The 71,262-nt window shown below is 44.6% G+C and overlaps 5 protein-coding genes across 8 annotated transcripts in view; 2 read left to right on the top strand and 3 right to left on the bottom strand.

The window, feature by feature from the left end:
• Window positions 1-17,194: 17,194 nt before the first annotated feature.
• Window positions 17,195-18,765, bottom strand: LOC125513063 (AT-hook motif nuclear-localized protein 20-like). Of its 2 annotated transcripts, XM_048678110.1 has the most exons (3): window positions 18,670-18,762; window positions 18,572-18,633; window positions 17,195-18,352 (listed from the first exon to the last, which is right to left on the bottom strand). In XM_048678110.1, the coding sequence occupies exon 3, from the start codon at window positions 18,345-18,347 to the stop codon at window positions 17,478-17,480; it is 870 nt and encodes a 289-aa protein (XP_048534067.1). In that variant the 5' UTR covers window positions 18,348-18,352; window positions 18,572-18,633; window positions 18,670-18,762; the 3' UTR covers window positions 17,195-17,477. The 2 variants fall into 2 exon arrangements, with proteins under 2 accessions (XP_048534067.1, XP_048534066.1); XM_048678109.1 differs by having other exon boundaries at window positions 18,572-18,765.
• A 2,907-nt stretch (window positions 18,766-21,672) lies between these two features.
• On the bottom strand, window positions 21,673-25,668 carry LOC125515517 (bet1-like SNARE 1-1). The gene is made up of 6 exons (XM_048681017.1): window positions 25,526-25,668; window positions 25,371-25,417; window positions 23,175-23,319; window positions 22,291-22,347; window positions 22,144-22,203; window positions 21,673-22,065 (listed from the first exon to the last, which is right to left on the bottom strand). The coding sequence occupies exons 2-6, from the start codon at window positions 25,382-25,384 to the stop codon at window positions 21,976-21,978; spliced, it is 366 nt and encodes a 121-aa protein (XP_048536974.1). The 5' UTR covers window positions 25,385-25,417; window positions 25,526-25,668; the 3' UTR covers window positions 21,673-21,975.
• A 156-nt stretch (window positions 25,669-25,824) lies between these two features.
• On the top strand, window positions 25,825-28,892 carry LOC125515516 (deoxyhypusine hydroxylase-B). The gene is made up of 7 exons (XM_048681016.1): window positions 25,825-26,069; window positions 27,138-27,271; window positions 27,381-27,607; window positions 27,694-27,832; window positions 28,111-28,237; window positions 28,337-28,455; window positions 28,553-28,892. Exons 1-7 carry the CDS (start codon window positions 25,925-25,927, stop codon window positions 28,592-28,594), a joined length of 933 nt encoding a protein of 310 aa, XP_048536973.1. The 5' UTR covers window positions 25,825-25,924; the 3' UTR covers window positions 28,595-28,892.
• Window positions 28,893-32,526: 3,634 nt separating this feature from the next.
• Window positions 32,527-35,791, top strand: LOC125515515 (F-box/LRR-repeat protein At3g26922-like). Of its 3 annotated transcripts, none has more exons than XR_007287045.1 (5): window positions 32,527-32,815; window positions 32,927-33,771; window positions 34,305-34,461; window positions 34,551-34,752; window positions 35,364-35,791. XR_007287045.1 is itself a non-coding variant. In XM_048681013.1 (5 exons), exons 2-4 carry the CDS (start codon window positions 32,944-32,946, stop codon window positions 34,728-34,730), a joined length of 1,179 nt encoding a protein of 392 aa, XP_048536970.1. In that variant the 5' UTR covers window positions 32,531-32,815; window positions 32,927-32,943; the 3' UTR covers window positions 34,731-34,752; window positions 35,364-35,791. The 3 variants fall into 3 exon arrangements, 2 of the variants coding, with proteins under 2 accessions (XP_048536970.1, XP_048536972.1); XM_048681013.1 differs by having other exon boundaries at window positions 32,531-32,815; window positions 34,291-34,461; XM_048681015.1 differs by having other exon boundaries at window positions 32,531-32,835; window positions 34,291-34,461.
• Window positions 35,792-70,210: 34,419 nt separating this feature from the next.
• The window catches only part of LOC125515514 (glucan endo-1,3-beta-glucosidase 8-like), a 2,662-nt gene continuing 1,610 nt past the window's right edge, over window positions 70,211-71,262 (bottom strand). The window contains exon 1 of the mRNA XM_048681012.1: window positions 70,211-71,262. This exon is cut by the window's right edge and continues 1,610 nt beyond it. Within this exon, the coding sequence (XP_048536969.1) occupies window positions 70,866-71,262 (397 nt within the window). The 3' untranslated portion in view covers window positions 70,211-70,865.

Below are 71,262 nucleotides of genomic sequence, written 5' to 3'. Positions count from 1 at the left end.
GATCTTGTTATTTCCTTGAGCTTGTCTAGTGTTTGTATAGATATAGTGAAAGTGGTGATACCATCTTGTGCTTTTGTATTCAAATGCAAATTCTCTTTAATGCACAATGCTTGGGGGAGCTATCCTATTTTTCTTAGAACGCTCACCTTGTGATCCTTATCAAGTGTATGTTGGTGGAATGCAAACCATTTCTTTTTGGTACTTTGTGCCATCATGAAACTTTGTAGAGCACTTGGTTTGTTTGGAACCATTCTCTCTTTGGGGAGTTTGACATCTTTCTTTTTGCGTGTATCATTGGATATCTCATTCCTTGATGTATCTTTCATTTGATATCCTCCAAGTGTTGACTTATTCATTTGGTATCTCTTCTTCACTTGGTAATTCTTTGTCAATTGGTATCGGTTCTTGAAAGTATTGAGCATGCATATTAACTTCATGTAGTTACTTTGGCATGCTTTCCTTCTTTGACCCAATATATAGGGGAAACTCCACCAAGTCTCAAATTGGATGAGATGTGCATGAAATTAATTTTCATATCTATATGCACATATTTATGTGGAGTTTGTCCTATGTATTGTTGGTTCTCTAACTCTTTGGTCCCAGTGAGTTTGGGTACCATTTTGTTTGTGTTGTTGTTCCAGGAACAATTGGAGATGCATTGGATGCTTGGCTCACTCACAAGGAAGGTGGTGTCATCATGTGCTAATTGGAGTCAAGCTAGGATTATCAATGAACTACTATCTACCTTTAATTGGTATCTATTACATCCTTCCAATGATATCTCGGTAACAAGTATCTCTTCATGCATTCTTTTCTTGCATTCAACCTTGTGTAGGTTGCATCTTTGCATGATTTTCATTCCATCTTGTGATACTTGTTTCCTTTCTCAAAGCATCTCAACGATGATCTCATGTTGCTAGTTGTGATGTCTTTGATGGGTGTGTGGTAGGAATTCATTTATATACTATAAGACCATATCTAGCCATGTGCTATGCTTCCAAGCAAATATCTTATTGGTATATGTATGACTTCCTTTTGGATATCTTGTTCCTTCGTGTTGTAACTATTTCGGGTGTACATCCTTCTTTGTATATATATATATATCATCATGATTTCGTCTACCTAGAATCTTATACACTTGAGAGAAGTTGCATATCTAGATTATATCCTTTCTTTCACGTCCACCTTGTCTTTCTTATGTTATTTCTTTGGTGGCTCCATGAAAGCGTTTGCCTTGAGTGCGTGTCTTCTATCGTTGCATCTTGATGCACTCTTGTGTGGTGAAGATTATTTTCCTCATTCTTATCTTTATGAGGTTTTTGCCATCTTAATTGGTATCCCTCGTCTTGATGAGCCTTTCATCTTCTATCTTCACCGCGGGTTGTCACAAGCATATGTTCTCTATATGCTTATTAGTAAGCTTGTGAACCCATTTGCTAGTTGTGTGTGGGAATGATAGGCCTTGCACCGTGTGCCTCATTCTTTCAAGACTTTATTGATGCTTAATGCTCTTCTGTACATTAGTCTTCTCAAGTGCATTGCCTTGACTCACACACATCTTTTTGGTTGAGCCCACTCTTAAGTTGCCTCTCTTACTTGTTGCTCAACCATGTGGTTGTTGCAAGTACTAGGCTTAGTTTCCTATATGCTCTCTTGCACTTGTTGTAAGTTTCTATTGATTTTGGGGGAGCTATGATCCTATTTTGTGCACTTTGTATCCAGATACAAAAATTCTTGATGTGCACAAATCATGGGGAGCTTCTCTAGTTTCTTTAGAACACTGCTCTGCTCTTATCATTATATCCTTTATTCATGTGGCTCGTAGGATCATTGGCCTAGTTGGTTCAATTGGTATCTTTTGATAGCTTGCTTCAATAGATATCTTTTGATTGCTTGATTGCTTGTTTCTCTCTTTGTTATGTCTTTGTGGCATATCTTCCTTTTGCAATCATTGGGCCTCAATATAGTTTGTCTTCCTCCAAGTATTTACCGTTGGATGTGTGTATTGCATTCCACTCTCTTGTTGAGAAATACACAATTTATGGAGGAACACATTTTATATTGGCCTTCTAAGCTTGTAGCCCATTTTAGCAATCGATGCCAATGGGGGAGAAGTTTCAGAGAGTTTTGTGGAGAAGTTTAGAGAGTTGTCTCTTCTGGCTTTGGTTTGTTCCTAAGCATACGCATCTCCTTCGCATGCATTATTGGTTGTTGCATTGCATGGTGATGCATAATTCCTTATATAAACTCTCTTGAAAGTGATTGTCATCAATTACCAAAATGGGGGAGATTGAAAGGACATGCGGTGCCCCCATGTGTGGTTTTGGTAATTGATGACATTCTCAATGGACTAATGGTTGTATTGAGTTATATTTGAAGGATTTTTCCATAGGCATTTCTTGAAGTCCATGTGTTGGTTTCAAGGAGTTTATGGGTTGACCAAGGTGCTATTAAGGAATTATCCAAAGATTGGTCATGTGAGTGTTGATCTTATTGCAAGCATGTCTTGAAGAAGAAGATTGTGTGATCATTCATGTTTACCTTCAAGACATCATCCAAACGAAGAGAGTTGGAAAGATTCAAGGTTGATCAAGACAAAGTCAAGAGTGAATCAAGTTGATCAACTCACAAAGCGTAGAAGATGTACCGAGAGGGATCAAGTGGTCCCATGGTATGGTAAGTATTGTCCATTGCACTTTGTGTACTAACCCATGGTCTATGTGAGAGTCTATGTGGGGTTAGGTGCGTGTCCATGGGCTTGCGTCAAGAGGAAGATATCATACAACCCATGGAAAGGATGACATCAAGTGGTGATCGTCATCAAGATTGCCGTGTGCAAATTCAAGTGGAGCATCACAAAGAGATCAAGTGCTTGAAGCTTGCCATCCATTGTGGTGTCAATGGACTTGTGAATATGTGCCGAAGAGTGGCTCACCCATAGTGGAGTATGGGGGAGCAATCATCTAGTCTCCATCGACCCAACGCAATCAAGAAAGGTGGTCCATCTTGAGGAGGACAAGATCGTCATCATCTAGCTCAAGTGGATCATGTGCAAGGCAAAGGTTTTCCCTTGATAGGTTTTCTATTTTACCGGTCTCATGGTGGTAGTTGGGAGACTGGGTTATAGGATCGATAGTCGTACTATCAAGGGGGGCTCTCAAGTGAGTAGCTTGATCGTATCGTTCGTCGAGAGCTCAAACCATTGCATCCTTGCATCATGTTTCTTGGTTCTTGTTTGCTTCTCTTTGTGAGTCTTAGAGCTTATGGTCATCTTGATGACAAGCTTGAGTTCATCGAAAACGGAGTTTGCATGCGTCTTCTATGATGTTTTCGGTGTTGGAGGTTTTACCGGTCTTATCCGAGGAAGGGTTCTCACCATTTTCTTTTGGGCCTTTTTATCAATTGCTTATTATTGGTATTTCTATCAAGATTGTGTTAGCCCTTGTCGCTAACTTTCCAACAAACTTGGTTTCGTCAAATTCAAAGTCCGTTTGCAGAAGTTGTGGTAGTTTTGGTGTTCTGAAAAGGCTACAGCGGTACTACCGCGGGTAGGAGCGAAAGTAATTTTTTACTACCGCCCTTGGGAGCGGTACTACCGCTCTTGAGAGCGGTACTACCGCTTGGAGCAGTACTACCGCAGCTACTTCCGCTCGGGACCAAAAACTCGTCACAAGTCCAGCGGTGGTAGGCACGGATGTAATTTTTTAGTACCGCTCGCAAGCAGTAGTACCGCTACCCTTAGTAGTAGTACCGCTACCCCTAGCAGTAGTACCGTGATGTCAAGCGGTACTACCGCTCCGACGGTTTTTTGGCTTTTTTGCCTCCTCGCTGTTGCGTTTCAAAGGGCTACTACCGCCCTAGCGGTAGTACCGCTCCTTGGAGCGGTAGTACCGCTCGGTGCGGGCTGTGAGCATAACGGTTGGATTTTTCCCCACCTATAAAAGGGGGTCTTCTTCCCCATTGAACCTTATCCTTTTTAGCTTGTGTTCTTCCCCCATTGTTGACCTTCTTCGAGCTTGCTAACTCTCAATCCCTCCAATGATTCTTGCTAGTTCTTGAGGGAAAAGAGAGAGGAGATCTAGATCCACGTTTCCACCAATCACTTTCTCCTCTAAGTGAGGGGAACCCCTTGGATCTAGATCTTGGAGTTCTTCGTTTTCTTCTTTCGTTCTTCCTCTCATTTTCCTCCCTGGCATTAGTTGCTTTGGTGGGATTTGGGAGAGAAGGACTTGGGCACTCCGTGTGCCCTTGCCATTGCATTTGGTGCATCGGTTTGGTTCTCCACGGTGATACGTGGAAGTGAAGTTTGAGAAGCTTATTACTCTTGGGTGTTTGGGCACCCTAGAGCTTGTTCCTCTTGGGTGCCTTGGCGCCCTAGACGGTTGGTGTTGTTCGGAGCTCAATCATTGTGGTGTAAAGCTCCGGGCAAGCGTCGGGGTCTCCAATTAGGTTGTGGAGATCGCCCCGAGCAATTTGACGGGTACCGGTGACCGCCCCCAAGGGTTGCCAAAGTGTACGGGTTCGGTGACCGCCCCCAAGGGTTGCCATTTGTACGGGTTCGGTGACCGCCCTCAAGGGTCCCTTAGTGGAATCACGGCATCTTGCATTGTGCGAGGGCGTGAGGAGATTACGGTGGCCCTAGTGGCTTCTTGGGGAGCATTGTGCCTCCACACCGCTCCAAACGGAGATTAGCATCCGCAAGGGTGTGAACTTCGGGATACATCATCGTCTCCGCGTGCCTCGGTTATCTCTTACCCGAGCTCTTTACTTATGCACTTTACTTTGTGATAGCCATATTGTTTCTTGTCATATATCTTGCTATCACCTAGTAGTTTATCTTCCTTAGCATAAGTTGTTGGTGCACATAGGTGAGCCTAGTTGTTGTAGGTTTTGTGCTTGACAAATTAACCGCTAGGTTTATTTCGCATTTGTTCAAGCCTAAACCGTAATTATTTTAAAGCACGTATTCACCCCCTCCCCCTCTAGGCGACATCCACGATCTTTCAATTGGTTTAAAGATAGCTTTTGGGTGAGTCATGAGACATGCATCAAGAAATGGTTGATCAAGATGGGATTTGCCCCTTCAATTAGGAGATATATTCACTCAGCCCTCTCGAGTGACCAGACTCCGAAAAGGATAACCATACGACTTGGGTTAAGTGTTAACCCGGTTCAGGAATCACTATCATGATTTTGACGGGAAGAGAGGTCGAGCTACCTACAAAGGTGACACATACTCGCCTTGAGTTCGACAACATATATCGTGAGGTAAAATGAATGTTGTAGATGACACATTGTCAATATTTATCAATATGACTTTGCGCACACATGAGAGTTGGCATGTTCTCCTAGGAGCCGTTACCAGCTATTGACTCGGGTCATCTCCATCTGTACGTGAACCTATGGGGTCGCGCTTAAGCGGCGGGAGCCCATTCAGTTTTGATCTGATTCAAAAATGGGTGTGGAATTCTAATGGGCCTCAAAGAAGGAAATATGCCCTAGAGGCAATAATAAAGTTATTATTTATTTCCTTATAATCATGATAAATGTTTATTATTCATGCTAGAATTGTATTAACCGGAAACATAATACATGTGTGAATACATCGACAAACAGAGTGTCACTAGTATGCCTCTACTTGACTAGCTCGTTAATCAAAGATGGTTATGTTTCCTAACCATGAACAAAGAGTTGTTATTTGATTAACGAGGTCACATCATTAGTTGAATGATCTGATTGACATGACCCATTCCATTAGCTTAGCACCCGATCGTTTAGTATGTTGCTATTGCTTTCTTCATGACTTATACATGTTCCTATGACTATGAGATTATGCAACTCCCGTTTGCCGGAGGAACACTTTGGGTGCTACCAAACGTCACAACGTAACTGGGTGATTATAAAGGAGCATTACAAGTGTCTCCAAAGGTACATGTTGGGTTGGCGTATTTCGAGATTAGGATTTGTCACTCCGATTGTCAGAGAGGTATCTCTGGGCCCTCTCGGTAATGCACATCACATAAGCCTTGCAAGCATTGCAACTAATGAGTTAGTTGCGAGATGATGTATTACGGAACGAGTAAAGAGACTTGCCGGTAACGAGATTGAACTAGGTATTGGATACCGACGATCGAATCTCGGGCAAGTAACATACCGATGACAAAAGGAACAACGTATGTTGTTATGCGGTCTGACCGATAAAGATCTTCGTAGAATATGTAGGAGCCAATATGGGCATCCAGGTCCCGCTATTGGTTATTGACCGGAGACGTGTCTCGGTCATGTCTACATTGTTCTCGAACCGTAGGGTCCGCACGCTTAAAGTTACGATGACAGTTATTATGAGTTTATGCATTTTGATGTACCGAAGTTGGTTCGGAGTCCTGGATGTGATCACGGACATGACGAGGAGTCTCGGAATGGTCGAGACATAAAGATTGATATATTGGATGACTATATTCGGACACCGGAAGGGTTCCGGAGAAGTTTCGGATAAAACCGGAGTACCGGAGGGGTTACCGGAACCCCCCGGGGGGTTAATGGGCCTTATGGGCCCAATACAGATATGGCCTCGGAACACGGAGACCGAAAGGTCGAGCGTGAATCATATAGTAAGATATGATCAACATAACGATGTTCACCATTGAAAACTACTCCATCTCACGTGATGATCGGTTATGGTTTAGTTGATTTGGATCACGTGATCACTTAGAGGATTAGAGGGATGTCTATCTAAGTGGGAGTTCTTTAAGTAATTTGATTAATTGAACTTAAATTTATCATGGACTTAGTACCTGATAGTATCTTGCTTATGTATGTTTGATTGTAGATAGATGGCTCGTGCTGTTGTTCCGTTGAATTTTAATGCGTTCCTTGAGAAAGCAAAGTTGAAAGATGATGGTAGCAATTACACGGACTGGGTCCGTAACTTGAGGATTATCCTCATTGCTGCACAGAAGAATTACGTCCTGGAAGCACCGCTGGGTGCCAGGCCTGCTGCAGGAGCAACGCCGGATGTTATGAACGTCTGGCAGAGCAAAGCTGATGACTACTCGATAGTTCAGTGTGCCATGCTTTACGGCTTAGAATCGGGACTTCAACGACGTTTTGAACGTCATGGAGCATATGAGATGTTCCAGGAGTTGAAGTTAATATTTCAAGCAAATGCCCGGATTGAGAGATATGAAGTCTCCAATAAGTTCTATAGCTGCAAGATGGAGGAGAACAGTTCTGTCAGTGAGCATATACTCAAAATGTCTGGGTATAATAATCACTTGATTCAATTGGGAGTTAATCTTCCAGATGATTGCGTCATTGACAGAATTCTCCAATCACTGCCACCAAGCTACAAGAGCTTCGTGATGAACTATAATATGCAAGGGATGAATAAGACTATTCCCGAGCTCTTCACAATGCTGAAAGCTGCGGAGGTAGAAATCAAGAAGGAGCATCAAGTGTTGATGGTCAACAAGACCACTAGTTTCAAGAAAAAGGGCAAAGGAAAGAAGAAGGGGAACTTCAAAAAGAACGGCAAGCAAGTTGCTAATCAAGAGAAGAAACCCAAGTCTGGACCTAAGCCTGAAACTGAGTGCTTCTACTGCAAGCAGACTGGACACTGGAAGCGGAACTGCCCCAAGTATTTGGCGGATAAGAAGGATGGCAAGGTGAACAAAGGTATATGTGATATACATGTTATTGATGTGTACCTTACTAGAGCTCGCAGTAGCACCTGGGTATTTGATACTGGTTCTGTTGCTAATATTTGCAACTCGAAACAGGGACTACGGATTAAGCGAACACTAGCAAAGGACGAGGTGACGATGCGCGTGGGAAATGGTTCCAAAGTACATCTACCTTCGGGATTAGTATTAGACCTAAATAATTGTTATTTGGTGCCAGCGTTGAGCATGAACATTATATCTGGATCTTGTTTGATGCAAGACGGTTATTCATTTAAATCAGAGAATAATGGTTGTTCTATTTATATAAGTAATATCTTTTATGGTCATGCACCCTTGAAGAGTGGTCTATTCTTGTTGAATCTCGATAGTAGTAACACACATATTCATAATGTTGAAGCCAAAAGATGCAGAGTTGATAATGATAGTGCAACTTATTTGTGGCACTGCCGTTTAGGTCATATCGGTGTAAAGCGCATGAAGAAACTCCATACTGATGGACTTTTGGAACCACTTGATTATGAATCACTTGGTACTTGCGAACCGTGCCTCATTGGCAAGATGACCAAAACGCCGTTCTCCGGTACTATGGAGAGAGCAACAGATTTGTTGGAAATCATACATACAGATGTATGTGGTCCGATGAATATTGAGGCTCGTGGCGGATATCGTTATTTTCTCACCTTCACAGATGATTTAAGAAGATATGGGTATATCTACTTAATGAAACATAAGTCTGAAACATTTGAAAAGTTCAAAGAATTTCAAAGTGAAGTTGAAAATCATCGTAACAAGAAAATAAAGTTTCTACGATCTGATCGTGGAGGAGAATATTTGAGTTACGAGTTTGGTGTACATTTGAAAAATTGTGGAATAGTTTCGCAACTCACGCCACCCGGAACACCACAGCGTAATGGTGTGTCCGAACGTCGTAATCGCACTTTATTAGATATGGTGCGATCTATGATGTCTCTTACTGATTTACCGCTATCGTTTTGGGGATACGCTCTAGAGACGGCCGCATTCACGTTAAATAGGGCACCATCAAAATCCGTTGAGACGACGCCTTATGAACTGTGGTTTGGCAAGAAACCAAAGTTGTCGTTTCTAAAAGTTTGGGGCTGCGATGCTTATGTGAAAAAGCTTCAACCTGATAAGCTCGAACCCAAATCGGAGAAATGTGTCCTCATAGGATATCCAAAGGAAACTATTGGATACACCTTCTATCACAGATCTGAAGGCAAGACATTCGTTGCTAAGAATGGATCCTTTCTAGAGAAGGAGTTTCTCTCGAAAGAAGTGAGTGGGAGGAAAGTAGAACTTGACGAGGTAACTGTACCTGCTCCCTTATTGGAAAGTAGTGCATCACAGAAAACTGTTTCAGTGACACCTACACCAGTTAGTGAGGAAGCTAATGATGATGATCATGAAGCTTTAGATCAAGATACTACTGAACCTCGTAGATCAACCAGAGTGAGATCCGCACCAGAGTGGTACGGTAATCCTGTTCTGGAAGTCATGCTACTAGATCATGATGAACCTACGAACTATGAAGAAGCGATGGTGAGCCCAGATTCCGCAAAATGGCTTGAAGCCATGAAATCTGAGATGGGATCCATGTATGAGAACAAAGTATGGACTTTGGTTGACTTGCCCGATGATCGGCAAGCAATTGAGAATAAATGGATCTTCAAGAAGAAGACTGACGCTGATGGTAATATTACTGTCTACAAAGCTCGACTTGTCGCAAAAGGTTTTCGGCAAGTTCAAGGGATTGACTACGATGAGACCTTCTCACCCGTAGCGATGCTTAAGTCTGTCCGAATCATGTTAGCAATTGCTGCATTTTATGATTATGAAATTTGGAAGATGGATGTCAAAACTGCATTCCTGAATGGATTTCTGGAAGAAGAGTTGTATATGATGCAACCAGAAGGTTTTGTCGATCCAAAGGGAGCTAACAGAGTGTGCAAGCTCCAGCGATCCATTTATGGACTGGTGCAAGCCTCTCGGAGTTGGAATAAACATTTTGATAGTGTGATCAAAGCATTTGGTTTTATACAGACTTTTGGAGAAGCCTGTATTTACAAGAAAGTGAGTGGGAGCTCTGTAGCATTTCTGATATTATATGTGGATGACATATTACTAATTGGAAATGATGTAGAATTTCTGGATAGCATAAAGGGATACTTGAATAAAAGTTTTTCAATGAAAGACCTCGGTGAAGCTGCTTACATATTAGGCATTAAGATCTATAGAGATAGATCAAGACGCTTAATTGGACTTTCACAAACCACATACCTTGACAAAATTTTGAAGAAATTCAAAATGGATCAAGCAAAGAAAGGGTTCTTGCCTGTGTTACAAGGTGTGAAGTTGAGTAAGACTCAATGCCCGACCACTGCAGAAGATAGAGAGAATATGAAAGATGTTCCCTATGCATCAGCCATAGGATCTATCATGTATGCAATGCTGTGTACCAGACCTGATGTGTGCCTTGCTATAAGTCTAGCAGGGAGGTACCAAAGTAATCCAGGAGTGGATCACTGGACAGCGGTCAAGAACATCCTGAAATACCTGAAAAGGACTAAGGATATGCTTCTCGTATATGGAGGTGACAAAGAGCTCATCGTAAAAGGTTACGTTGATGCAAGCTTTGACACTGATCCGGACAATTCTAAATCGCAAACCGGATACGTGTTTACATTAAACGGTGGGGCTGTAAGTTGGTGCAGTTCTAAACAAAGCGTTGTAGCGGGATCTACATGTGAAGCGGAGTACATAGCTGCTTCGGAAGCAGGAAATGAAGGAGTCTGGATGAAGGAGTTCATATCCGATCTAGGTGTCATACCTAGTGCATTGGGTCCAATGAAAATCTTTTGTGACAATACTGATGCAATTGCCTTGGCAAAGGAATCCAGATTTCACAAGAGAACCAAGCACATCAAGAGACGCTTCAATTCCATCCGGGATCTAGTCCAGGTGGGAGACATAGAGATTTGCAAGATACATACGGATCTGAATATTGCAGACCCGTTGACTAAGCCTCTTCCACGAGCAAAACATGATCAGCACCAAGGCTCCATGGGTGTTAGAATCATTACTGTGTAATCTAGATTATTGACTCTAGTGCAAGTGGGAGACTGAAGGAAATATGCCCTAGAGGCAATAATAAAGTTATTATTTATTTCCTTATAATCATGATAAATGTTTATTATTCATGCTAGAATTGTATTAACCGGAAACATAATACATGTGTGAATACATAGACAAACAGAGCGTCACTAGTATGCCTCTACTTGACTAGCTCGTTAATCAAAGATGGTTATGTTTCCTAACCATGAACAAAGAGTTGTTATTTGATTAACGAGGTCAAATCATTTAGTTGAATGATCTGATTGACATGACCCATTCCATTAGCTTAGCACCCGATCGTTTAGTATGTTGCTATTGCTTTCTTCATGACTTATACATGTTCCTATGACTATGAGATTATGCAACTCCCGTTTGCCGGAGGAACACTTTGGGTGCTACCAAACGTCACAATGTAACTGGGTGATTATAAAGGAGCATTACAGGTGTCTCCAAAGGTACATGTTGGGTTGGCGTATTTCGAGATTAGGATTTGTCACTCCGATTGTCGGAGAGGTATCTCTGGGCCCTCTCGGTAATGCACATCACATAAGCCTTGCAAGCATTACAACTAATATGTTAGTTGTGAGATGATGTATTATGGAACGAGTAAAGAGACTTGCCGGTAACGATATTGAACTAGGTATTGGATACCGACAATCGAATCTCGGGCAAGTAACATACCGATGACAAAAGGAACAACGTATGTTGTTATGCGGTCTGACCGATAAAGATCTTCGTAGAATATGTAGGAGCCAATATGGGCATCCAGGTCCCGCTATTGGTTATTGACCGGAGACGTGTCTCGGTCATGTCTACATTGTTCTCGAACCGTAGGGTCCGCACGCTTAAAGTTACGATGACAGTTATTATGAGTTTATGCATTTTGATGTACCGAAGTTAGTTCGGAGTCCCGGATGTGATCACGGACATGACGAGGAGTCTCGGAATGGTCGAGACATAAAGATTGATATATTGGATGACTATATTCGGACACCGGAAGGGTTCCGGAGAAGTTTCGGATAAAACCGGAGTACCGGAGGGGTTACCGGAACCCCCCCGGGGGGTTAATGGGCCTTATGGGCCCAATGTGGAGAAGAGGAAGGGGCTGCCAGGGCAGGCCGCGCGCCCCCTCTTCCCCTAGTCCGAATTGGACAAGGAGGGAGGGGCGGCGCCCCCCCTTTCCTATTCTCCCTCCACCTCTCCTAGTTGGACAAGGAACGGGGAGGGGAGTCCTACTCCCGGTAGGAGTAGGACTCCTCCTGCGCCCTCCTCTAGGCCGGCGCACCACCCCCCCTTGGATCCTTTATATACGGAGGCAGGGGCACCCTAGGACACACAAGTTGATCCTCGTGATCGTTCCTTAGCCGTGTGCGGTGCCCCCTGCCACCATATTCCACCTCGGTCATATCGTTGTAGTGCTTAGGCGAAGCCCTGCGTCGGTGGAACATCATCATCGTCACCACACCATTGTGCTGACGGAACTCATCCCCGAAGCTTTGCTGGATCGGAGCCCGGGGAGCGTCATCGAGCTGTACGTGTGCTAAGAACTCGAAGGTGCCGGAGTAACGGTGCTTGGATCGGTCGGATCGGAAAGAAGACGTACGACTACTTCCTCTACGTTGTGTCAACGCTTCCGTTGCGATCTACAAGGGTACGTAGATCATACTCTCCCCTCTCGTTGCTATGCATCACCATGATCTTGCGTGTGCGTAGGAATTTTTTTTTGAAATTACTGCGTTACCCGACACTCAAGTGCTGGCCCAGTGGAGGGGTGATATCCTCGAAAGTGTTTGACCACTCTCATGACCTAGCCACCACCATTTCCACGCCCTCACATCATGTGATCGGATCTAGCAGTATGTCGTCCAACCTTCCTCCCTGCACGTGCGGATACCTTGGAGGCGTTGCACCTACGACGCTCTGACGAACTATTTGAGGGAACTATGAAGAACTGTACGAGGGATCCACGAGAAGGAGATAGGGACGCACATCGTTACTCTCCTTCGGTTGCCTTGACTGCGTATCTAGTGGTAAATTTTGATCCCGTGATCTACACCCAATAGTATGTTCTTGGTTGAGCGGTCGAATTTTTTGTTATGCACTAGAGTAGCGTACCGCGTGCCCCAACACTCACAAGTCATATTCGCTATCAAAACATGCTTAGCCATGGATCAGTGCTTTCTGTCATGACCTTGCCCTCATAGTGGTGGTTATGTGTAGAAAATAAAGGTGGCGGTTTTTCGATAACTTATCCGCGCAGTTTGTTGTGGTTTTCTTAAATTACCATGTCCAATCAGCCGATTACATCTATCGATCCATGCATGTACGCTTAGATTAATTGACCATAGTCTTATATAGTTATTCCAACAACGAGACTATTAGTATCAAGGTAAAAGCCCGAAAGTGCATTTGTGAGCTCGAGTTGTTTCTCCCAAAAAAAAAATCAGTTTTTCAATTTTTTTTTACTATTTTGGAATTTACAGTTCAGTCGAGCTCATGTGAGCTCGAGCTTAAAACTCCATGTCTGGTGAAAATCATGCTAATTTGTACTCCACCATCATCCTTCCTGATAACATTCCATATATCACAACCAATCTTCACTTGAGAGGTCTTTGGACGAAGGCAAGCACAACATTTCAGATGCATGATAGGAGCATTGTTCATTTTCTAGCAGAAGAAAAAAATATGTGCTTTTCATAGGCAAGTACAAATAGGATACACTCGACAGATCAGATGAATCTCAAAGTTTAACAAAAAGGGATTAAAACTTAAAAACATGCAACTTATATAAATGATTTGTTATTTATAAGGCAAATGAAACATAACCGCACATTTAAGTGCTTCGTTAATTATTGAATAAATAGTATCATTTTAGAGATAAATATATGCATAAAATATAAATTGTTGAGCAAAACATCTCGTCGGTTGGATAATATGATAACTCCTATATGATAAACATGAAAACTATCAAGTTTGAAGAATATCCGTAGCCCGTGGTCTTGTATGGACGAACATGATGATTCCATTGTATGTAGGTTTAGCTTCTTGAGTTAGTTAGACCCTTAGATATATGGTTTTATAGAACATAATTAGGTTCTTAAATCATCGCTGAAACATATATTTTTAATATTCTTGTTTCATTGTCAAAAGATACTAGCTTGCACCGTTGCACCCTGGCAAGAAAGAGCCATACTAGTAAATAAACAAAAAATCATTTTGGTGCACAAGCTCCAGTGAGCCCTATATTTGAATAGTGTCGAACCGGTATTTTGAATTTTAAAAAAAAATCTGAAAAATGCAACATGTTCATATGGACATATATTACACATGTGCAAATTCTGATGATGAAATAAGTAATCATGTGAGTTACACAAAAATGATAAAATCATGATTTTGGAAAGATGAACAGTGCATGTATTATTCACTACTTAGAAATCACACTCTGTCATTTAGTATATCTCACATGTTTACGTATTCCATCACCAAACTTTACATGTGTGTAATATACATGCATATGATCATGCAAAATTCTTTTCGGAATTCTTTTAAAATTTAAATATTATTTTAAAAATATTTAAAATAAGGTGCTCCAATGCACCCGTCCTCCAAATATCGTGTATGTGTAGCCAGAAGAAAAAAATAAATAAAGAAAAGCTAGTAGTAGCGTGGGGTAAGAGCGTAGCAGCAGCGCGGGGCCGACACTGCTGCTACATAAAATTAGTAGCATCGCTGGGTCCTGGCCCGCGCTACAGGTAAGTAGTAGTAGCGCGGGTCCTACCCCACGCTACTGCTACCAGAAGTAGCAGCACCGCAGGGTTCAACCCCTCGTTACTGCTAAAAGTTAGCTGCAACGCACTAGCAAGAGCATGGGCCCCTGCGTTGCTACTATTGTTTCCCTAGTAGTGCACTCTCATATATAAACAAATCCATATTAGACATCTTTCATATCACCATGCATCAATGACCACAACACACCAATTGTTACTCTAATTTTGCTTAGTTGGTTAATCATGTTTTATTTGATCCATACATGCATCAACTATGTGCAAAATACTAATCTCCCCTCCCTAATTAATATTGCAATGTATTTGGGTATATGATAGCTCCCTAATTAGTCGGTCCTTGTAGTATGGGATCCGAAAGATCTTGTTTGAAAAACATGAAATCTCTCATATTAGTGTTGAGTATATTTTGTTTGAAGACTAACTAAGTCCAACGTGATGATAAACATCATGGTAATAACATCGCTAAATTGGTATCTAGATATTGCAAAGATGGACAAATTAAAATTGATTCAAAGAACACAGTCCTGGACAAGAAAAAAAACGCCAAAAGGTTTAGCTATCAAATTCATTGGAATCACAATAGCGAATACTACAATAAAAACATATAAGCCAACTACTCCAGGACTGTGTAGAGCTAACTGGGCATGCATATTGCATGCAAGTTTACTAGTGATATTCAGAACTAACGGTTGCTTTGCTAGAGTGCACATACAGTCCAGTTTACTGATAATACTTTGTACTCTCCTAACTTAATTACACTATTAGATCTAAAAAATTGCGTAGATGCACCTGTGGTGGGGGTTTTCTTAATTCGCTCTTGATCTACGACATCCAAATTAACAAAGTTCAAGTTTGGAGAAAATGGGGGACCAATAAACAGCTCACTCGAGACAGTCTCAGATCTGGGGCCGGAGCCAAGCTACTTAATTTTTACTATGGAAGGGTCAGAGAAATGTTCTTCACTAAAATCATCTGTTTTGCTAATTAGCATGTATGTATGGACGTGACTCCCGAGCAATAACCTAGTTATATATAATCACAAACACATGTTTGTAGGAAACAGATTCAAAGAAAGGGACGAGGGAGGAGAGACTTAACACAGTTAAGTCTGAACTGCACTTGCCCCATAGTAGAGAAAAAAAAATTGAACACCTAGAAATCAGCTCAACATGAATCATGGTAGTTCAGGAGCCAAACATTTCATGCATGAACTGATCTGAGCTAGCAATATGACCGATCTCTATCTAGCCAACTAAATTAATTAAGCACACACTTACTAACACACAAACATTTTCGCTTATCATTTCACCATAACAAAGTAGCACGAGTACGCAAGAGCCTACTTAATTCACACTTGATCATGGATATATATGTAGTAACCTAGCTTATGGCACGATCAGATTATCTCCTCCAATGCAACGGAAAAGTAACCACGCACACACATGCCATAGCCACATCGCGGCTGAGCTGCAGAAGTGAGATGCACAGCTGCTAGAGATCGATTTTCTTGGCTAGTTGACCTTGACCTTCGTTGCGGTATCCAAGCAAATTAAGTTCAAATCCGGAAACATGGGGGACCAATATAGAGAGCTAGCATTCAGAGATAGTGTGGGAGAGCTGGGACCAATTGACGCCAAGCTACTTACTAACTAGACTAGATCATCAACAAACTAACTGCACTAACAGTGTTGTGTTATATAGTAACATTATGCACATATAAATGCTGGTGTTTTGGATAATTCAGCAACAACCATATGCTAGAGACCAGCACAAGTAACAAGAAGCACATCCAAATAAGAGAACAAGCAAAAGTTTGCTCTGAATTTTGCAGTTCATCACCCCTAACCATTTAGAGAAACTAAGCATATATATATGGATCGACAAACGAGGAACCGAACATGAAGTGCATGAAATTGATCCGACTGAGATAGCTATATCTACAGTTATTTTCCAATATGATCGATCTATAGTTGTCTAGCTCAGCTAACTAAGTAAATGATTAATGAACACATAAACATTCCACTAATTTTCTGTTTCACCATAACAACGGGGCACGACTATGCATGAGCCTAATTAATCATCATCTGATCATCAATCATAGGTACTAACCTAGCTAATCGCGTGCGAAAATCCGCACATCGGGCTATCTTCTCTGATCCAATGGAACAGTAACCATGCATGCGCATGTCATTGCCACTTGTGCTATGGATCTCCATTGCCACCGCCAATGAGCTACAGATGCACCTTCACATTCGTCGCGGTATCCAATCAAATTAAGTTCAAACTAAAAAAACATGGGGGACCATTGAAAAGAGCTTGCACTGGATCGAAACATCATGAGAGATCAGGGACCAACTGATAGTCTGACACCAAGCTACTTACTAACTATACTTGATCAACAAACTAGCTACAGTACTAAAAGTGTTGTGCTATATACTGGTTACTATCATGCATGTATGAATGCGTGTGTTCCTTGGGAATAACTTAGCAACAATCACATGCTAGGGACTAGAACAAGTAGCAGTAAACAAATCCAAACAAGAGAACAAACAAATCTGAATTTTGAAGTTCATCACCTCTGACCATTTGGAGAAATTAAGCAGAACCAAACACATTGCATGAATTGACCAGAGCTAGCTATATCTCTAGCTCAGTTGATAATTCAGTAGACAACAATAAACACACAGCAGCAAATTAGAAAATTATTTGACCATAACAACATATAAGAAACTAAGTAGCAGTACGAATTCGCTCTAATTAATCACCACTAGATAGCTTGGATCGTCATATGTACTAACCTAGCTAATGGCGCCAAGTGACTCCAATGGAACAGTAACCATGCAGCATTGCACCACGCCATTTCGCCATTGCCGCGCCATCAGTAGGGAGCGCGAGAGTGCGGCGCCCATGGGAACCCGTCGCCGCCGCCGCCGAGATGCCCATTGTTTGGTGGCATGTTGAACATCGGCATCGCCGACGGGTCGGGCATCCCGTGCCCGTGCCCGTGGACGTGGACGCCGCCGGCCATGAGCGGGTCGTGCGCCATCGGCGGGCCCGAGCCCTCGTCCTCGTCCTCCAGCGGCAGGCGCTCGTAGGTGGCGTTGGCGAACGTGGACGCGATCACCATGACGGGGCCCGCGGCGACGAGCGAGCCCACCACGCTGCCGCCCACCACCTGCCCCTGCCCGCCGGCCAGGTACACGGTGAGCCCCGTGGACCCCGGAGGCGCGGGCCCCGGGAGGAAGGTCCCGGTAAGCGAGAGGATCTCGAAGCGGCCGTGGAGGGCCACCACGGCGCCGCCGGGGGCCGACGGCTGGCGCAGCGCCACGTTGGCCACGGTCCCGGCACCGCTGAGCACGCACACGCCGCGCTGCCGGCGGCGCGAGAACTGTGCGATGGCGTCGCACACGTCGGCGCCGCCGGCCACCTCCATCACGTGGCTGCGCAGCGCGTTGGGGCTGTCGCGCGTCACGAAGATGGGCGGCTTCGGCTTGTTCTTGGACCCCGGCGGCCGGCCCCGGGGCCGCCGGTTCGGGGCGGGCACCACCGCGCCCAGATCGCGCGGCTCGCCGCCACCGACAGTCTCCTTGTTCTCGTCCGCGTGCTCGCCGCCACCGGACGTCGGGCTGGTCTCAGGGTCTTTGACGACGAGGGCGAGCGACTCGACCTTGGGGCCCGACGAGCCGGACGGCTGCTCCGGCGCCACGCCCGGCAGCCCCAAATGGCCGTCCCACCACCGGTTCGCCATGAAGTCTTCGGTCACCACATGCAAGCACAAGCACACAGATCATGTAAGCTTCCTTCATAGTGCAACAAATACAAGTAGATCATAAGAAAAACAACAAGATGAATTTGTCTATCCTCTCCTCTCACAATAAGAAAAGGGCAGAAAGGGAGAAGAGATTTTTGTATGGATACAAATATTTGGGGAGATCTAATGCACAAGCATGAGCAGATATTCAATTTGCATACCTTGAAGATGAATCTAGCTAGGAGACCAAGTTGCACCTGTGATCTAGCTAGCTAGAGAGAGAGAGAGAGAGAGAGAGAGAGAGAGAGAGATAATGAGATAATGGGCTAGCTAGAGAAGCATTGGGGAGCTGTGGCTTTCTCTGAAGTGTGTAGAGGAGGAGGAGGCATGCAAGTGGGTATAAGAAAGGAGGAGGAGAAAGAGGGTTGATGGAGGCTGGGGAGAGACTTTGGGTGCCACTATAAACTAATCAACAATAATTAATTAAGCAGGGAGGCTTTTATCCAAGGTGCACCCTTCTAAGCTCACCCCCACCACCCCCCATGCATGCTGCTCCTAAGGGGTTTTTTCGGATTTTGCTTTGATCTGGCTGGCCATTGGTCCCCTATTGCATTGCCCATGTGAATTCAAATCGCGAGCTATATTCAAATCCCCCGGTACACGTTAAATTTTCACTCTAGAGTAGGGCTTTTTTTATTCATACAAGCAAGCCGGTCCCTATTCGTTTCTTTACTCCACATAAACTCTTCTATATCGCACACTTGGACTGGTCCCCTATCGAGGTGGCGGTGCGCCGTTCGGTAGGCGTGAAAAATAATCCCTAAAGTTTCTCCCTCCTTTATTCGTGGCTGAGAGAACTGGGCATGTCCACTAATTGTTAATATGTGTAAGTTGTGACGAGTAAGAATCTAACAGGTCGATCCGCAGCAGGTAGCGCTCTCATCTGAAATGGCCAGTTTACCCATCGTCCCCAATAAATTTTAATCGGGTGCGACATTTTCGGCTTCCTACCACCATACTACTTTAACTTGTAGGTTTGGTTTGTCCTGAAATGGGATGGTACATGATAAGGGTGGGGTGGGCATAGTGTTTTTTTCTTCTGGTATTATGGATGGTAATTAGGACTGTGCTAGATGGAAGTATGTGTCTAGTTGGGTATTAGGGTTTTTGTGTGTGTTGGGGTGGCTGGTGGGGTGCATGTACGGTACATGTCCTTTTCACAAAGCTCCCGACATCCCAACTAAACAAAACCAGCCTCACTTGCAGCCAAACTGATTTAATTAACATATTTCTTCCCTGGGTCCATATTAAGTGATATATTTCTTCACATGAATTGATTAAATTGACAATTGTCGTTTGCAGTGTCAAGATGAAACCGTATAATCGTCAACCTAAAATTTGTTTCCGAAGAAAATAAATAAATTTGACCTCTGAAAAAAATTCCAGTGCATTGCACATATGTTCCGATAATCCACTGACAAGTTGCTTCTAATCTGTTAATTAACTAGGTACAAATCTTAGGTTATAGTTTGGATTTTATAGCGGGATATATGTGTGCACTTTGCCAATCGTGGACATATTTATTTAGGCGTCAGTTATTGACTTCTCATATTGTTAAGAGAAGCTTCACAGAGTAGATTAGTTGCAATTGTTGATACCCTTTCTTGTCGTTGTCAACTAATGACAAGAATACCATTATGCATTAATGTATGAAGCACAAAAAGGAATCATTCTACAATAATGTGTACAAGTTTTTCTACGTTTGATGTTTCCAGTTAGTTGGAGACAAAGTAATCAATCAGATGACATACTCATGAAGAACATCTTCAACTAGTACTTGGAACTCTTAATTAAACATGTCCTACATATATGCATAGAGTAGTCAAGGACTTCAACTACTGGTCACTTATTCCAACATGAGTTTAGTATATCTGTATATACATGGTTGCTCCAATGGCAACAGAAATGTCATGGAATTTATTGCCAAATATGTTGTTGAGGCCTAGAGCTAATTAAGTGCCTATTCAACGTTTCAGTACTCAGGTAGGCAGGATATACAAAGGGTACTTCAGGCTGGCAGAGTAATGAGATTTTTGAAGCTACCTACAGGTAGGCAGGCTTTAACTAATCATGGCAACGTATAAAAACCGTGTATGCTTTTTATGTTAGATCTCTCTGTATGCCAACAAACAGATGATGATGTCCGGCGATGCTGAAATATATACGTGCTTTAACTAATCGGTGAACTTCATGACAGAAGATTCCAATTAATCACAACATATTTCATGAAATTAATCATTGTGATCTTGGTTAGATAAGATGTACCCGGTGATAACAACATGCTCTAGAAATTCTCAGTGTAAGCCCAAGTCATTCCAGCAATACTTTCACAGCATAAGCAAATCTTCATGTTATGTTTATTTGAAAAAAAAACTTTTTAAGTAAATATACTAGCTGCAGAAATTACATTTGATTAATTACACGGCCTAGCATGTCCAAGCAACCCGCAGCTGATATGGGGAGAGAGGAAAATCATAGAGATGCACGCCTAACTCATGTGGTCCATGCATGAGATGCATCAAATACATATATAGATATACAAGATATGCAAAGTACAGTAAAGATCCTGCCATGCTCATATGCCTCCACCCCACTCCAATCTCAAAAGGAAAAGGACAGGGCAAAAGCCAAATGCAACCAGTTAATTAAGCATGCAAACCCCTAATCCCTTTTTTTCCTTCTTTCCACAAAGCACTGCCCAGTAATCAATTAGGATGGTGGCACATCCCCCAGGGATGGATAACCTAAGCTTTGTCAAACTTTGAATGGGGTGGTGTGCATGACATATCTAACACATCCCTAACAATTACAAATGCAAATCGGGCACTAATGAGCTGCATCCACAGCAGGCAGTAGTAGATTAAGGGTTGTTCACATGCATGTATCTGGTGCCACTGGTAAAGAAATGAGGGTCATGCATCTGATTAAGATTGGCTGCTGCGTGCAATTATCTATGGTAATGACAGGTGTCCGGCGTCTGTTCCCACACGATTAGGGCATCTTCGCCTCAATAATTGCGCTGCGCCAGTTGTTAATCGCGCGACTAAACCACCCGCTGACCTCAAGTCTTGATCTAAAAACTATGCTTACACAATGCAGCAGCTGCATTGTTATTTCGGTTTTGGACTTGTACCTATGGCCGCGGGCGGGACGCGTGTCGCGCTCGCGGCTACCCCACATAAGCGTTCAAGTAAACTCCTGTCTACTGGTAATCAGAACCCCGGGGGGAAAATAATGAACTTGTAGTAGCAAGCATTCCAAGTATACTACTAGTAGTTATCATACATATAGCATGACAGTGCAAACAGGCAAAGAGTTGACTCCATATTCTGTAATTACTTACACATCACCAGAGCAAAAAAAGAAGTAAAGGGTTGTAATCCACACACGGTGCAAACTAGCGACACTCGGATCGACATACTTTTGACAGATTAAGTACATACGACATGAGATTAAGTACATACGACATGTAGATCGACCGGCGCAACCATTTTCAGCATGTTCTTGGGCACCCCCACTCCACACATAGCCTGAGGTGGGAAGAGGATGCAACCCAAGGAACCTTCTACCTGGTCAGGTAGTACACTAGCATGAAGAGCGCGACGAATGACGCCACGAGTGTCCCCATCCTCCTGCTCGACTTGGTCTCAAACACCTACGTTCAGGAAGACATGAGTCAGTCTCAGGAGAATACGAGAAGATGCATGGCGAGTTGGTTAATCCGGCCGCTTACTGTCTTGAATTTGTCCACTGTTCCAGAGAGAAACCCCCTTGATGAATCCATGTCATTCCCCTGAATAAGGTATGTCATGGTAAGATAGCAGCAGCAGTAGATTCAGATCTTTGAATGAGGAAAAGGTTCAGAGTAGATACAACATACCATTCTGTCCAGCATCCGGTTATGAGCCTCCACCTCTTCATTTATATCACCTGATATCTACAGAATGGTAAACAGCTTCAGTAATCCTCAAGCTGGAAAGGCTGCCAGCAGGCAGATACACACATTTGAGCAGAACATCAAGAACTACGGAAGCGACTGCTACTCATTTCATTTGTCATTTGAGAACTGAACCTTCAACAACTCTACTACTTAAAGCTGCTGGCCATGCCTAATTGCCCACATTGAGTCTCACAAGCAAAATTCAGACTGAGAACACCAACAGTTAGACAAGAATCATCCCACGCTCTGGGCCCAAACGTTCCTCACGCCTTTTACTTTGCAGGCTACTCCCAGTAGCTCATCGAACAACAAAAGATTCCGTCAACAGCTCATTCATTCACTAGGTTACAAAGCAGAGCCAAATGTATCCCCACACTCAAAAGGAGTTGATCCAATACATATTATATGAGGAGGCTGGTCAAATTGCATCAGTTCAACCAAATAGTATATTACAATTCAGAAAAGCCGTTAACTTAAGATTCCTTCTCATCTAGCAATTTTAAGGGGGGGAACTCATGCCGAAAATCAATGCTTAATTCCTCACTGGCTATTCAAACTAAATGGTCCAGGAACGCACATGGTTACCATGGATACCAGTCTAGATTAGTATTGTCTATAAAGTTGCAATTCCTAAAGTTGTTTATCTCTTAGTTTTGCGAGAAAAAGATGTTCCTTTTTAGAAAGTGCTACAAATATCTTCTTACGATCTTAGCTAAGCAATACAACTAAAAGATAAACAAGCATAATCAATATGTGAATACACCAACTCTTTACATAAAACGAAGATAGAGCATTCAGATATTCAATTATTATGTGGCACTCACCCTCTTGAGAATGCTGACTCGATCTTGCAATCCATCCATAGCTCGCTCATTCTCATGTTCATCTATCTCATGTGAAGAATAAGCTGATGATCGGATTCCACCTTCTTCAATGCCATCAAAAAGAGCAGTTCTGGTGCTTCGGTAGCTATCAAAAGTGCAGAGAATAGTTATATAAGAATGCATACAGATTTGACAAGTGCACAGAAAACATAAAGTCCAAAAGAAACACAGAAATGCATACGCAAACTAAATTACTTCGCATATGAAAAGGACCAATGTTTATATTTTTTTCTTTAAATTCGAAAGTCAATAAATTCTGAACACATCATCACCTACAACAAATGTATTGAAGGGGAGGGCACTTAATCAGATAAAGAAACTTTACATAACTGTATGTTAAATCAATGTGAGGACAGAGCACCCATCACCAAACTTTTGATAATGGTCAGACTAAAAATATGTACAACACAATGTGCCCTTGTTCCTATTTATAAGGATGTCTACTCATAAAGCTGTCAAAGGATATAGATGTTACAGTACAACTTACACCCGGAGACAGAGTGAAAGACATGAGATGTGCTATAAACACTTGGAATTGATAGAAGTTGTTTGTGTTAGCAGATTTCTTGTTAGGTTATTTACTATATATAGTGCCACAACAGGCAGGCTGGTGCGTTTACTTCGCGTCGCCAATGTTTGGCACCAAGTTCAGTCTTCACAGCTAAATAGAATATCGGCCCACCTTAATTTCTCTCCCAACATCCTATGTTTCATTCAATATTTTGCTCATTTGTTCCATTTAGCTGCCTTCAAATTCATGTTGGATCAACATTGGGATGCCTATTACCCAAGTAGAAAAAAAACAGAGCAAGATCCATGCTATCAGACTGAGAGTCTATCATACTAACAGAACATGCTATCTTCATGCCCTATCATAAGAGTTCGTAATAAGTATGAAATGCAAGAATACATAATATTGCAATTTATTCCGCTATAGCCTATCATGTTCAAACAGTAGCTTCCAAGAGTCCAGGTTCTTAGTTCATTGATCTGATGGGAGGGTAAGATCAATGCCATGTCAGTATGTCACCTTGTCTACTAAGCAGATATGCATCTCCGTTCAACTAGAGTGGACAAACGAACAGCGAGATGATGGCACATGGCAGTGTAAGAAGTGGAGCATCTATTGCAAATTTGGTGGAAATGGAAAAAATTGGCACTGTCCTGTGCAAGATTAAGTAATTCTTTGACAAAACAGGTGCAGGATTGAGTAATTCTATATCACAAAAAAGGATTCAGATCTTCAACAGAGGAACCAGTCGCAACACTTTGAGCATATTCATTTTGAAATTCAAAACAAATGTGTCAAGGCAATAACCGAAGCTGATCAGCGAAAACACATAGATCTGGTTCCAATTATTGAGAATAAGTTATCGGGCAGGCTACAGACACCTCTAAGAGACAAATAAGTACAGGATTAACTAGAACACTTAGGTATCAGTACTAACTAGCCAGCTAGCAAGAGTATCGCCAGGAACCCCATCTGATTCACCACAGCATACTGCCATTCCCGGCGACCTAACCAATTTACTGAAATGCAAACTCTTAAATAGAAGGCAAGACTCGACAACAAGACTGCATTGACGGATCACCTTAATCGTAAGGTCCTTAGGAGAGCATCAGTGCATCCATTTCAGAACACGCATGTGAATTCATATCACAGCACCGCATCATGACAATACGAACGCAAGCGACCACCGGAGCCACTCAGTCAGAAAAGGCCCCTGTTTATGAATCTCGCAGCTAGTCGGCTGGAAAGAGTATCACCATGCCCTCATCGAGTTCACCAAAGCGTACCGCCATTCCCAGCAACCTAACCAACTCATTGAAACTCTACACCGTTGAACCATAACACGGGGTTCAGCAACATAATAACTAGAGTAACAGATCACCCCAATCTCCCTAGTTCACAAACGGACAGCACGCATCACACTGCCAATCCCATTAATCGCACGGGAACTCCACATGCCGCGGCATCTCACAATCATTGCGAGGGCACGGGCAGCAGCGAATGGAGTGAGGCCCGTCCCCGGCGACGAATCTCGCCCGCCCTCGTGAACCCTAACCCCCGCCCCTAATCAGCCGCCCCAAAATTCGAAAGGGCACAATGAAATGACCAAGCAGTGCAGAGCCTACCCCCTCGCGTTCATGGTCGCGGCTCGGCTCGGCTCCCTCCACGCCCCCTGCAGAAGAACCCAGCACCGCCAGCGATCAGAGACCCGGCCACAGGGGCGCCGAAAACAAAGGGGAAAATTCCGGAAAAAACACAGAGGTAGGTAGATTCGGGGTACCCGCGGATCTCCGGCGGCTGTGCCTCTCGATTTCGCGCCGGATCGGTGGCTGGCGTCGGCGTCGGGGGAGGAGGAGGTGGGGGAATGGCACGGGGGGGAGGAGGAAGAGGGAGGCGGTATAGTGGTAGCTCGTAACTGCCACGCGGGCCCGGGCGAGGTGGGGCCCGCTGGCAGCGACGGCAGGTTGCTCGGCGCACGTGGCGGCCTCCGGATGGGGGCGGTGACGTGTCCCGCCCCGATCGGACGGCCAGGATCGCGCGGGACTGCGTAGAGCTAACGCGCACATTCTTCTTTCCTCTTTCTTTCTTTCCAGTTCCTCTTCTCTTCTCTTACCGCCGCCGCCGCCGGGGGAGTGAGCAGCAGCGTGAGCGCGTTGCCGACGGTCGTGCGGAGGGGCCGATGGGGTTCGAGTCGTCGGCGGAGACGGAGCGGTTCCTGTGCGAGCGGCTGCTGGACGCGGCGCAGCCCATCGCGGAGCGCTTCCGCGCGCTCTTCTCCCTCCGCAACCTCCGCGGCGACGGCCCCCGCCACGCGCTCCTCCAAGGTGCCTCCCCTCCCCGTCGATTATAAGTACTCCAGCTTTAATTTGATGCTGCGGGTAGCGGCTTTCATAGGTCATGCTTCAGGGAAGACTAGAAAGAAACTTGCTCTAGCAGCAGCTCTTGATGCTTGCTTAGTTTCAGCTGCCAGTTCAAAGGAATATTAATTGGGATCCCTGGCCTGATTGAGCCTGACTGGTTTCCTGCTGGGATTGCTGATAACCTGAAACTTACTCAGCATACTTGCCTTCTTCTTTGCCCAGTTCAGCTATAGCTACCTAGAGAACTTCAATCTGTTATAATAGCTTCCTCGCCCCTGACTGAGCCATAGATCTCAAGAGCCTGAAGCAGTTGATTCCGTGCTGATAATAGGTTGAGCTTGGATTGCCCTCCACGGAATCTGATGCTTCAGTTGTCTAGCTGGGCGGTTTTGGCGCCTTACATCCATTTAGTTTAGTTTCGAGTGTATCCAGTTAGTTTATGAAAGTCCTCTCACACTGTTAAATGTTGCTGGTTTCGGTTGGCCCTGCTCAGTATGCCTGGAATCGGGTGTGGTTCTGTGTGTTTATTATCTGCTTGTGCCAGTGATTCGTGCGGATGGATATCTCTAAGAAAGTTGGGATGCTAGCACCTTGTATGCACTAGTGATCCTAGGATCGTTGCCTGTCCCCTTGCCTGTGTATGTTTCTCTGTTTCCAGATTATTCATCTGTCGACATGTATACATGATGAATTGCTCAAAGTTCTGGTGCCGAACACTTTCTTTTTTCTGTTTCTCTATCTCCAGATTATTCATCTGTCGACATGTATACATTATGAATTGCTCAAAGTTCTGGTGTCCAACACTTTTTTCTGGGCTTCTCTCTAGATGATATTCCATTAGGATTTCCTTGTTCACTTTGCTTAGTTTTGAAATTATATGGTATTTTACTTCAGATCTGCTGTTAGTAGCAGATCCTACTGATGAAGCTCCTAGATCTAAAATTCTACTGGTTTTTGTTTAATCTATTACTGAAAATTATGTGCCCGAAAGAAATGGTTTAGAAAATCTGATGTATTTTCTTGAATGCTCAGCTGCAAGGGATCCCTCTAACTTGCTTGCCCATGAGGCTGCATTTGCGCTTGGACAAATGCAGGATGCTGAAGCTATCCCTGCATTAGAGGGAGTTCTCAAGGATCTTTCATTGCATCCAATTGTCCGCCATGAGGTAGTTCACCATCGCAGAAGTTGATGTTATCTGCCCTTTCTGTTGATGTTATCTGCCCTTTCTAGTACCTTGCTATCCATTTGAGAAGCGCAATATGTTTATTGATCAGGCTGCTGAAGCCCTTGGAGCTATTGGCCTGGAAAAGAGCATTTCCCTGTTAAAAGAGAGTTTAGCAGCTGATCCTGCCGTGGAGGTGCAAGAAACATGCGAGTTGGCTCTTAGACGGATAGAAGGGCAGAAGAATGCTAGTGGCGCTGAAAGCACAACAATTTCGCCTTATCTATCAGTTGATCCAGCACTGCCTGCCAAGCAAGGACTTTCAGTAGAACAACTAAGGTGTGTCTTTCAAGACAGTTCTAAATGTTTTTTCTGTATCTAGTATGCATCATCTTGATATTACTAGCATGGTGGATACTTTTCAGGGAGCTTCTCCTCAACGAGCAAGAAAAGATGTATGAACGTTATGCAGCTCTTTTTGCACTTAGGAATGATGGCGGAGATTATGCTGTTTCTGCTATCATTGAATCTCTAGGTGTGAAAAGTGCTCTTCTGCGCCACGAGGTTTGCTTGAACTTTTACGATTTTCTGTTTGCTGTTTTACCACAAGCATAAATTATGAAAGATGGTATCTTCATTTAAATTAATAAAGCCAATTGTCATGCTAAAGAACAGAGATGAATAAACCAAAACCAAAAGTTCGGCCTGCATCTTCTTGCATTTCTGATAACTAGGATTACTGATAAATTATTCTCTGTAACATAACCATTTTATAATATTCTTGCTGTTTTAGTGCCTACTGTTTTCTGCAGCATAATATGTTTTCTTCTACTATTCTGCAGGTCGCTTATGTATTAGGTCAGCTGCAAAATAAGGCTGCTTCAGATGCACTTTCTGGTGTGCTGAAGAACGTCAATGAGCACCCGATGGTCAGACATGAAGCTGCTGAGGCCCTTGGTTCAATTGCAGGTAACTAACACCGCATAACTTGCCAGAACTCTGGTACTTCTCCAGTCGATCCACATATGTTTCAGGGTTTCCTGACACTGGTGATGCTGTTGCTGTTAGATCAAGAAAGCATTGCGCTTCTGGAGGAATTTTCCAAGGACCCCGAGCCCATCGTCTCCCAAAGCTGTGAAGTAGCCCTCAGCATGCTCGAGTACGAGAGATCAGGGAAGTCGTTCGAGGTAACACACACACACCTGGCCCAGATCAACGCGAATATTTATGCACACCGGTCACTTTTTGCCGTAAATATTAACATGTGTACCTTTTTTTATGCAGTTTCTGTTCCTCCAGACTCCTCAGGTGCAGCAGGAGTCCTGAGCCAGCTTCAGATATACACTTTGATGGACCTGTCAGAGTCGACGGTTCGGTGTAGTGGTGGACATGATGTCTGAATGAAGTGTCGTCGCCCTTTTCCCATTCTTTTTTGGGTGTTCTTGCTTGACACCGGGATAGCAAAACGGCGAAAGATACCACTGTGAATTGCTCTCTGATGAGAATATCATGTACGCATGCCTCGTGAAAACAGAAACTGATACTTTGACGAATTTGTTTGCCTGTGGATTGTGCATATCTTCTGTCATGGTGTGAAACACTGGGTTTGTATGCATACCTTCAACTATCACACTGTCACAGAAGACGATGGATATACTCTCTCCATTCCGAATTACTTGTCACAGGTATGGATGTATCTAGATGTATTTTAGTTCTAGATACATCCATTTCTCTGGCGAGTAATTTGGAACGGAGGAAGTAGATATGACAAGAGAAGCACGAACTATCGACACCAAATCAAGTATACCTCTTCTGTTTTCATTTATATCAGCTTTATCCTAAGTCAAACTTTACAAACTATAGGGTTCATGCTTTGGGAGTAATCCACATCTCTTCTGGCATTGCCTCGGTTTAAGGAAAAACCGTGCCTTGATCATTTTGGCACGTGCTAGTCGGTCTCGGTCCGACCAACCGATCGATCAAAGCAAGAGAGACGAACAAAGGCGCCCCCTGCAAGGTCGTTTCCGTGTCTGGCTTATTGCGATACAAACACCCGCCTTGCCTCAAGGAGGGTCTATTGTTAGTTCGTTTGATTATTTCCCCGTTCTTTACTTTTGTTTCCATTTCGAAATATTGTAAATATATATATTTCAAAAAACTACATTAGATAAATTATTTAAGCACACATTTTTTATGAGATGTAAAAATTTGTTCGCGCAATTGTTCATACCATTCAAAAAATGTTCACATCATTTATAAATGTCCACATGTTTAAACATATGTTCATGAAAATGTAAGAAATGTTCGCATAATTTGTAAACACTGTTCGTACCAAGAAAATTTGTTTATAACATTAAAACAATGTTCACACATTTAAAATATGTCCATGACATTTTTAAAAATAGTCATCAAATATAAAATTGTTGGCACATATTTTTGAATTTTTTATAACATGTCTAAAATGCTTGTGCCATTTAAAAAATGCTCATAACCCCTTAGGAAATTGTTCGCTCATTTGTAAAAAATGTACGAATTTGTGGAAAATATTAAACTTGTGTTTAAAAATGTTCACTCTGTATTAGGAAAAAAATCAATGTGCATTTGACAAAAAATGTTCAACATGTCCTCATATAAACATTCATCGTGTGTTTTAAAAAAATGTTCAACGTGTATCTTAAAAATGTTCAACCTATATACGAAAAATGTTCAACGTGTATTAAAAAAGGTCAACATGTATATGAAAATGATTTTTGTACATTTCCAGCCGCCCATGTCTACCTATATGTTTATCCAAAGTTTCATCAGTAACCTTGGCCAACTCTCGAAACGAAAACCGAATTCTGTTGCAAGTGCCCGTGCGGCAGGGCGATTACCTTGGTCCCCTCCGCCGCTCGGCTCCCTAAAGATTAATGCAGATGACGTAGTCAATATTCAGGGCGGACGAGGAGTTGTTGCTGCTGTGTGTCAGGATCAAAACAAAACATACATGAGATCTCTGATCTCATCTATTACTCTTAATGGTGTCACCGATGTGGCCGTCTTTGAAGCTTTAGCATGCAGAGAAGTTCAGCCTTTAGCAACTGACTATGGCAACACATATTCTTATTTTTCGAGACAATAGTTTGATCATCAAAGATATAGAAGCCAATGTTTGGAGGAGCTAATGCGGTGGTGATCAAAGAGGCGAACCTCACTGAGTACAATTTTGAAGAGTGTCAGTTTATTTGCGAGTCTAGATGTAGAAACTATGAGCTGATAGGTTAGCTAAGTTTTTATTTTTTATTTATTACTCCCTTCGTCCGGAAATATTTATCGTAGAAATGAATATAAATGGATGTATCTAGAACTAAAATACATCTAGATACATTCATTCTTCGGGCCAGGGGCGGAGCCAGAACTTTTTTGAAGCCTGGGCAAGTTGAGCCTAAGTGTATAATCTAGAATTCGAAAATCGGCTATTTGGATGCGTACCATAATATACCACCAAGTGAAAACATAAATATAATAGTCACACAAAATGTAATTTTGAAATGAACCAATATATAATATCAATATCAGTTTCATATAGTAAATAAAGTTGAGACTTGACAACAAAAGATACATAACCAGTTCCATAGAGACAAACTCGTCATGTTGGCAACAAAAGTAAAACTATACATACCAGATGTCACCAGACGTGATTGTGCCATTTCTTTCACCATAACAAAAGCATCTCTCACTTGTTCATTTTTTTCCAAAAGAAAGACATACAACCAGCATTGCATAGAGGCAAACTCACCATGTTGCCAAAGTCCTACAAGGCACTACAAGATTAAAAATGGATTTGTATTAAAACAAATTTAGTTGTGAGATCTGAATATATTCAAAATCAAAAGCAAGAATAGAGATGGTCAAATGGAATGGAACATACCGACATTGCACTAAGGAAAATCACGAGGAAAATGCCCTTTCCTAGAACTCATTTCAGTAAATGTTCAAATGATATCCTTATCATCAACTGACTTGAATAACTCCCGCTCGGTGTAACATATCCATATTATTGATCTTGCTGCACAGTTTATTCTTAATAATCTTTATGGCTGAAAAAGCTCTCATAGCAGATGCCGATGACACCGGCAATATCAAAGCCAGCTCAATAAGTTTGTATACCAATGGAAATACCAAATGTTTCTCATTTTGAACCATCTTCATGGCCAAACCTTGAACATCACCACAACTAGGAAAAGAAGCATGCCTTTTCACTTGACTTATATAAGTGAGAAGTTGCTCTCCTATTGTTCCATGGTCATCATTAGAAAAGTCATCATAATAAAAAAGAAAATGAGCTACAACAAGTAACAAGTTCATAGTACGGAACATTGCAGCAACTACTTGTATTGTATTATTCCCTCCTGAAAGAAATATAAGATCATTTAGATCTAAAATAGTGACAAAAAGTCCGTATACAAGGGTTTGTATATATGCACTGATTATGAAGATCAATGCATCATAAGGAAAAATACTTGTAGATCCTATCTGAATCTATATGCAGAACTGCAGATGGCACCTAAGTATGAACTATGATGCAAGTACGAGATAGTTTGGTAGAGGATCTCAAAGAAATACTACGATTTTACAGTATCCAGCACCCACAAATACAATTTTTCTCTTGTCCCCAACAAAAAATCCCCAAATTTAAACCCCAGGTCTATCAATGAATCAACCCTGGCCGGCCAGACAAGACCAATTATTCAGAGATGAGAGGAAGGAGGGGTTGAGGAACGAGGTAGAGTGCCTCGGTGTTTGGAGTCCGCTCGTCGCCAGCCCTGCTTCTAGCCGTCTCCAGGGCAGCCGCCGGCCTCTGTTGCCAGTCCGTGCGCTGGCTGCCTATAAGAAACGAAGGGACAAAGAGTTGGAGCGATCGATCTGTGGATCGTACAAGTTCGCTCGCGTCCTGCACTCATGAAACAGAAGTTGTTTGGGCCTGAGCTGCAGACTGTTGTACTATTGGGTTGTGAACATGTGAGAGACGATGGCCCAGATTTGTTTTACCCGGGTAAATCCAACTACCGAACAGATTTAGCCCTTTATTATCTCTAGGATCGCTGCCATCGAGGAGCCAGCGAGCCCGGGCAACTTGCCCGGGCTCCAGGGTCGCTGGGCGGTGCCTCCGCCACTACTTCGGGCAAGTATTTCCGGACGGAGAGAGTATTTGATGCCAGTAGGCATGTGTGCCCTTGGAGCCACATGATCTTCTTTAAAAAAAAAAGGAAAAAGCGATACCCTTTAGCATTTGCAGTTTTGCACGCCTGCGTCCTAAAAAAACAACTGTGCGCCTGCAGCGCCGAATCCTTCGCCCAACGAGCTCGCCTCATCGTCGGTCCGGCCGGGCTGCCTCACCGCCGTGACACCGGAGCTCGCCGCGGATCGCCCCCAACCCCCCCTTGGAACTCACCGCGCGCCACCCCCAAGTCCCCCTACCCCAAGAATCCCAAAGAATCGCGCTCCCACTTCTGCTCTCCCTCGCCTAGTTGACTCCGTCACGAGGGCTTCTTGCGGCGGCGCGAGGTGAGCCCATCCATCCGGCGGTATATATTCTTGCAGCACATCTTCTCCGGTGTGCCGTCTGCACCCGCTCCCTTCCCTGGACGTCAGCTGAACTCTGCAGCTTGGGCGCAGGCAACCTGTTCGACGAAATGTCCAGGAGGCTGAACGAGGTGGGGAGCACGGCGGCCGTCGGCGAGCACCGTATCGGGGACCTCCCGGACGACCTGCTGACGTACCTGATGTCTTTCCTGCCCTCGCGTGACTCCGTGCGCACGTGCGTGCTCGCCAGGCGCTGGCGCTCGCTCTGGAGGTCCGTGCCCGCCCTGCGCCTCGAGGACGGCCCGCGGGGCGACGGCGGGCCCAGGAGCAAGTTCGTCGACGAGCTGCTGCTGCGCCGCCACCCAACACCTCTGAACCTATGTGACATCTGTTCCGAATACGACACGTTTCACTGCGAGGAGGCGTTCACACGCATCAAGCCGTGGCTCCGGTACGCCTTCTCGCATGACGTTCGGACGCTGCGAGTTGTTGCTGGTTCGTTGACAACCAACCTGGTCCTCGTCTCGTCGCACCTGAAGAGGGTAGAGCTTTGTTTCATGCAGTTCAAAGGCTCTGTGAATTTCAGGGGCTGTCGGGTGCTAGATGTGTTGGAGATGAAAGGCTGTAACATCCTTGCGAGCATCTTGTGCCAGTCAGTACGACATCTTACCATCAAAGGGGGGTGTTTTGACGATAAAACCCGCCGTTGTATTTCTGCCCCAAATCTCATCAGCTTGAAACTAGCTCCATGCCAGGGTCTGACTCCGTTGCTTGATAGCATGCCATCGCTGGTAACAGCATCTGTTGAATCCTTTGATCAGCAGTATCATTACTGTTTTGATGTACCATGTGAAGGATGCGATAGGCAAGCAAGATTTCCTGTGGTTTTGGAAGGCTTGTCTGCTGCTACAAATCTGGAGTTAACAACTGATGATCAGGTATGCTCCCATTTTTGCTAATTCCTTTGTCTTTTTTTAAATGAGCTAGTCTTTTATGTTTGTATCCAGATATCTGTCAGTACAAGCATATTGAACAAGCTCATTATGTGCATTGTTGTTTTCACCGTTTCACATGTTTGAATCTTGATGTTTCTATGTACTTGTCTGGCAATATGCATACCTCTACTTGATACTTTAGCCATATGTATACTATTAGAACATGTAGGATTGAGATTAATTTGTGAGCAATATTTCTGAGTAGACCAGAAACTGGCAAAGTACAACTTCGGATATAAATCTCATTATCTGGTAACACTTAATTAACTTAATTTCTATGAAAAATAAGAACCACCAGAAAGTTTCCAAAGTATGTACTCTCTCCGTCCCATAATGTAGGACGTTTTTGACACTACACTAGAGTCAAAAAAACGTCTTACATTATGGGACGGAGGGAGTACTTCTGTATCTCAAAAAGCATCATGTACTTGTTTTGTTTTTAACCCCCTTCATTTTGTCCAGTTGTCTATTTTCAGAATGGATTTGAAATGGTGCCCCATGTTTAGCAAGCTCAAATGCTTGTTGCTGAACAAATGGTGTGTGGCTGATTATTTCACTGGATTGGTTTACTTCCTCCAGCACTCACCAATTCTAGAGACGCTGACACTTCTGCTTGATTTTCAAACTCACGAGGTATATATTCTCAAAGTTTGATAGGTTTTTTCTTTGAAGTCGCCATGTACCTCCTGCTGACTTCAGGAAAATATTTCTGTTTGCTACAGAAATGGCATGTGATGGAAACATATGGAATCTATGACCCAAAGGAACAATCACCACTATCGAAGCATCTCAAGGTAGTCAAAATCATACGCAGCTCAACAAAGGAAGATGTTATAGTTGACCGTATCCTAAAGATCCTCTGTGCCCATGGAGTGCCTTCCGAGCAAATTGACATCCAATAGAACTTTCTTCTGCTGTTCGACTGTAAGTAACCAAACCAGTCTTCATGATTATGTCTTTCATAGTCAGCATATGTATGTACATAGTGTGCTCGGATATGTATAGTTCCGACCGACCTAGTTTGAAGCAGCATTCCGTACTAGTTTTTCACCATTTCTACACCCACCATAATAGTATGCATTTCAATCCGTGGCACTGGCACCACAATGTCATAATAATAGAAAGTATGAAGTAAGGATCAAATGTTTGATTGGTCAAACTAGCAGATGCGAACTAAAGGCAGGCAGCACCGAAGGCAGGAAGACTTTGCAAGTGTCTATCCATTTCGTCTTCGTAATAGGATTGGTTTGGGGCAGTTTTAGCGAGTTGCTATTTTGTTGCCTGTAGATCGAGTAAATGGTCAATTGCTACGCTACCCTATGAACTAACAAAGTTAAACCTTGTGTTGAGTTTCATGTTAATAGCAAACTATCCTTCCAATATTCCCATGACTAGATCAAGTGGCATGCTGGTCCAATGACCTTCCAATCAGTGAATAACCTCTCATAGTCTCATACAGTTTCCTCTGCATCTATCTACTGCTTCTTCCAACCTGGGTTCTCATGTTCTCATTGTTTCCTCTGTTTTCTGTTCAGGCTTCCATTTTGAGCTGGCTCTGTGTCCCTGGATCGCACCAGGAAGGAAGTTGCTGCGTTTTTGTCTACCACACCACCCCAGGATGCGCCTCCCCGTGTCCTGTTCATATATATGACCTTACATGTAAACAGCTGTATGTATGTCTTGCTTGGATGCAGTCGGAGCACGTTGTTATAGTGTCTGTCACTGTGGTCCTCCTCGCGCGCTTTATGCTCATTTCCTCAACTCAGCGGCAGGCCTGAACTGCCAAGATGATGTTTCAGAGACCCTGTCTAGTGTTGGTTGTTCCAGGATCGCGCTGGTTGATTCCAGAACTATAAATTCTGTCTTGTGGCTAGGATCGGTTTCCATATGTATGTGTATACTAAACTAAAACCACACCCTAAAAATACAGACAGGCACCCCTGTCGAAGTTGCTTGAACCAAAGGATGAAGATGTTTCTCTTTGTCGCGCTGCTGCTGAGATTTGCACTTTATATTTGCTGTTTTTTTAGGGTGTAAATACTAAATGGAAGCAGGTATAGGTCTCTGGTTACCAGAATTACGATTGAATTCATGGATATGATGTAGGTCTCCGGTTACCAGACTTGGGGACAAATATTTTGAATCTATTTCTTTTGCAAGCGATCCTGCTAGTCAATCACAGACAGTATGGTGACCCAGAGTGTATGCTATGCTGATCACAAAATTCGATCCTCTGGATGTATTCCCTTTATTTTGCTGCACACAGTTTCAATCAAGTGCCAAGAGCTACCTAACAATTCATTGGTCCAAGGTACGCTGAAAACATGGACTTGAGAATCTATGTAGTATTTAGACTGGTGGAGAGTATTTATTCTAGAGAGGTTGTTTATGCCTACTCAGCAAACATCATATGACTGCTATTCAGTCAAATGGAGTTATCAATTCATTAGTTCACGATAATCATACTGTATTTTTACTCACTATGCCTGCAATGTTTTTGATTGTCCGCTTTTTACTCATTCCAGCATCTGTGTCTGAAACATATCAAAGGAAACAACGCCACTATCACGTAGTACAAGGACATGTGTTTCATAGGGGAAGAATTGCCGCTCTGGCAATACCGGTCTTTTTCGACGCTGCCTAGATCTCTGTAACCCTGTCTGCTTCAGGCCTGCGCTGTGTATAACAACTGGTGGCCAATGTTAACAGGTTCGGAACTTTTGTTTACAATTGACAAACCTTTATTCCGTACTTGGTTTCAGATGTAAATGAACCATGGCATTTTGTGCAGTCCTCACGTAAGTACCTCGTACTAGCGATGCCACTCATGCTTTTCCTGGGCTCCGATTCTCCATCGATCATGTCGAATGAGGGTGATGGGTAAGTGAGGAACCTTCCGTGCCTCAACTGGTAGCCAGTACTGTTGCTTCGTTATGAATCACGCTTGTGAAAATTAATACTCCCTCTGTCCCATAATATAAGACGTTTTTTAACACTAGTGTAGTGTCAAAAAATGTCTTACATTATGGGACGGAGGGAGTAAATCATAACAATTTTTACTCAAAAAGATATGCGTTACGTATGGTACTTGTATTGTTTTCTAACAAAAGTTCTTACACCATATCTAGATTTCAAACGGTGGCTAGTATGTTGTGGACCATCTGTGATGAACAAATCTTCCTTCCTGACATTCTCAAATTCTTCTTCTAACATGGTAAAGTTGCCAATTTTTTTATGTGATTTTTCGCCCCTGGATGCAGGTGGGTGAACTTCACCAAGTTCCTGACGGGTGCGTCGATCATGCGTAGCGTCGCCATCATGTCGATCCTGAAGCATGCTGTCGTCATTGGGTGGGGCTCACTGGCGATGGAGATGTTTTCCTTCGCCATCATATTTCGCTACAAAATTTAGTTACTCAAGTTTTTCATATTTCGATTGTTTACACAATTTAATTTATGCATTGCACTTCCCAGTTGAGAGCAAGCATTCTCCTCGCCCTCGGTTTAGTTCAGGGTTTCCGTGCATCCCAGCGCTTTCATTTTTCTCGATTTTTTTCAAGCTTTTCTGCATGGTCTTGGAGTCGGAGTTGCTCATGGGACGTCCATGCGATTATGTGAATGTCTACACCTTCACCCATACTAGTAAGCGTCTCAAACAAAACATGTTCACATGATATAATACTAAAATGGTTTTTACAAAAAATTCAGACCGCTACAAAATGTTATCATGTCACTCAAATTGTATTTTCAGAAAGTGCGACATATTTGTGATCCAACACACATATCATAAACATGTCTTCGCATAAAATTCACTGTCACATAATAATTATATTATAATTGCTACAAGAATATATTCTCAAATCCACAACTAAGCATGTTTTGAAGGTCCATCTTTTGAAGCAATGAAGGTCCATCTATAGATGCGATCAATGATGCTTCGTTCAATGTATGGGATATTGTTTTGAGCTTCATTCTCTTCGTACTTTAAAATATGCACCAAAAATTGCTTCCTCAGTTGAAAACCATCCTACATTGGCATTATACAACATTGTTATAACAAGTTGTATGTGCAACGTGTATACAAATAAGCATGGTGTAAACAGTCACCTGGGGTATGGGAAAATATAGTTTTCCATCGCACAATGAGTGCATGTAATTAAAAACCAAATAACCAGACAAGGCACTGCATATATGAAATAAACACATTATGTGCGTTGAATGAATCAATTAATATTGTAATGCGTTTAAAAGATTCATACCAGTGTGAGTTTGTTGGAGCATCAGGAACTATGCATTCCCATTTAGAGATATCATCCTTGAATGCAGGGTTTGCAACTTCAAGCGCAAGGTTTAGATTGTCGGCCACGGTTTTAAGTACATTCTTCCCGAAAGTAGGTATTGGTATCGGATCAAAAATTGAGACAACTTTTCTATTTTGATCCAAGACAAACAATAGAAATAACCCAAACATATACCAAGGCAATAAAATCTGCAATGATGAAATAGTTTAGAAACACATAGAATATTAATTAAGACCAAGTAAACCAATGTTACAAATGAAAAAAAATCTTACCATATCACATTGAGAGATATGATAATCATTACTGTCAGGCCAGCTATGAAACAACCGTTTAAATGTAGCAATTTCCATATGTTCACGATGACTTGAGTCTCGTGCATAGTGGAACATGGACTAAAGTAAGAATGAGAAAATATTAGTGCAATGAGAAAAAAAATGTAGTACATGATTATAGTAACTTACACAAAAGTTCAGATCCATATAGTGAGATGGAATGTCTCTGAGAAGCAGGACTTCATGGCACGCTAGTATTCGCACAGCCATATTAAAGCAATGAATATCCATGTATTCATCATTGCTTAATATGTTTAATTTGTCTCAAATTTAAGCTAATAGGGTATGGATCAGAGCTTTTCACCCATTCGCTCCTGTAAAATCAAAATTCTGTAGATTATAATGACATCAGAGTAATTTGTTGGAATACAAAATGAACTAAAAAATATGACTTACTCTAGTAGAGCGACATCATCAACCATACCGATGAACAAGCAAAGTTCATCTATTAAATCATCGTTTGTTGGGTTGACAGTCGGTGAAAGAATAAATGACCGCGAGATGAGCTCAACTTCTGTTGATGTATTTGATGTTTTGAAATTCTCAGGAGGTCTATCCAGAATCATACATTCTGTGGGATCTGTGTTGTTTTCGTCCTCTTCCATGTCTCGATTTCTTATATTATCATCGTTCAATTCCGAGTCCACTAAAATGACAGCTAGTTTTGTTCTAAAATCTGTCATATGTTCCTATTAAAATAGTAATAAGAGTTAAATAGTGATACAACATAGAATAAATGTAATGATACACAGTAAACAAATACCTGTGTAGGAATGTCAGACAATATATCTCCTGTGAAGTACTCCATAAAATTTACCATCCACAGACCACAAGATGACCTGCATGATTACAAATACAAAACTTAAATAAACTCAATCATTTTTTTTATCAAATTTATAGATATTTGTATAAAACAACTTTTAGAATCATCAAATGATCATGACTGAAACAAGCCGTGATGAAAACAAATTTTTTACAAACTTAGTGAACCGGACATGCCCTATAAAATATAATGTTTATTTAGAAGATCTAATACAATACAGTGTATTTTTATTTCAGTAATGCTACACTTACGGGCAAGTTTTACTGAAAGCTTAGCTACGGACAGATGTGGCGGAACGAAAGAGCAAGTGGGCGCCGTGATTCACGCAAAGCAAAAAAACAAACACCAATCAGCTGTTTCCACATCCTCCCGTAGACGATCTCGTGAGCATCCAGCCCGTAAGTGTGGCATTATTGTTTTTATTTGGAGCACGCCGCACTCAGTCAAAGCTCAGTCAAACTCCCACCGCCCCTCATTTCTCCTTTCCTCCCCATTCTTCCCTCATTCGTGGCCAAGAGATCCCCATCCACAGCCGGCGGCCCGGCGATCTGCTCTGCGCCGCCCCTCACTCCTCCTGGCCATGTCGGGGCCATCCGCCACGTGCGTTCTCTGGTGGCCGCCCCCCCTCGTCACCAGCGCCGGCGGACGGGTAGGCTCTGCTCTGCCCCGTCCTGCCCCGCCCCTCCCTCCTCCTGGCGACGCCGGGGCGCTCGAGGTCGGCATGGTCGCCGGCGACGCCTTGGCCCTCCGTCGTCCTGGTGCGATGTAGCCCCCCCTTGCTCTGCCCCGCCCCGCCCCGCCCCTCCCTCCTCCTGGCGACGCCGGGGCGCTCGAGGTCGGCATGGTCGCCGGCGACGCCTTGGCCCTCCGTCGTGCTGGTGCGATGTAGCCGCCAGGAGCCTATCCAACCTCTCCCGCGCGGCACGAATTTCCCTCCCCCCTACTCGGGATGCTATCAAGGTCCGGTTCCAAGTCTTCTTCTCCCCTCGATCCGGATGCTCTACTCTCCGATCCCATCTAAATTTCCCTATTTGATTCGGTCAGGAGCAGGAGCAGTTGCTGCTCGTGACCTCCATCTTGATTAAGATGACCATGAAGACCTCCGCGTGCTGTGCTGCTGCTCGGGGGACGACACTCCCTACGCTTCTCCTCGCTTGTCCGAGTCCAGGTTAGTCTCTCTGACCCCATCGCCTGCTCCTCCCCGTCAAATTGGTGCATAGCCTCACTGTGTGCAATGTTCGTCCCCTAGGGTTAGCTGCTCGGGGGCCATGGCGTGTTCCGAGCAGGCGCTGCCTTCGGCGCCGCTGTTGATGATGTGGCCCTTAATAATTCAGATATTCTGAAGGAGAACAAGGAGGTGCCTAAAGGGGATGAGAGCAACAAGTTTCAATCGAAAGAGGTATACCCATCTGTCTGTAGTTTGATCTTAAGACACTCCTCCCTTGGCCATGCTGTGATGTCTACGTCTTTCCGCTTATCCAATTTTAGTTCCATTTGAAGCGATGCATATTGGAACATATTTTCCAGTCCTTCCAGCTATTACATGAATAAATGACCAAGTATTAGCATCAGAAGCAAAGAATGACAAAGATTGTGAAAGGATCGATACGGTTGACTAGAGGGGGGGGGGCTGAATAGGCAACTACCAATTTTTAGCTTTTCTTTACCAAATTAAAGTTTGCATCAAAGTAGGTTGTCTAGATGTGCAACTAGGTGAGCAACCTATATGATGCAATAACAACAAGCATACAAGCAAGCAAGGGAACAAACACTAAAGAGCTTGCACAAGTAAAGGTAAGAGATAACCAAGAGTGGATCCGGTGAAGACAAGGATGTGTTACCGAAGTTCCTTCCTTTTGAGGGGAAGTACGTCTCCGTTGGAGCGGTGTGGAGGCACAATGCTCCCCAAGAAGCCACTAGGGCCACCGTATTCTCCTCACGCCCTTACACAATGCGAGATGCCGTGATTCCACTATTGGTGCCCTTGAAGGTGGCGACCGAACCTTTACAAACAAGGTTGGGGCAATCTCCACAACTTAATCGGAGGCTCCCAACAAGACCACGAAGCTTCACCACAATGGAATATGGCTCCGAGGTGACCTCAACCATCTAGGGTGCTCAAACACCCAAGAGTAATAAGATCCGCTAGGGATGAGTGGGGAAATCAAAAATCCCTTGGTGGAAGTGTAGATCAGAGCCTTCTCAACCACTCCCGAGCAAATCAACGAGTTTGATTGGCTAGGGTGATAGATCGGGCAAAATGAAGCTTGGAGTATTTAATGGAGCTTGAGCAATAAATGGAGCTTGGGGAAAGGAAGAGGTAGGTGAGAAGGAAGAAGGGGACTCCCTTTTATAGTGGGGGCAACAATCCCGTTGCCCCCCACCAACCAGCCCCGCACAGGGCGGTACTACCGCTGAGAGGGGGAGGTACTACTGCCAGGGCAGCGGTACTGCCGCGCCAGCCAGCGGTACTGCCGCGCTGAGGAGACTAGAAGGGAAAAGACCCAAATGCGGTACTACCGCGGTGGTAGGGCGGTACTACCGCTCCTAGAACGGTACTATCGCCTCTACAACCGTGACTAGTGCCGCAAAACCCGACACGAGAAAAAGACCTCTCGAATCGAGGCGGTAGGAGCCAGACTGCCCAGCGGTACTACGGCAATGGGGTCAAGGGCGGTAGTACCGCTGTGGAGCGGTACTGCCGCTTGTGATCCTTCGGCCGTAGTACCGCAGGCAGTGCGGTACTACCGCTGGGGCACGCGCGAGAGAGAAGGGATCTCTCAAATGAGCTGAGGACAAGGCGGAGGTGCCAGGCCCCCAGCGGTACTACTGCTGCGGAGCCACGGGCGGTACTACCGCTGTGGAGCGGTACTGCCGCTTGGCTCCTCAGTGGTACTACCGCTGGGTGCGCGGTACTACCGCTTTGACCCAGACATGACAAGGAAGAGAGGAGAGATCTCTTCAATGGAAAGGAAAAGCTCGAAGGGTGAGAAGCTGATGTGTACGTGATGATTCCACCCATGCAAAACCCCAGCAGACCCCCTCTTGATAGTACGGTGCCCTCTACGCAACTAGTCCACCGAGAAAGAAATGAAAGAGCTACACCGTCTTGAAATACACTCCGAGGGGAAGAAAGCGTCTCGTGCCAGGGGAGAATCTGTAAATTAATCAAAGCACAAGATTAGTCCGCAAACATGTTGTCATCAATCACCAAAACTACCTTGAGAGAGATATGCCGTAACAATCTCCCCCTTTTTGGTGGATTGATGACAACTAGGGATTTGCGCAAGGAAAAGAAATAAAACGAAGAAAACTAAGAACTACAAAATATAGACGGGCTCCCCCAGAATGTGTGCACCAAGATAAGGCATGACACACACATTCGGATCAACACTCCCTCTATATTTTATAGTCCAACAATACTAAGCACAAGATATATGAGAGAAGTGAATAGACAGGACAAGCATGCATCTCATAATAAACTACAGTACTCTGAAATGACATAAGTAAAAAGGTAGCGATATGGAGCATATGTCTCACACCATATGTCTAGAACTTAGGTCGCACACCACACCAAACCAAACCAAAAGAAACACACAAGAAACCACAAGACGACTCAAAACACGACACAAGAAGCAAATCCCTACACTCTCTCCCCCTTTGGCAGCGAGACACCAAAAAGGGCAAAGAGTGACACTACGACCTACGACTCCAGGTGATGGGAGGTGGAAGAGCTCGAACATCACATCTCTGCATCTTCATCGTGGGTCGAAAACTGCTCGGCATCGGAGTCGGTCCAGTGGCAATTCTGATGAATCCAGTCCTCCTCTTCAGTGATCTGACCCTCAGACCCACTGGCAACTGTTGCTCCCATCTGACGCATGAGCTCCTTGTGGCGCGTCCTGGCATGCTTCTCCGCCACATGAGTCATGTATTGACCATGAGACTCCATGCAGAAAAGCTTCTTCATCTTGCGCTTAAGCTTCTGTGCCCACGACGGTTCTGCACTAGAGGGGCCAAAGTTCTCCTCATGATCATCAGTAGCAGCCTCACCCTCGGTCCCCATGGCAGTATCAGCAGCAGCAGATGGACCCCCCGTGGCAGCAGTAGCAGATGGACCCCCTGTGTGAGGCGCTGTCCAGTTGTCCTTCTTCCTCAGACGCTTGATCTCATGAGAAACCAAGTCTCCAGTCTCTAGCAGCACTCTGGGATAAGTCTGTGCCCAGGCCCTCTCAATGAGCCTCATGATGAATGGACCATAGATAGGAGACTTGTGCTCAGACACGGCAGATAGAAGTTCAGACCACATGACATGAGAGATATCCAGGCTCTCTCCAGTGCTTGCTTCCTTCTCATGCTGACAGAAAAGGAGCATGTCCACGAGGTAAGAGTGGACCATATCCAGATTCCCGATTCGAGGGAAGAGAGTCTCACGGAATATGCGATGAAGAATGTCCAGATACGGAGACAGCTCATAGGTCTTCTTCTTAGTAACTGGGTGAACCTTCACAGTGCAGTAGGGCCAGAGGGCTTGCTTGTGGGTGGATGTAGCATTGCGGTGAGGACGAAAACCGACATGAGTCTCAAGTCCGTTATCCACCACATCAAGTAACCCCATGAACGCCTGCCACTTGACGGAAAGCTGCTTTCCATTGGTCATCCATGTCAGAGTCCTGTCTACATCCGTCCCAAGATGGACGGTGGCATGGAATTGAGCCACCAAATCCGCATCGAAATCCTTGTTGAATTGCATGATCCTGAGAATGTTCAACTGAGTGCACATCTGAAGATCTTCGCCAAAGTACTCTGGGTCCTTCTCCATAGCATCAGTATCAATGGAGCGAACATCAACAAAAAGATTCTTCTTGGCCTTGATCACATCAAAGTAGATGACAAACTGAAAACGGTTCCAGAACGGGCGGTTGACCAAAGTGGGTTCTTGGTCCACCGCATAGGGGTTGCGGCAACGCTTCTCCCAAAACTCCTTTTTGGTCATCTCAGTCACAGTCTTCCCTTTGGGCTTGTGAGCGGCTCGCTTCGATTGCTGAGGAGGTGGAGGAACACTTGCAGATGCACTTGCTGGAGGCGGTTGGGTGCTCGAGGAACCACCGGCTGGCTCTGAGGTGCGGTAGCGTTTTGATATAGCACGTCCGGGGTTGATACGGCGACCTTGCTGCTCGGAAGGGTCATCACCTGGAGCCAAACACAAGAACACGCAAAACGACCAGAAAGAACGAGCATAAGCCAACAAACTCAACAAAAAGATCAAGGTAAGGCAGGAAAATGATGGAAATTGGCATGCAGCGATAGTACCGTGACCTGCCCACGGCAGTACCGCCCCCAAGCGGTAGTACCGCCCCAAAGGGAGCGGTAGTACCGCTCTAGGTCAAGCGGTAGTACCGCTCCAAAGGGAGCGGTAGTACTGCTTGAGGCGGATAAACAACAGTTTCCTAGCACAAGGCGGTGAAACAGCGGTTTCCTACTACCGTGGTCAGATCCGGCACTACCGGCCTTCCAAATTCAAAAATAATCCTACCAAACTCTAATCTAGATAGTCTAGTTGCCTTCTCCAACCAACTCAAGCCTAGATTTAGCCAAAAATCTAGAGATGCAACCACCATTGCCCCTAAGAAACAAGAACTGAAAAAGAGACAAAACGAAAGAAGGAACGGGGGCAATACCGGCATCCATGGCAAGAGAACGAGGTGGGGATCGATTCCACCAAAGGGAATGGAGAGGGACGCCCCGGAGACGGAGATCCGCCGGAGCCCTCCCGCGGCGAGAGGAGGCTGGAGAGAGAGGAAGAGAAAATAGGGGCGAAGTGAATGCGTATGGGGGAGAAGAAACCTCCCCCTGCCCCGACTTAACCCCCTGGTCCCGTCCCTCAGCGGTAGTACTGCGCTAGGGGGCGGTAGTACCGCCCAGCACGCCACGGCAACTAAACAGACATGGCTTTTGCTCGACGAACCGAAAAAACAACAACGGCAAGAGAAAAAGCACATCAGCAAACGACCAAGACACACCTCTTCAAAAGAGGGCGGTGGCCGAGGCCACCTATGTTTGAGTCAAAAGGTATGGCACCGCGAAGATTTTAACCTTGGGCCCATGACCAAAACTCGTCTTTGAAGCACAAGTGCCATCAACAATGGCTAAAGTGAAAGACTTGATCAATTTATGCATAATGGGGGGAGGGAGAGTTCATTGAGAGAACAACACTCCCCCTATGTCCATGCCTACACCTAAACTAGACAACAAATTGACCGGTGGTAGGGTGTGCAAGGGTTCAAGCCACATTGCTCGAATCAATGATATTTAGCTCATGCCTTAACTCACGAAATCTTGCTTCATCCAAGGGCTTCGTGAAAATATCTGCAAGGTTGTCATGAGTGTTGACATAGTTGAGCTCAATCTCTCCTCGCCTAATGTGATCCCGGATGAAGTGATACCGAATCTCAATATGCTTCGTCTTGAAGTGTTGCACCGGGTTGAGAGAAATCTTGATGGCACTTTCATTGTCACACCAAAGAGGCACTTTGTCACAAGTGACACCGCAATTCTTTAAAGTTTGCCTCATCCATAGAAGTTGTGCACAACAACTACCGGCGGCAACATACTCCGCCTCAGTGGACGAGAGAGACACACAACTTTGCTTTTTGGAAGACCAACTTACCAAAGAGCAACCAAGGAATTGGCACCCTCCGGAAGTGGACTTCCTATCCACTTTGTCTCCCGCCCAATCGGAATCCGAGTAACCTACAAGCTTGAAGTTTGATCCTCTTGGGTACCATAAGCCAAAGTTTGGGGTATGAGCCAAATATCGAAAGATTCGTTTGACCGCCACATAATGACTTTCCTTAGGTGCGGCTTGAAACCATGCACAAATACCCACACTCAACATGATGTCCGGTCTAGATGCACAAAGGTAAAGCAAGGATCCAATCATGGAATGATATACCTTTTGATCCACCACTTTACCATTGGGATCTAAGTCGAGTTGGCACTTGGTGGGCATTGGAGTGGAAGCCGGCTTGACGTCACTTAGCTTGAATCTCTTGAGCATGTCTTGAGTGTATTTGGATTGATCTGATGAAGGATTAAAATCGCCGGCTTTGTTGGGAGGGGTGACATTGCCCTTCTTGACATTGTTCTTCTTCTTCTCCTCGGGGACACTCTCTCCCTCCCTCACAAAAGGTTTGCATGAGGGGAGGAGGTCGTTTGGTCTTGTCATTCTTCTTCTTGTTCTTGGAGTCGGGCACGTACCCAACCCCTTCCTTGGCCACACCTCCCTTTTGGTTGATCAAGAGATCGTTGAGGTTCTTCTTGCCTTGTATGCAAGTCGCAAGACCTCTCTCAAGTTGCTCCTTCAACTTAGCATTTCCTCAACAAGATGTATATGCTCACAACACGGGTTAGTAGCATTTGCATTATCAATTAAAACCATATGAGGAAAAGTTGCTTTCTCCTTAGTTAGCTTCACTTGGAGTTGATCATGAGACTCCTTGAGACTAGCGTGAATACCCTTCAAGGCCTTGTGGGCCTTGTCAAGTATATCAAACTCCTCTTTGAGTCTAGCAAGATCAACCCCGAGTTTGGCCTTCTCGGAATTTAGCACACGAGAAACAATGAGGCATGATCATAATCTTTCTTTAACTTAGCATGATCAACGTTCGTGTGACTCCTCAAGAGCCAAACAAGACCACGTCTTCCTCAAGAGCATTGGAAAGATCCAAAATCTCATCGGCATAGTCACGACTATGCCCTTCCATCTTAGAGATGGTGTCTTCGTGAGCCTCGATCATGTCATTGGCTCACCAAGTTGTTCCAAGAGAGCAACAAAGTGCTTCTTGGATTTTCCCTTGAGTTTGCCCATAAAGGCCTCAAACTCGTTAGCCTCCACATTAGCTCCCTCAAGTTCATTAATGCTATCCGTTGGGGAAGGATGATTAATGATGGTAGTTTTGATGTTGGAGGTTACCTTGTTGGTGGCTTTAGCCATGAGGCACTTGGCGGTGATGCTCTCGTTGGGTGAGTCGAAGAGAGACACCCGTGACGTTGTTGCAATGGCAACGGAGGCCATGGCAACCGACTCATCATCTTTCATCATCGTCATCATCCTCATTGTACTCTTCTTGCACAACCAAAGCCTTGGGAGGAGTCTTCTTGGTGAAGTTGTTCTTGTTGGGGAACGACTTGGCCTTGTCCTTTCGGATGAGTTTGCCACCATTGTCTTCCCTCTTCTCATACGGGCTTCCGCAACGAAATGACTCACGTTGCCGCAATTGTAGCAAGTCCTTACACGTTGCTTGCCTCTTGTGCCACTCGAGTTGTTTTTGCTAAAATTGGGTCTTGAGTTTTTCTTGCTCCAAAATTGCCTTGAAGCAAGTGCCATGTGTTCATGATATGCATACTTCGTATCTTCGGGGTTGCTCTCCTCTTCTTCCTCTTCTTCTTCTTCCACGGTGAGCTTGGCCTTCAAAGCAAGGTTAGGCTTCTTTGCGTTGAGAACGAGCACCGCATTGTCGGCGGTCTTGTCCAAAATGTTCATGGCCACAAACTCATCCAACACTTCGCTTGAGGTCAAAGTGTGGAAGTCCGGTCTTTGACGAATGACGAGGACATGGCCTTGTGGTAGGGCATCATTGCCTTGAGGAATTTGCGCTTGATCCAATTGTTCATCCGTGTCCTTGCTCCCGTGATCTCGTAGTGATACCGCGAGTTTGGTTACTCTCCGATAAAGCTCACGAGGTTCTTCATCTTCCTTCATTGCAAACTCATCAGCCTCATCTTGTACCACTTAATAGTTGGAGCATTGAATGCTTGCACTTCCCCGGTAGAGAGACACGACACAATGCCATGCATCTTTGGCCAAGGCGAAGGGACGAAGATGAGGTAGGTCTTCGGGTGGAATTGCATCTTGAATGATGAAGAGAGCATTCTCATTGAATTGATTGTCCGCGGCTTCTCGAGGAGTGAAGTTGTTTGGATCATGTGGATAGAAACCTTCTTCAATGATTCTCCAAAGGTTAGTGTTCACATGATTTAAATGACGTTTAAAGCGGTAAACCCAAGAATCAAAATCCTCATTTTTCACAATCTTGGGGGGAGGACTGGCATGATTCAAATGAGTGGAAGGAACTGGTCCACCATAAACAAGTGGTGGATCCACATGGGCAAAGATGCCGGTGCCATTCTTGCCACTAGAAGAAGGAGCCTTTTCACTACTAGCTTCCCCCTTGTCGGGGATAGCATCCGACACCTTGTTGGCGGGATCACCCACTTTCAACGGTTCGGTGGATAGTTTAAGCCCCTCAAGAAATTTAGTAAACATGCTTTCAACTTCGGTCGTCATGGAGGTTTTCAATGTCTCCAAGGCTACATTGAACTCCTCACGAGAGACCAAGTTCCCCCATCTCCCGTAGACGAGATCGGATTCACACCGGAGTGTTCCTCCAAACCGTCTACGGTATCAACCATACTCTTTGAACGGTAAAGTCCTTAATAAGGAGACGAGGCTCTGATACCAATTGAAAGGATCGATACGGTTGACTAGAGGGGGGGTGAATAGGCAACTACCAATTTTTAGCTTTTCTTTACCAAATTAAAGTTTGCATCAAAGTAGGTTGTCTAGATGTGCAACTAGGTGAGCAACCTATATGATGCAATAACAACAAGCATACAAGCAAGCAAGGGAACAAACACTAAAGAGCTTGCACAAGTAAAGGTAAGAGATAACCAAGAGTGGATCCGGTGAAGACGAGGATGTGTTACCGAAGTTCCTTCCTTTTGAGGGGAAGTACGTCTCCGTTGGAGCGGCGTGGAGGCACAATGCTCCCCAAGAAGCCACTAGGGCCACCGTATTCTCCTCACGCCCTCACACAATGCGAGATGTCGTGATTCCACTATTGGTGCCCTTGAAGGCGGGGACCGAACCTTTACAAACAAGGTTGGGGCAATCTCCACAACTTAATCGGAGGCTCCCAACAAGACCATGAAGCTTCACCACAATGGAATATGGCTCCGAGGTGACCTCAACCGTCTAGGGTGCTCAAACACCCAAGAGTAACAAGATCCGCTAGGGATGAGTGGGGAAATAAAAAATCCCTTGGTGGAAGTGTAGATCGGAGCCTTCTCAACCACTCCCGAGCAAATCAATGAGTTTGATTGGCTAGGGAGATAGATCGAGCAAAATGAAGCTTGGAGTATTTAATGGAGCTTGAGCAATAAATGGAGCTTGGGGAAAGGAAGAGGTAGGTGAGTGTTGGGGAACGTTGCAGAAAACAAAAATTTTCCTACTGTTTCACCAAGATCCATCTAGGAGTTCATCTAGCAACGAGTGATTGGATTGCATCTACATACCTTTGTAGATCACGCGCGGAAGCGTTCAAAGAACGGGGATGAGGAAGGCGTACTCGACGTGATCCAAATCACCGGAGATCCTAGCGCCGAACGGACGGCACCTCCGCGTTCAACACATGTACGGTCAGCGTAACGTCTCCTTCTTCTTGATCCAGCAAGGGAAGGAGAGGTTGAGGAAGATGGCTCCAGCAGCAGCACGACGGCGTGGTGGTTATGGAGCCGCAGTACTCCGGCAGGGCTTCGCCAAGCTCTATGGAGGAGGAGGATGTGTTGGAGAGGGAGAGGGAGGCACCAAAGATGTGTTATGAGAGGCCCTCCTTCCCCCACTATATATAGGGAGTCCAAGGGGGGGGGCGCCGGCCCTAGGAGATCCAATCTCCTAGGGGGGGTGCGGCCAAGGGAGGAATCCCTCCTCCCCAAGGCACCTAGTGGTGCCTTCCCCCTTTGGGACTCTTCCCTTCCTTGAACCCTAGGCGCATGGGCCTCTTGGGACTGGTGCCCTTGGCCCATATGGGCCAAGGCACACCCCCTACAGTCCATGTGGCCCCAAGGGCAGGTGGCCCCACCCGGTGGATCCCCGGGACCCTTCCGGTGGTCCCGATACAATACCGGTGACCCCGAAACTTGTCCCGATGCCCGAAATAGCACTTCCTATATATAATTCTTTACCTCCGGACCATTCCGGAACTCCTCGTGACATCCGGGATCTCATCCGGGACTCCGAACAACATTCGGGTTACTGCATATACATATCCCTACAACCCTAGCGTCACCGAACCTTAAGTGTGTAGACCCTACGGGTTCGGGAGACATGTAGACATGACCGAGACGACTCTCCGGTCAATAACCAACAGCCGGATCTGGATACCCATGTTGGCTCCCACATGCTCCTCGATGATCTCATCGGATGAACCACGATGTCGAGGATTCAAGCAACCCCGTATACAACTCCCTTTGTCAATCGGTATGTTACTTGCCCGAGATTCGATCGTCGGTATCCCAATACCTCGTTCAATCTCGTTACCGGCAAGTCACTTTACTCGTACCGTAATGCATGATCCCGTGACCAGACACTTGGTCACTTTGAGCTCATTATGATGATGCATTACCGAGTGGGCCCAGTGATACCTCTCCGTCATACGGAGTGACAAATCCCAGTCTTGATCCGTGTCAACCCAACAGACACTTTCGGAGATACCCGTAGTATACCTTTATAGTCACCCAATTACGTTGTGACGTTTGGTACACCCAAAGCACTCCTACGGTATCCGGGAGTTACACGATCTCATGGTCTAAGGAAAGGATACTTGACATTGGAGAACTCTAGCAAACGAACTATACGATCTTGTGCTATGTTTAGGATTGGGTCTTGTCCATCACATCATTCTCCTAATGATGTGATCTCGTTATCAATGACATCCAATGTCCATAGTCAGGAAACCATGACTATCTGTTGATCAACGAGCTAGTCAACTAGAGGCTTATTAGGGACATGTTGGTGTCTATTATTCACACATGTATTACGATTTCCGGATAACACAATTATAGCATGAATAAAGACAATTATCATGAACAAGGAAATATAATAATAATGCGTTTATTATTACCTCTAGGGCATATTTCCAACAGTCTCCCACTTGCACTAGAGTCAATAATCTAGTTACATTGTGATGAATCGAACACCCATGGAATTCTGGTGTTGATCATGTTTTGCTCTAGGGAGAGGTCTAGTCAACGGATCTGCTACATTCAGGTCCGTGTGTACTTTACAAATATCTATGTCTTCATTTTGAACATTTTCACGAATGGAGTTGAAGCGACGCTTGATGTGCCTTGTCTTCTTGTGAAACCTGGGCTCCTTGGCAAGAGCAATAGCTCCAGTGTTGTCACAGAAGAGCTTGATTGGCCCCGACTCATTGGGTATGACTCCTAGGTCGGTGATGAACTCCTTCACCCAAATTGCTTCATGTGCTGCCTCCGAGGCTGCCATGTACTCCGCTTCACATGTAGATCCCGCCATGACGCTCTGCTTGCAACTGCACCAGCTTACTGCCCCACCATTCAAAATATACACGTATCCGGTTTGTGACTTAGAGTCATCCAGATCTGTGTCGAAGCTAGCGTCGACGTAACCCTTTACGACGAGCTCTTCGTCACCTCCATAAACGAGAAACATTTCCTTAGTCCTTTTCAGGTACTTCAGGATATTCTTGACCGCTGTCCAGTGTTCCTTGCCGGGATTACTTTGGTACCTTCCTACCAAACTTACGGCAAGGTTTACATCAGGTCTGGTACACAGCATGGCATACATAATAAAACCTATGGCTGAGGCATAGGGGATGACACTCATCTCTTCTATATCTTCTGCCGTGGTCGGACATTGAGCTGAGCTCAATTTCACACCTTGCAACACAGGTAAGAACCCCTTCTTAGACTGATCCATATTGAACTTCTTCAATATCTTATCAAGGTATGTGCTTTGTGAAAGACCTATGAGGCGTCTTGATCTATCTCTGTAGATCTTGATGCCTAATATATAAGCAGCTTCTCCAAGGTCCTTCATTGAAAAACTCTTATTCAAGTAGGCCTTTATGCTGTCCAAGAGTTCTATATCATTTCCCATCAAAAGTATGTCATCTACATATAATATGAGAAATGCTACAGAGCTCCCACTCACTTTCTTGTAAACACAGGCTTCTCCATAAGTCTGCGTAAACCCAAACGCTTTGATCATCTCATCAAAGCGAATGTTCCAACTCCGAGATGCTTGCACCAGCCCATAAATCGAGCGTTGGAGCTTGCACACCTTGTCAGCATTCTTAGGATCGACAAAACCTTCCGGCTGCATCATATACAATTCTTCCTTAAGGAAACCATTAAGGAATGCCGTTTTGACGTCCATTTGCCATATTTCATAATCATAGAATGCGGCAATCGCTAACATGATTCGGACGGACTTCAGCTTCGCTACTGGTGAGAAAGTCTCATCGTAGTCAACCCCTTGAACTTGTCGATAGCCCTTAGCGACAAGCCGAGCTTTATAGATGGTTACATTACCATCCGCGTCTGTCTTCTTCTTAAAGATCCATTTATTTTCTATGGCTCGCCGCTCAACGGGCAAGTCAGTCAAAGTCCATACTTCGTTTTCATACATGGATCCTATCTCGGATTTCATGGCTTCTAGCCATTTGTCGGAATCCGGGCCCGCCATCGCTTCTTCATAGTTCGAAGGTTCACCGTTGTCTAACAACATGATTTCCAAGACAGGGTTGCCGTACCACTCTGGTGCGGAACGTGTCCTTGTGGACCTTCGAATTTCAGTAGGAGCTTGATCAGAAGTATCTTGATCATCATCATTAACTTCCTCTCTAGTCGGTGCAGGCACCTCAGGAACATTTTCTTGAGTTGCGCCATTTTCCGGTTCAAGAGGTAATACTTCATCAAGTTCTACTTTCCTCCCACTTACTTCTTTCGAGAGAAACTCTTTCTCTAGAAAGGACCCATTCTTGGCAACAAAGATCTTGCCTTCGGATCTGAGGTAGAAGGTATACCCAATAGTTTCTTTAGGGTATCCTATGAAGACGCATTTTTCCGATTTGGGTTCGAGCTTTTCAGGTTGAAGTTTCTTGACATAAGCATCGCATCCCCAAACTTTTAGAAACGACAGCTTAGGTTTCTTCCCAAACCATAATTCATACGGTGTCGTCTCAACGGATTTCGACGGAGCCCTATTTAAAGTGAATGCGGCAGTCTCTAAAGCATACCCCCAAAAAGATAGCGGTAAATCGGTAAGAGACATCATAGATCGCACCATATCTAATAGAGTGCGATTACGACGTTCGGACACACCATTACGCTGAGGTGTTCCAGGCGGCATGAGCTGTGAAACTATTCCACATTTTCTTAAGTGTGTGCCAAACTCATGACTCAAGTATTCTCCTCCACGATCTGATCGCAGGAACTTGATTTTCCTGTCACGTTGATTCTCAACCTCACTCTGAAATTCCTTGAACTTTTCAAAGGTCTCAGACTTGTGTTTCATTAAGTAGACATACCCATATCTACTCAAGTCATCAGTGAGGGTGAGAACATAACGATAGCCACCGCGAGCCTCAACACTCATTGGACCGCACACATCAGTATGTATGATTTCCAATAAGTTGGTTGCTCGCTCCATTGTTCCTGAGAACGGAGTCTTGGTCATTTTACCCATGAGGCATGGTTCGCACGTGTCAAATGATTCATAATCAAGAGACTCTAAAAGTCCATCAGTATGGAGCTTCTTCATGCGTTTGACACCTATGTGACCAAGGCGGCAGTGCCACAAGTATGTGGGACTATCATTATCAATCTTACATCTTTTGGTATTCACACTATGAATATGTGTAGCATTACGCTCGAGATTCATTAAGAATAAACCTTTCACCATCGGAGCATGACCATAAAACATATCTCTCATATAAATAGAACAACCATTATTCTCGGATTTAAATGAGTAACCATCTCATATTAAACGAGATCCTGATACAATGTTCATGCTCAAACTTGGCACTAAATAACAATTATTGAGGTTCAAAACTAATCCCGTAGGTAAATGTAGAGGTAGCGTGCCGACGGTGATCACACCGACCTTGGAACCATTCCCGACACGCATCGTCACCTCGTCCTTCGCCAGTCTCCGCTTATTCCGCAGCTCCTGTTTTGAGTTACAAATGTGAGTAACTGCACCGGTATCAAATACCCAGGAGCTACTACGAATACTGGTAAGGTACACATCAATTACATGTATATCACATATACCTTTTGTTTTGCCGGCCTTCTTGTCCGCTAAGTATTTGGGGCAGTTCCGCTTCCAGTGACCACTTTCCTTGCAATAAAAGCACTCAGTCTCGGGCTTGGGTCCATTCTTTGGCTTCTTCCCGGCAGCTTGCTTGCCGGGCGCGGCAACTCCCTTGTCGTCTTTCTTGAAGGTTTTCTTACCCTTGCCTTTCTTGAACTTAGTGGTTTTATTCACCATCAACACTTGATGTTCCTTTTTGACATGTACCTCTGCTGATTTCAGCATTGCAAATACTTCAGGAATGGTCGTTTCCATCCCTTGCATATTGAAGTTCATCACAAAGCTCTTGTAGCTCGGTGGAAGCGACTGAAGGATTCTGTCAATGACCGCGTCATCCGGGAGATTAACTCCCAGCTGAGTTAGGCGGTTATGCAACCCAGACATAGCGAGTATGTGCTCACTGACAGAACTGTTTTCCTCCATCTTACAGCTGAAGAACTTGTCGGAGACTTGATATCTCTCGACCCGGGCATGAGCTTGGAAAACCATTTTCAGCTCTTCGAACATCTCATATGCTCCGTGTCTCTCAAAACGTTTTTGGAGCCCTGGCTCTAAGCTGTAAAGCATGCCGCACTGAACGAGGGAGTAGTCATTGGTACGTGCCTGCCAAGCGTTCATAACGTCTTGTTCTGCAGGGAGAACAGGTGCGTCACCTAGCGGTGCTTGTAGGACATAATCTTTCTTGGCAGCTATGAGGATGATCCTCAGGTTCCGGACCCAGTCCGTGTAGTTGCTGCCATCATCTTTCAGCTTGGTTTTCTCTAGGAACGCGTTGAAGTTGAGGACTACGTTGGCCATTTGATCTACAAGACATATTGTAAAATTTTAGACTGAGTTCATGATAATTAAGTTCATCTAATCAAATTATTCAATGAACTCCCACTTAGATAAACATCCCTCCTGTAATCTAAGTATAACATGATCCGAGTTAACTAGGCCGTGTCCGATCATCACGTGAGACGGACTAGCCAACGTCGGTGAACATCTTCATGTTGATCGTATCTTCTATACGACTCATGCTCGACCTTTCGGTCTTCTGTGTTCCGAGGCCATGTTTGTACATGCTAGGCTCGTCAAGTCAACCTAAGTGTTTGCATGTGTAAATCTGTCTTACACCCGTTGTATGTGAACGTTGGAATCTATCACACCCGATCATCACGTGGTGCTTCGAAACAACGAACTATCGCAACGGTGCACAGTTAGGGGGAACACTTTCTTGAAATTATTATGAGGGATCATCTTATTTACTACCGTCGTTCTAAGCAAACAAGATGCAAAAACATGATAAACATCACATGCAATCAAATAATAATAGTGACATGATATGGCCAATATCACATAGCTCCTTTGATCTCCATCTTGGGGCTCCATGATCATCTTGTCACCGGCATGACACCATGATCTCCATCATCGTGTCTCCATGAAGTTGCTCGCCAACTATTACTTCTACTACTATGGCTAACACGTTTAGCAATAAAGTAAAGTAATTTACATGGCGTTTCTCAATGACACGCAGGTCATACAAAAAATAAAGACAACTCCTATGGCTCCTGCCGGTTGTCACACTCATCGACATGCAAGTCGTGATTCCTATTACAATAGCATGAACATCTCATACATCACATATAGATCATTCATCATTCATCACAACTTTGGCCATATCATATCACAAAGCACTTGCTGCAAAAACAAGTTAGATGTCCTCTAATTGTTGTTGCAAGTTTTACGTGGCTGAAATAGGGTTCTAGCAAGAACGTTTTCTTACCTACGTGAAAGCCACAACGTGATTTGTCAACTTCTATTTACCCTTCATAAGGACCCTTTTCATCGAATTTGCTCCAACTAAAGTGGGAGAGACAGACACCCGCCAGCCACCTTATGCAACTTGTGCATGTTAGTCGGTGGAACCGGTCTCACGTAAGCGTACGTGTAAGGTTGGTCCGGGCCGCTTCATCCCACAATACCGTTGAAGCAAGATAAGACTAGTAGCGGCAAGAAAGTTGACAACATCAACGCCCACAACAAATTGTGTTCTAGTCGTGCAAGAGAACTACACATAGACCTAGCTCTGATACCACTATTGGGGAACGTTGCAGAAAACAAAAATTTTCCTACGGTTTCACCAAGATCCATCTAGGAGTTCATCTAGCAACGAGTGATTGGATTGCATCTACATACCTTTGTAGATCACGCGCGGAAGCATTCAAAGAACGAGGATGAGGAAGGCGTACTCGACGTGATCCAAATCACCGGAGATCCTAGCGCCGAACGGACGGCACCTCCGCGTTCAACACACGTACGGTCAGCGTAACGTCTCCTTCTTCTTGATCCAGCAAGGGAAGGAGAGGTTGAGGAAGATGGCTCCAGCAGCAGCACGACGGCGTGGTGGTTATGGAGCCGCAGTACTCCGGCAGGGCTTCGCCAAGCTCTATGGAGGAGGAGGATGTGTTGGAGAGGGAGAGGGAGGCACCAAAGATGTGTTATGAGAGGCCCTCCTTCCCCCACTATATATAGGGAGTCCAAGGGGGGGGCGCCGGCCCTAGGAGATCCAATCTCCTAGGGGGGGGGGTGCGGCCAAGGGAGGAATCCCTCCTCCCCAAGGCACCTAGGAGGTGCCTTCCCCCTTTGGGACTCTTCCCTTCCTTGAACCCTAGGCGCATGGGCCTCTTGGGACTGGTGCCCTTGGCCCATATAGGCCAAGGCGCACCCCCTACAGCCCATGTGGCCCCCCCGGGACAGGTGGCCCCACCCGGTGGACCCCCGGGACCCTTCCGGTGGTCCCGGTACAATACCGGTGACCCCGAAACTTGTCCCGATGCCCGAAATAGCACTTCCTATATATAATTCTTTACCTCCGGACCATTCCGGAACTCCTCGTGACGTCCGGGATCTCATCCAGGACTCCGAACAACATTCGGGTTACTGCATATACATATCCCTACAACCCTAGCGTCACCGAACCTTAAGTGTGTAGACCCTACGGGTTCGGGAGACATGTAGACATGACCGAGACGACTCTCCGATCAATAACCAACAGCCGGATCTGGATACCCATGTTGGCTCCCACATGCTCCTCGATGATCTCATCGGATGAACCACGATGTCGAGGATTCAAGCAACCCCGTATACAACTCCCTTTGTCAATCGGTATGTTACTTGCCCGAGATTCGATCGTCGGTATCCCAATACCTCGTTCAATCTCGTTACCGGCAAGTCACTTTACTCGTACCGTAATGCATGATCCCGTGACCAGACACTTGGTCACTTTGAGCTCATTATGATGATGCATTACCGAGTGGGCCCAGTGATACCTCTCCGTCATACGGAGTGACAAATCCCAGTCTTGATCCGTGTCAACCCAACAGACACTTTCGGAGATACCCGTAGTATACCTTTATAGTCACCCAATTACGTTGTGACGTTTGGTACACCCAAAGCACTCCTACGGTATCCGGGAGTTACACGATCTCATGGTCTAAGGAAAGGATACTTGACATTGGAGAACTCTAGCAAACGAACTATACGATCTTGTGCTATGTTTGGGATTGGGTCTTGTCCATCACATCATTCTCCTAATGATGTGATCTCGTTATCAATGACAACCAATGTCCATAGTCAGGAAACCATGACTATCTGTTGATCAACGAGCTAGTCAACTAGAGGCTTACTAGGGGCATGTTGGTGTCTATTATTCACACATGTATTACGATTTCCGGATAACACAATTATAGCATGAATAAAGACAATTATCATGAACAAGGAAATATAATAATAATGCTTTTATTATTGCCTCTAGGGCATATTTCCAACAGTGAGAAGGAAGAAGGGGACTCCCTTTTATAGTGGGGGCAACAATCCCGTTGCCCCCCACCAACCAGCCCCGCACAGGGCAGTACTACCGCAGAGAGGGGGCGGTACTACCGCCAGAACAGCGGTACTGCCGCGCCAGCCAGCGGTACTGCCCCGCTGAAGAGACTAGAAGGGAAAAGACCCAAATGCGGTACTACCGCGGTGGTAGGGCGGTACTACCGCTCCTGGAACGGTACTACCGCCTCTACAACCGTGACTAGTGCCGCAAAACCCGACACGAGAAAAAGACCTCTCGAATCGAGGCGGTAGGAGCCAGACTGCCCAGCGGTACTACGGCAGTGGGGTCAAGGGCGGTAGTACCGCTGTGGAGCGGTACTGCCGCTTGTGATCCTTCGGCCGTAGTACCGCAGGCAGTGCGGTACTACCGCTGGGGCGCGCGCGAGAGAGAAGGGATCTCTCAAATGAGCTGAGGACAAGGCGGAGGTGCCAGGCCCCCAGCGGTACTACTGTTGCGGAGCCACGGGCGGTACTACCGCTGTGGAGCGGTACTGCCGCTTGGCTCCTCAACGGTACTACCGCTGGGTGCGCGGTACTACCGCTTTGACCCAGACAGGACAAGGAAGAGAGGAGAGATCTCTTCAATGGAAAGGAAAAGCTCGAAGGGTGAGAAGCTAATGTGTACGTGATGATTCCACCCATGCAAAACCCCAGCGGACCCCCTCTTGATAGTACGGTGCCCTCTACGCAACTAGTCCACCAAGAAAGAAACGAAAGAGCTACACCGTCTTGAAATACACTCCGAGGGGAAGAAAGCGTCTCGTGCCAGGGGAGAATCTGTAAATTAATCAAAGCACAAGATTAGTCTGCAAACATGTTGTCATCAATCACCAAAACTACCTTGAGAGAGATATGCCGTAACAGATTGTCTTATCAAAAGATGGTGCAGTGGGACTAATAACTAACCATAGTGGTAAGGTCTTGGCGGGGCATTCCTGGGCCTAGCGAGTCGAGCACCTGGATACGTTTCACCCTGGTATTTATAACTGCTAGGTACCAATGAAAGTGTTCAATGTTTACTGGAATGAATATTTGAAAAAAGGGATTTGTTAGTTTAGGTCTCATATATACAAACATCTGTCCTCAACTGAATTCATCATAGTAATATGTACGGAACTGAGACTCACCATATCATGTTCTAAATAAGTTGTAGCTCTCTTTAATACCCATCTTGGTACGTCATCCCGTATAGAGCTAAATTCCTTTATCATCTTAGAGATGCATGCATTTTCTAAGAACACACTTCCACCTGACCTCATCTGTAGATGCTCTTTAGCACTTATGCAATGTATGTATGCGTCTATGATCTACAATATCAAGTGCACACCTTGGTTATAAGAGATATAGGAACTTATGTTAAAATCGTCTTGTCATAAAGCTACATATACTTACTTCGCCACCAACAAATTCTCCGGCAGTTAAAAGACGTAGTAACTGTTTTTTTAGATATGAGTCATTGATGCTCACTAAATTTCTTTTATCGCTTGGTTCAGACATGATATTTTCAATCACGGACCAATCATCGCCGGTGCAGGCATAATCTATCATGATGTAAGCAAGAAGAATTATTAATAATGAAGAAAATTAGTGTAGCAAAAGCAGGGCATAGAAGGATTTGTTCATGCCTTCTGGAGCCACCACGTAGTCTTTTGCCTTCTTAGGTTTGTTATGCATTCAGATAGGGATAGGCTTCCCTGTTTGTGCCCCTTTCATGCCGGATGTGTGTGTTAATTCTTCGTCCTCTGATGCCTCTGTCACTTCGGAGACTTCGGAATCAGTGGACTGCATGCTATGCTTTTTCTTCACTTCTTCTTTGTCAGCTATTCCATTTGACCCTGGCATCGTCTCCCCTATAGTTTCTGCCCCTTCGGCGCCGAATGTTTGTGCTAATTCCTCATCGTGAGCTGGCTGCATTTGTTCACTTGTTTCGTTGAAGGTTAATTCCTGAGAGCAACATTACAAGATATAATATAGTTAGAATTAGAACTATTTGGGACATAGTTGAAAAAATATATATGCCTGTGTCACCTCGGATTCAGTGAACCGTGAGCTCTTCATTTTGTGCACTTCATCTTTGTCGGCTATTCCATTTGATTCTGCCAGCTTGTCCCCTATATTTTCTCCCCCTTCGCTGTCGAATCTTTGTGCTAATTCATCGTCTTGAGTTGGCTGCATTTGTCCACTTGTTTCCTTGAAGGTTAATTCCTGAGAGGAACATTACAAAGAATAATTTGTATGGAGGATATAAAACAAGTAGAATTAGAACTACTTGGGATACCCGAAAAGAAAGCATGCCTTTGTCACTTCACAATCAGTAGCTTGTCTGCAATTTTTCATGTCTACTCCATCTTTGTTGTCTATTCCATTTGATTCTTCCTCGCTTACTAACTGAAACACACAATAATACAATATTATCCAGTAATTATAAAACAGAAAATATTATTAAGGCGAGTAAAGAATTGTAGGCATGATATTATTATACTACAAATTACATATTATTTTGTCCCACCAGAATAAAAATAATAATGACATGTGAAAATAAAAACCGTCTTTATCGACTTAGAGTATCACCTCATCAATCTCCATATTTTCTGTATCATCCTTGATGGTTTGTTCTTCTATTGCCTTTGTTGACTCGGTGTTCATATCCTCATCTTTGATTATCATGCCTTCAATCTGAATATTTTGTGTATGCTCGTCCTTGGCTCCCTTGTCGATGAGTTCCTGAAAACCCAAGCATATATAAATCGTTAAATTCTGTTTTGGAATAGATGTCCATCTGACATAATTTTGCCATTGTTTCATGTTCAATGGTTACTTGGGCTGAATTGCTGAATTAATTGATGGCAGACCTCATGTGGTAAATATCTATACACGTTTACTTAACATAGTGCTACCAGAATATTGTTTCCACCTAAATTATAATGATCTATTTCTTTGTTCAATTATCCAGTCAACTTTTTGAGATTCACTTGCGTGACTAATCATCTGGATGTTGCAATAATAAGAATTTCCTAAGTCACACAGAGCATGTTGGTAATTTTGTAGGGTCACACAGATCATCTGGATGTTGCAATAATAAGAATTTCCTAAGTCACACAGAGCATGTTGGTAATTTTGTAGGGTCACACCGATCATGTTGTTTTACTTAGTTGGATCCCCTCTGGTGACTATGTTGTTTTGCAGATGCGAAATCATGAATAGGATGAAATTACAGAGAGATACCATTACCATGATTATTGTAGATTGAACCGTACAGGCCTCCGAGGATTGTGGCGCAGACATGGAGGACGATGATAGGTCACCACCGGCAGATGTGTGCGGCAAGGTGGAGGCCTTCACGGCGGAGGAGACCTTCGCGGTGGAGGAGTGTGAGGATGCGGCAGCGAGCTCGCAAAGCAAGATTCAGGGGAGGTTGAAGGGAAACACTATGGTGCAAAACCCTTTTCTTATTTGGGCTCCAGATCGAGAGGTCGTTAGGTCTAGGCAATATACAAGGCGGAAGTCACGGGAAGGACTTCCATAGCGTGAGGAGGAAAGGGAATCGTGATCGCTATGTCAGGCCCCACACTTTCCTTTGATTTATCTCTGGCCCCACGGTTTCCGTTGATTTATCTCAGGACCCACATTGTTTTTCCTTTTATTTATACCCAAGCACATTAAATTAATTGAGTTATTTTCGTAATACATTTTATACAGAAATATCGAGTTAAGCTAATTGGAACGTTTCTTCAATTTTGTGTCTTCTTTCCTTTACCATTTTGTACAGATAAAGCTTAAACCTTTCTGTAAAGAAATATAATTCTTGTGTCCTTTCTCTTGCCAGTTTATTGTACCATCAGTGGCCGTGCTGGATAGGAGGGGCCAGCGAAGTGCTTTTAGTTATGAGTTTGCTAACCCGGTGGAATCTAATATTCCTGAGATTGAAGGATGTAACATCGCAAATGTTGTACTACAGCTGAAAACTCTTGGCATTGATGTGTAACCATCAAGGTGAGTTTCGTAATTTTGTTTTCTCATTATCCCTGGTCATGAGTAAAAGGTAAATTTGCATTGAGAAGATAGACGCTAGTAAATCCAGCCATCATAAAGTTACAATATTTCAAGTGTGCTAGTGTGCTTTTTATTTACAAATAAATAAATCACACAAATAAACGACACAGATATGCAGAGTCGGAGGTCACATCGACATCCTTCTTCTTTCATGATTATAATATAGTGCGATCTGATAAAAACCTGGAAGTAAAAAAAAAGATAAGTGCTAGTAAATCCAGCCATCATAAAGTTACAATACTTCAGGTGTGCTGCTGCGCTTTTTATTTACAAATAACTAAATCACACGAATAAACGATACAAATATGTAGAGTCGAAGGTCAAATCGACATCCTTCTTTTTTCATGATTATTGCGATCTGATAAAAACCTGGAAGTAAAGAAAAAAGATAAGTGCTAGGTCCAGAATTAGTTATAGAAAAGCAAAAGGTGCGAAGAAAACATGAACGATCGCACGAACCTCACCCCTCTAAAACATCTCTGTACACAATGTTTTTGGTGCTTCTTCCAGATTTATCAACCTCCCTGTTAGGCTTGGCTAAAATCCGCGTTGCCTGTCTTGACACACCTCTTGACAATGCAACATATAGCTGGCCATGTGAGAATACAGGCTCCTGAAGGTAAATACCAACGTTTGGGATAGTTTGACCCTGTGCCTTGTTAATGGTCATCGCAAAACTCAGGCGGATGGGGAACTGTTTTCTCTTAAGCTTGAAGGAAAGTGAGGTGTCCTCCGAGGGTGACATAGGGATCCTAGGTATGAACACCCTCTTTCCAGCATGCTGACCATCAACAATCTCCGCATCGATTGCATTATCCTGGAAAGCTCTGATCATAAGTCGTGTTCCATTACATAGCCCATTATGAGGGTCGAGGTTCCGAAGCAAAATGACTGGGCAGTTCATTTTTACTCTCAACACATGCGGGGGCAACCCATTTGGTGTGAGCGAGTTCAACAAATCAATCGTGTAATTATTCTGGAAGTCATCCTCGATAGAGTCAAAGCTATGGTACACCTTTTCTTCGCCCGGAAACCTGGAGATCATCTTGTCATTCAGGTCATCCACATGCTCGTTTTTGGTCGAGAGGATTGCACGTGTGCTCATATACTCTCTCGACATAGCATTGGTGTGTAGGGATGGGAAGACATCTTCGATGAGCTTGTTAACAGGTTCTTCGTCCTCGGTATAAGCAATCACAATGTCTTCAGGGAGACGCACATAGTCGTCGCCAATTGTTTCTTCCATTCCATCGCCTATCCTAAGGAGGTATTCGGGGAACCAAGGGTCCGCTTGTGCTCGCATATTACGCGTGAGGCGTATCTTGCGGATCTTCTCCCACAAATAGGATCTCAAAAGTGTAGCATCCGTGATCTGTGCTCTTGTCCCTCGGGTTACAACGGGGAGGACCTGCCTAAAATCCCCACCAAAGACGACAACCTTTCCACCAAACGGTAGAGGACATTCCATTATATCCTGCAACGATCTGTCAAGTGTCTCAATTGCTTGATGCTTTGTCATAGCAACTTCATCCCAAATTATCAAGGATGCCTGTTTAAGCAACTCTGCCGTACCACTCTGCTTTGTGAAACTACACATGTTGTTGTCAGTGAGCTTGATTGGAATTTTGAACCTGGAGTGTGCAGTCCGACCCCCGGGCATTATCGACGCTGCAATACCTGACGTAGCAGTTGCGATCGCTATTAGGCCCATCGAACGGACCCTCGCAAGCAATGCCTTGTACAAGTACGTCTTCCCAGTGCCTCCAGGACCAACGACAAAGAATATCTGGCTTTTTTGGTTCGTCACATGATCCATTATGTCATTGAAACCAGCCAGTTGCTCATTGTTCAGGCAGTTGAATAGATCTAGATGTTCTTGATCTGCTTTGACTTGCCTCTCCTCTGTTACCTCCCTATACTCGGCGTCTGAAGAACCATCTGTGTCAACCAAATCCGGAAGCCCATACATTTTAATATCCTTTCCCATGGATTGCATCAGATCCCTGATATCCCTAAGGACCATTTGCTCAAGTGCAGCCTCATTCGATTGAGTACGGCGGTAATCTTCAGACATCGATGCTAGGTGTTTGTCCCACAACTGACGGATTTCTGTTGCCTCACAGAATACCAATATAGTTGCAAACAACCGTCGTTAGGTCCGGAGGCATCTGAAATGTTGCTGCCTCTGTCATGCAATCATCAAGTGTCCTGTCATGCTCAATGAGTCCTAAGTGCTCACACGCCTCTCTGAAGGAACTGCATGGATTGCCATTCACTGTTTTTAAATCATCAAATGAAGTGGCACCTCGGACATGGCTGAGGAGCACCCGCAAGTAGTACCTCTCTCCTGCAGTAGGGTGTGCATACACCAGTCTTCCAATCTGTGGTCTATTATTTTTTCTCGGTTGCCACTTCTTATTACCGGCAATCCACCTATAATGTTCTGGGATCTCTCTGTACAGCCATTTCCGTGCCTCTGGATACTTCTGGTTCATCTCAAAGCACTCGGTAAGCATGGATTTGGAAGAAGATGGCCGAGCGACAACATCTTCCAGATTTTCATAAGCCCTAAATGCAACTGTGTGCATGTTTGGTAGATGAAGTTGGAGCTGCAACACAGATGGACTGACACCAAATATTTTAAAGCCAAATATCCTGTAAATAGCTTCCGGAGGAGATATATAGCATGCATCCCTATACTGTCGGATTTCGTTGATGATTCCCCCATCATTGATAATATCTTGCTCAAATGCAAATGATGCCTTATCATGCCCTTTGTAGATGTATTTGAACAAGTACTTGACTGCCTTGATGCTTGAGCATGCTTCGACATTAATGTGACAGTTGTATGTCATTAGCAGGAAGGGGTTGTAAGGGACCACCCATCTGTTGTCCAAATCTGCTCCTCTGATCCTAACTCGAACCCCATCGTCCCTCCTTCTATAGATCGGATATGAATCTTTTCCTTGTAATGTGGCATCACAGAAATCTTGTGGGTAATGAAACCGACATTGTCCATCTATCATGCAAGGACAACTCTTCTTCAGCACACCACATGGTCCGTGCAACATGTGTTTGACTACCAGATCATGGAGAACAGGATATTTCTTCTTGTCGGGTATCTCTGCAGATATCACCCGATCATAGTCATCTGGGGTCCTTAACTTGCTTTTGGCTTTCATGATTAAAAGTATATGCTCATGAGGGAGACCTCATTTCTGAAACTCGGTGACATGTACATAAGCCGCAACTTCTCCGAAATGCTTACCTTTAATTAGTAGGTCCATCATACTTCGCTGTTTAGCTCTGTATACTCTTGCCACAAGGTCTGGACGATCTTGCGGTAGTTGTCCAGGCAACATTTCCTTAGTTATCTCCTTCCAGTAGGGATTGCATGTCATGGTGATAAAATAATCCGGTTTACCCCATCGTTGTACTATTGCCATCGCATCCAGAAACCTGCGCTGCATGTCACGATCACCACCAGGAAATGTACGTGGAAGCACTATTCTCTTGCCAATCCGATCACCACGTGACTCGCCGGCATAGACGGTGTCAACAAGACCCTATAATGAATCAATATTTGACGGTAAGTAGTGTACAAGGTTGAAGCAATGAGTGCATCATATATAATGTGATTTATTGGTATTAACAGAAGCATGTTACCTGGTATAGGTCAGCACGTATAACCTTTTGATTTTCTGGCCATGAGTACCAGTCAAGCCTCATTGTCTCAATCTTGATGTACATGTCAACAGCCCACTGTTGGAAAAGGCGCCCCCCGAATAAGATGATGTTAAAAAGCTTTTTTCGGACCTGTAGCTTGAAGCAATAGTACTCCCTCGCGCTAACAAATTTCCTGGATTTTATGGCATTAATCTCATTGTCTCCAAATTCCTCCAGGTTATCATCGTTGTCATCTAAAAATTGATTAACAAAAAAAGTTGGTATGATAGATAGAATCATAAGAATATAAAAAACAGCAAGTACATGCAATACCTGCAGGTAAATCAGTGGCCTGGTCTTCAAGCTGTGTGGTATGACCAACTTGTTCTCCCATCATGTTGTTGTCTGTAAGATGGACGACTGTCTAAGTTTTAATTTGACCAATATGTATATAAATCTGCTATGAACATCATACCTGAACGAAAATCAGTAGCTTGGGTCCTTTGTGGTGCATAATCATGCACTGAACCTTGGGTTGTGGCATCGGGGAGCCCAATATATGGCATCCAACGATTCCAACCGATCTCCCCATGTGGGAAGAATAGTGGATATGACAATGGGTCGTAGCAGCCATAGTATGCTCTAATATACACGGGACAATCTCCTTTGCCGTACATGACAACACTCCTATCAAAGATATTTTGAGGGTCACTTCCTTCAACCCATATTGCTGCTACCTGCGAAGTAGTTGGTGCATTGTACCTTCGTTGATCAAGGTTGATATTTGTGTTCAGTGAGATACCATATTCATCCAGATTTGGAACAACACCAATGCTTCTAAAAGCTTGAGAATAAGGGTTATGTTGTAGTATTGTCAGAATCTTCTGTATGAGATCTAGCCTAAGATCTGGAGACCTCTTAACCCTGTGAATCAAGTTTTCATCCGTATCGTAAATATATAGCTGCAGATGCCGAGGGCCATATTCACCGGACATCAGATCATCAAGAGCGTGGTACAACTGGCCACACGCACGTAATGTGTAGACACCGGTTCGTGCGGTAGTGCTGCCTTGACGATCAAGAGTGACACCAAGAGTTGTGAATGAGAAGTGAGAGTTGAAATAATGTATATTCTCTCTGAAATATTTAGCATCCTCATCAGATTGACTTGTAAACAACCGTTTCAACTCGTCAGAAACTTCTGGAGTAAACACACCCACTTTGCCCTTTCTGCAACAAAATGCAGGCCCCTCGTATTGAAACCGCAATGCTCCACAGTGGCAGCAGTCGCTAACTTTTCTAAGGACATGGTGCTTTTTGGGCAGGTTCATGTATAGTCTGTCATGAGTGTCATTAGTGTGAGTTCCATCATCATGATTCCGATCCACAAGGTAGGATTGGAAAGCAACATCTGGAAAAGTGTACACATTTGCATTAAATTAATTTACAAAACAAACCATTTTGTTGTATTATATAGTCTATTGGTACATCATGATAGCAACAATAGACCTGGTTGGGCGAACATCCTAGCTTCCTCATCAGGGTCATCATCTCCAAGGTTGTCGCCTGCCAAGCAGTCTAGCCGCCAACACATTCGATAATGCAAAAGGTGTTTCAAATAACGCTTAGGACATGAAAAAAAGGTAACCGGGGGAGAGGAGACTTAAAATGATAATTATGCGTACCATCAATATTAATCGTGTGGGCATCAGGCTCTAGTATTCCATATGGATCTTCGCCGTGGTTGTCGCCTGATAATAACATTTTATATGGGAAAAATGAGTAAGAATCAGAGATGAATTGAAGTTATGAACCAGGTGTTAGTAAAAATATACCATGAGGATTCTGAGTGGCACGACGAGCATCAGGGATCGTTTCCATTCCTGGACTATTGTAAGTTGGCTGGATCGGTACAGGTTGTTTGCTTCCATAAATAGACTTTGTACCTGAATGAACAAAAGAGGGCCCAAATTATTGTAGCAACAATAGACCTGAATGAACAAAAGACAACCCCCAACTCAGTACAATCACTCAAAAGAGGGCCCATTTTGTTGTTTATATTGTATTGGTACATCATGACATTATTGTAGCTGAATGAAATATTATATTTGTAGCATAAATATTTCAATGAACTAACATTTGTTTTGTAAAGACTCATCTGGGTTATGTAGGTTCACGATTGTACTGAGTTGGGGGTTCTCCTCCCCTGACAGCTGGGTGAATGGCAATCATCGTGAATGTCGCTGCATCTGGTACGCATCATTTCTGTGCAACCAATCGGTCTCATTGTCATCATAAATATTCTCGTTGAGCTGCATTGAATTTGATCTAGGCTCTTGTACACATGTTATCGTCTGAAGTTGTGTGACTGTCGTTTGTCCGGTAGCTCGCACCTGTGAGACAATGTTACTGCCATCGGCGATGGCATCAATATGCTTATTATGCTCGCTGGATATGGGTTGTCCCTTTAATAGTTCATCTGTATTGTGTGCATACTGCTCCCTTTCCCCCCGTATCTCCAGCCCATTATCGTCTGAATAGACAAAGAGTAGATCATTATATGGCAATACCATTGGGCTATACATCACCAAAGTCGACATTCATTACCTTGTGATACAGCCAACTGTGTGTGCGTGTGTGTTTTGTTTTCCAGTCCATTGACGTCTGCTGCGACATTTTTTTTTGTCTGTAGGCTTCACGCCGTCTTTTATTTATCTCATCCCTATTTTGTGCATACCGCTCTCTTTCCCTCTGCCTTTTTATCTCTTTACGGTCTGCAAGTCATGACACAGTTCAGCAGCTGAGCAAAATAAATAAGAAATCGAGTGATTGGGTTAAGTACCCAAGGAGTGGGTGTTGGTTATATCCTAGAACGGTGTGCGCGCCCCGTTGGGAGTGGTAGGGGCCATACGAAGTTCTTGAACCCTATGAATGGCAAATTGTTATAATACAATTATAATTGAAGTGGCATCTGACTGAAGACTTTCAGATCTAAAAGTAGTGATTTGTTCTGGAAGTTGTGACTAATTTTCTTATGAAATTCATCTTCAGCAGTTACAGGGATGAGTTTTCATAGGTGCCTCATTATTCGTCTGCAATTTACAGAGAGTCTAACAAATCTGGGATGTAAGAATGGTTCTTCACTGCTTTCATGTGTTGGTTAAATTACAGACTGGCCGCCGCTGATGTGTTTTAGTATATATCGCATGATGGAAACAAGAGGGAATGAGGGCGCACCTGCATTGCAGAGGAGTTCGTGGACGGTGACGGCGTGGTAAGAGCTCAACGGCGATAAGGCAGGACAGCCTGGGCGGCGGCGTCTTAAAGCGTCACCAAGCCGGACGGTGGCGGCATGTAAAAGCCTCACGAAGTCCAGAAGAGCATAGACCTGTGCGAAGTAGTCGTCGTCGCTGGGTGCCTCGCCGGCTGCGTAGGGCGTACTCCTCGTCGCGTCCGTCGCCGGGTGCCTCGGCAGCTGCGTAGGGCGTAGGTCAATCTGGATGCCTGGAGGGCCGGCTCTGTTTTTTTTTGTTCCTGTGCAGTTGAACAACCCATCCAGAGATTACGTGATGTTTTCCCTTGTAAGCATATTAATATTTCCTAGGTGGACTTTATTTTTTCTTGGGTCCCGATAACTGCCACACGTGTGGTGTATCGGGTAGTTGTGCCACACGCCTCGTGTGGCATGGACAGCAACCAGCCCACACACCTACGTGTGGGTAAAACAACTAATGCCCACACACATCTTTTTTTCCCTCCTAAACCCTCTCACACGCGTGCGTGTGGGCGAAGTTGATAACGCCCACACGCCCGTATGTCAGGCCTCGTACCCTTCTGGTCCCGCACGCGACGCGTGACGCCCACCACGCGCCCGCAGTTGCTATGGTCCAGACCCTCGTCCATGTTCGTTTATCTGCAGTTGCCATGTCGCTGAACTACGGTTGCCATGTCGGACAACTGCAGTTGCCATGGTTGCTCAACTGCAGTTGCCATGTATGGTCTGATCTAATGTAGTTGCCATGATTTCATAACTTTAGGAGTTGCCACATACTAACACTAGGCAGTTGAGAGAGTTGCCATGTGCTCACAAGCATGCTAGGGCAGTTGCCATGTAAAAAGAAAGAGTTGCCATCTGCTTACGTGCACGTTGGGGCAGTTGCCATGTACCATGCAAAAACACATGGCAACTCGGTAAAAGACAGTTGCCATATGCTTACGTGCACACTAGACAGTTGCCGTGTACCCTGCAAAAACACATGGCAACTCGGGTAAAAAAAGAGAGTTGCCACCTGCTTATAAAGCACACTAGAGGCAGTTTCCATGTGCGCTGCAAAAACACATGGCAACTAGCAGCTAACGTATGGGAGAGGAGACGGGCGTGTGGGCGAGATGGCAAATGCCCACACACCAGCCCTTGTGCGTGACTGAAAACTGGTGTGTGGGTGAACTGCTAAACGCCCACACACCGGCCCCTCCGTGTGGTAAAACGGATGTGTGCGTGAACTATGTCACACACCACACACACGCCTTGTCCTACATGGCATAGAAAATCAGCCAGGTTGTGTCAAGATTCATGCATATAATACTGGACGGTGATGGATGCGTGTGGTTGAGATAGTCAACGCCCACACGTGTGGGCGTTAACATTTTCGTTTTTCTTTTGGCCGAACGTGGGAGGGCAGTTTTCGTCTGCCCCTTGTTGGCTCTTTTAATAATAGTGGAGATTTCTAAGGAAAAAGATACTGGAACAAATTAATCATCCGATTTCCTCCTCCGATGTCTACATGATAGAACCCGTCGTCATGACACGAGAGCATGCGCGACCACCAAGGCCAGCAGCAGCGACGACGCGGGCCATCGGCGTGCCGGGACGGTGGCGGCGCTGATGATCTGCACCGGGAAGAGGCAGGTCTTGGTGGAGGCGTTCTTGTCGGAGATCTTGGCGAGGCCGTCGAAGTCGCAGGCGCGCACGTCCTGGTCCTGCATCTGGAAGTACATGTTGAATGCGTAGGAGATGTTGCTCATCTCGTCGAGCCCGTTGCAGGAGCAGCCGTAGCCCAGCGCCGTGCAGTCGCCGCTGGCGCAGGCGTACTGGATGTTCCCCCCCAGCTTGTCCATGTCCTCGTCCTTGGCGGCCTCGTCGTCGAACACGCACCACTGCTTGGGCAGGTACTCCACGCCGGACACGGCGGCGAGC

The sequence above is a fragment of the Triticum urartu genome, chromosome 6 (genome assembly GCF_003073215.2).
Source record: "Triticum urartu cultivar G1812 chromosome 6, Tu2.1, whole genome shotgun sequence".
Taxonomy (NCBI): domain Eukaryota; kingdom Viridiplantae; phylum Streptophyta; class Magnoliopsida; order Poales; family Poaceae; genus Triticum; species Triticum urartu.
This window is presented reverse-complemented; position numbering and strand designations above follow the sequence as displayed.

Coding starts and splice junctions, on each gene's coding strand:
- LOC125515516 (XM_048681016.1), top strand. CDS start 25,925: ATGGGGTTCGAGTCGTCGGCGGAGACGGAGCGGTTCCTGTGCGAGCGG. Junction 26,070..27,137: donor CCGCCACGCGCTCCTCCAAG/GTGCCTCCCCTC, acceptor TTGAATGCTCAG/CTGCAAGGGATCCCTCTAAC. Junction 27,272..27,380: donor ATCCAATTGTCCGCCATGAG/GTAGTTCACCAT, acceptor TTTATTGATCAG/GCTGCTGAAGCCCTTGGAGC.
- LOC125513063 (XM_048678109.1), bottom strand. CDS start 18,347: ATGGCGAACCGGTGGTGGGACGGCCATTTGGGGCTGCCGGGCGTGGCG.
- LOC125515517 (XM_048681017.1), bottom strand. Junction 22,348..23,174: donor GAGTCAGCATTCTCAAGAGG/GTGAGTGCCACA, acceptor ACCATTCTGTAG/ATATCAGGTGATATAAATGA. Junction 22,066..22,143: donor CAGTGGACAAATTCAAGACA/GTAAGCGGCCGG, acceptor TCCTGAACGTAG/GTGTTTGAGACCAAGTCGAG.
- LOC125515515 (XM_048681013.1), top strand. CDS start 32,944: ATGTCCAGGAGGCTGAACGAGGTGGGGAGCACGGCGGCCGTCGGCGAG. Junction 33,772..34,290: donor AGTTAACAACTGATGATCAG/GTATGCTCCCAT, acceptor CATTTTGTCCAG/TTGTCTATTTTCAGAATGGA. Junction 34,462..34,550: donor TTGATTTTCAAACTCACGAG/GTATATATTCTC, acceptor TGTTTGCTACAG/AAATGGCATGTGATGGAAAC.